The sequence below is a fragment of the Ambystoma mexicanum genome, chromosome 12 (genome assembly GCF_040938575.1).
Source record: "Ambystoma mexicanum isolate Mex_15411 chromosome 12, UKY_AmexF1_1, whole genome shotgun sequence".
NCBI classification, from domain to species: domain Eukaryota; kingdom Metazoa; phylum Chordata; class Amphibia; order Caudata; family Ambystomatidae; genus Ambystoma; species Ambystoma mexicanum.
Window position 1 is genome coordinate 1,186,825,346 of NC_090936.1, and position 72,089 is coordinate 1,186,897,434.

Consider the following 72,089-nt stretch of genomic DNA (forward strand, 5'->3'; position numbering starts at 1 on the left):
GTGGCTTCCTTAGTAATGCAGCCTTGGAAGTCGAGAGCATGACTGGGGGATGTGCCCTTGCCGTGTGGGTGAGCTTGGGCCACTCATGATGTACAGGCTGTATTCTATGTGCTCTCCCTCTACCCTCTAGTCGAGTGACGTACCTCTGGTCAAGTCTATATTTCTTTTCTGAGGGCTGGAGCTCTACAAGTCTTCAGAAGGGCTTTGTTTGTTCTCCCTTAGCACCTGGCGGCAGTGTACCTCCCTTGTTCTGTGGGAAGGCGTTATGCTACTTCACTTGCGTAGCATGTTGGTGTGTCTGTCTATGTAGGGTATCTTGCCATGATGGATTGTGGGTCCTGCAGTGTGTAGGTCTTGTCTTTATACTGGTGTGCTACCGCCGTGTTGAGGGGTGGTGGGAAGGTGTGAAAAACAGCTGTCCCTCGTTGCGACCGGTGGGGCTGCTGCTGTGTGTTCTGGCGGGATCGCGAAAGGACGGCAGACTGCCATGGAAACAAATGCAAGTTGGCTGGTTGTTATGGAGGGTGTAGCTGGTGAGATTGCCACTTCGGAACAAACAGCGCACTGCTGTGGAAGTGCTGCAGGCCAGTCGGATTGCCTCTGATGTTGGACAGCAGATGCCATGAGGGACAGGACACGGTAGGATCACCACGGATGGGGGTGCTGGCGGGATCGCTAGCTGGAGTCGGGTGAGCGGTGCAAGAACCTTGTCGCCAGTTGTTGTGCCTGATTGAAATAAAGGATGCAACACCCATGTGTGTGGAGAGCTCCTTCTCTTTATTCCTCCTCTCTCCTTACACCATCATTAACTGCCGTTCATCGACTCCGCCCCTTCCTCTCCCTCCCTCTGCCCGCCTTCTGTCTCTGGGCTCTGCTTAAAGGCACAGTAGCTTGCACTGGAGCACCTGTACATTTTTGCTGTTGCTGAACTTTTCTACCAGTCCCAAGTGTTTTCTCCCCTTGATGGTTTCCCTTGTCAACCTCTTTGGAACCCACACAGTGTTCATCCAGTGCTCCTTGGGGACACTATGTGATATGATATGATATGGCATTTATAACGCGCCTATACACAAGTGTTTCAAGGCGCGACGAGGCAAGGGGGTAACAAAGGGAGGGACAGACAACGATCCTACTAGGCGAGGTGTCATTCAGATCACGCAAGTGCATGGGAAGGGGGGAAAAGGAAAAGTGCGAGGGGGAAGGGAGAGGGAAAAGTGCAGTACATGGGAAAGTGGAATATATAAGATAAATAAACGGCCAGCTGGTGGCAAGTGCAAGGAAGTGCAGGCATAAGTGCTGGTAGGGGGACTGAAGGGCTGCAGAAAAACAGTCCCCTGGTGCAAGAGTTTCCAAGGGGGCAGTGCAGGTGGGCAATTGACGGGGCCTGGGCCAGAGATCAGAAAGGGTGGCCAGGTAACCAGTGCAGTTTCAGTCGGGAGTTCAGCAGGGGAGAGGGGGAGAGAAAGCAGAGGCAAAGAGGAAGGTTTTGAGGTGCTTCCGGAACCTGAGATGGTTCTCCTTGAATCTCAGGGAGGCAGGAAAGCTGTTCCAGAGAGAGGCCCCTGCCGAAGAGAGTGATCTGCCACCAATTTGTTGCTTGGAGAAGCGACCGACACTGAGGGAGTTGGAGGCGGATGAGAGAAGAGCTCGAGAAGGAAGATATTTAGAAGGAGAGAGTTGAAGGTATTGCGGCCCCAGAAGACTTTGTGTACAATGCAGAGGGTTTTGAACTTAATCCTTGCAGCCACTGGGAGCCAGTGCATAGATTTCAGTCCTGGAGAGATACGGTCCCTGAGCTTGACGCCAAGGACAAGTCTCGCAGTCCTGTTCTGGATAAGTTGGACAGTGGGCTTCTGGGGGAAGGAGAGGAAAGGAAGAATACCTCTGAGGAGGTGGAGCTGGTAGTGTGACTTCTTAGAGACATCAGAGATGTGAGGGGAGAAGGAGAGTGTAGAGTCGAAGATGACCCCGAGGTTTTTAGCCTTGCAGGTGGGAGTAGGAAGAGGGCCAAGAGAGGCCGGCCAGAGAGCTGCAGGGAAGGAGGGAGTGGGTGTGCCGATGAGTAGAATCTCAGTCTTACTGGCATTAAGGCAGAGGTCGTTGGTGGCGCACCACTCCTGGATGGCAGACAGACAGTCAGAGATGAGGGAAGGAGAGGAGGAGGCCGAGGGTAGCCTGAAAATGAGCTGGATATCATCTGCATATCACTGAAAGTTGGGACAGAGAGCCGTGATACGGTGGGCAAGGAGTGCCAGGTATTGGTTGAACAGCCAGGGAGAGAGGTTGATCCCTGGGGGACACAACTGGTAGAGAAAAAAGGCAGCTCTGAAGCCAGACTGATGGTCATGAAGACAACCAACAGATTCAGTTTGAAGATTGAGCTGGGAGATGGCCAGTCTCTCCAGGAGCTTGCCCAGGAAGGGAGTGATATGGAGATTGGGCGATAGTTAGCTGGGGAGGAGGGGTCGGCAGAGGGTTTCTTAAGAAGAGGGTGCACAAGGGAGTGCTTCGGGGGGAAGGGAAGACTCCAGTGGCGAAGGAGTGATTGCAGAAATCAGCCAGGGTAGGAGCCAGGGAGTCAATATGGTCCTTGATAGTTTTGGAGGAACAGGGGTGAACCTGTTTCGACAAGACTTTCATAGATCGGATTTGTCTAGAAACATTGTCTGCAGAGTAAAGGGGAAAGGCAGAGAAGGAGGGAGGAGGGGTGGCTGCATAAGGGCCAGAGGAAGAGCAGGGAAAAGCGGGAGGGAGGCAAAAGAGGAGAGTGAGGACAGGATGTACTGAGTTTTAGAAATGAAGTGAGAAGCCAGTGCCGTGCAGAGGGCCTGGGAAGGGACAGTTGAGGTAGTGACTGCGGCAGGATTGGCCAGTTCCTTGCAGATTTTAAAGAGTGCAGCCGAGTTGTTAGATGCCGCAGAGACCCGGCTTGGATATGAGCTCTCTTCTTGTAGAGGACGGAGAGCCGGTATTGCCTTTGCAGCAGGCGGCAGGCCAGTTTGTCAGAGGATGAGCTTGAAGCACGGCATTTCCTCTCGGCCACCCTACACTTGCGTTTTAGGGTGACGAGGTCTGAGTCATACCAGGAGTTACACTTGACTTTGGGCTTCAGGCGGATTCTCATGACAGGTGCAAGGCTATCAAGAGTATCAGATATAGATATAGAATAGTGGAAAGGGCTGTGTCAGGGTGAGAGTCAGCCAGAGGGATTGGAGGGGGTGAGATGTGGGCTACAGAGGAGACTGTACCTGTTCTGCGCTCAACCAAGAGAACAGGTCAATGGGAATGTGCACCTCATCTCCATTTCTTCTTACAGTGTTTCAAGAGTCCCGGGCTCAAGAGGCAGCAGCACCAGGGTCATCATGCCTTACCATGGAGAGCCATAAACATGGTTACCCCCTCCCCCTATCAAGGGAAAGATTTGTGCTTTGGAGGAGAGTTGGTTCCTAGTCACCTGTATTGAAAACAGTGTGCGACTACATGTACCAGAATCCTTAGAGACTTTAATGAGAATTAACCAGACACACCTGAAAAGGAAAAGAAACACAGCCTCCTTGATGATTGATAGAGTCAAGAAAACGTTTTGAGGAGAAGACTAACTGTTGCTCTAGCAGGTAAATCTGACTGGGAATTAGAGTGCGCGCCTCATCTCCATTTCTTCTTACAAGAGAACAGGTCAGTGCGTTCAATTTTTCCATTGTGAAATATTCTTCCACGCAGAGGCACAGCGCTGCTGAGTGGGCATTTACAGATTTGGGTGGGTCTTGCCCACTCAGGCCTTACACCTCTGCTTCTACGGTAAAGAGTTCATCTTCTCAACTGCAATCTTCAACTCTCCTGTGTTCCTTTTGCCTTACCTGTACTTTAACGTAAAAGAGTTAAGGGGAATTGGAATCCAATGATGCCAGTCAACTCCAGCATTTGTAGTTCCCTATTGAGCTCCTATTTGGCTGGGGGAGGCATAGATAAATATTCCCTCCTGGCCTCGGCTTCTTCCTTTCCACAAAATAGGCGTTTCGCCGCATATATGGCAGAACTACTTCTTACTCGGCGTGTAGATGAACCCTAGTGTCAGACGCCTGCAAGCTGCCAGGGTTACACTTGCGAATCCCTTAGGAAGGAATAAAAGTATTTTCCAAAACCCAAATTATTTCACAGTTTTTGTCAAGACCCCACACCTTAGGGACATAGGATACAGTGCTTCTAAATTTATCTGAGACGACTGTTCCCACTTGGGGTGGTTAAATGTCTCCATCTTCCAAACCAGTATAATGCTGCCCCATCAACTGCTTCGTCCTTTTTCTTTTAGCAGCGAGAATATGAAGATGCCAATTTAATGTTGAGGAGACCATTACCCCAACATAGGGATCACTGTCCGATTGTTCCAAAGACGTTCCACGACATAGGAAATTCTGCTGCCTTTGTTATCTGTTGCTTTCCAAACATCATTATCTTGCACTTTTATTTCTTATTGCGTAAAGCTCGGGTTCACGCTTGGCACATTCCTCATCAAACAGGTCATTGTCCTCATTTTTCTTTACACCGCTTTTAGGCTTCAACCATCACTCTTTCATGACTGTTGGGGCAATTGAGGTCAGCAGCTCATCATAACGGTTTAATGGATCACATCCCAGTTGGCCGCGCCATGCCGCCGGCGGGTCCGTTTGTTCCTACAGGTCTGAACTGGTATACAGTCTTTATATTGAAAATGATATACCTTAATAACTCTTATATCGAATATATTTATGGTGGGGTAAAGGGTTAATTTTTCGGGGAAATGGTCGTGATGGGTTTTTAGGAGTCGGAACCCCCACCCCCCAAATAAAAAAATGTAATATTCAGGTTTTCAAGGAATATGTTTTGATATACAAGTCATTCGGTATATAATACCGCGGTATAAAGACATGTCACTGTCTAAACTGATTCAGAGCGCTAGACAAACACGCTAGCCTGATTTCTGATGTTGTCGTTCCGGGGAAATACTTCACCTCTGTAATCCACTGACCTTGCCTAGAGGAGGAGGAGCCTTAGGGGCTGTGATTTGAATCATTTAAAAGATGCAGCTGTACAGTGTCGGTAGGTCTTCGGAAAGAGTCCACAAATAACAGTACCCGTAATTCGCAAATGTTCCTCCGGGCCCCCATCCAGATTTGCTCTTTGAAAGCCCTTCGATGTTTTGTTCATCCGAGAGAGAGTTTGGGGACCCAGATTCAAAGTAACCAATTTGATAGCCAAAAGGCCATGTGTGTCTACGGTGTGTGCGGGTTGAACCTGGATATTGCTAACCGGTTCGTAGCTACTTTTGGCATTTTTAGAAGAAACCGCTGGACACATTTGCACCATAACACAAAGGGATCATGAGTGGGTCAGACCAGATGTGGGTGCCTCACCAATGTACATTGTGGAATAATAATAACTTTTCTCTTGAGGACACTGCATAAAACTGTCCATGAAATATGTCTGGTCTTCTTGAAAATGTTTAGTTTGGATTCGTCAAACGGCACTAAAGTTATACGCCTCCTAAATGGGGCTCTTGCAATGGGGAGTCCCACTAACCCATAACTACTCAATCGCTATCGCTGACTCTCTAATACATATTCTTTTACTTCCTTAAAGAAACCTACCTCTATATTGGTATGGTAAAGTCATCATGTAAAACCCATAATCACACATGAAGATGGAGAATTGTGATAAAGTTTGTGAGCCGTCATTGTGGGTTTCCTTCATGTAAATATCAAGTTGCATTGTTTGCCAATGTTCAATTTGCCTGAAGGCAGAGTGTAGCTTGATATTTACTGAGGGGACAAAATGAAGAATCTCCTGTGAGAAACCTAAAGGTGTCTCGCTTACCAGTCCCCGGGGATCTGTCATCCAAGTGGCCAGGACACGGCCTTCGCTATTGGATCCAGTTCCTGGGGGTGGACAGTGCGGGAGGATCACCTGGATGGGGGTCCTCTGGGAGTGGAAGTGGGATACCAGCGGGTGAGATGTGGTATCCCCTTCCTTATGACACCTTTTCCACATCCTGCCCAGCAGGAGACTTAGAAACTTTACTCCCCCCCACCCTTTTCCAACACGAACACTTACTCACAGCGTGAACAACAACAGACTAATACCTGAGCCCTTTACCTGACATGTCCCACCACAAGGGTCAGGCAGAGTCAGGCAATTACCTACAACTACATACGCCTGACTACCCTTTCCCTTCCCCATAGGTATAAAAGGCGAGCAAAAGTGCACACTTCGAGCAAGGCCAAACGCACGAGGAAGCAGCCATTCCAGGACGGAGGTGAATGGCAGTGAGACCTGAAAGAACTTCAAGGAGAGAGTTGCCCTTGCCCTTTTCAATCCAGACCCGCAAAGCCTCAGATGAAAGATACGTAAGACCGGAAACCGCAGCAGGCAGGTGGTGCGACAGATATCTGCGGTACATGGCACCCTCCCGCACTGATTTCTAGGGCGGGGAGACGTGGTGGTCATCGAGGTACCGTCCTTGACTCCAGCGGCAAAAGGAACCGCCAACGAGTTCAACACAGCTGATGAGTTGGCGGATCCTGAAAGTCAAACGGCTTGTGTTAGGGTCAAAGTTGCAAGTGGCAAATGTCAGAAGGTACCAGAGCCAACGCCACGTGGGGGCTCTGTCGAAAGTCTTTGGCTGGTGCCCCTCTCCTGAACAAAGAGACTGTGTTGAACTTTGTGAGTAAAGAAACTACAGGTACCAGGATGCCATAGGGAAGGCCGCCATAAGGCGTTAAGGTGGTCATACAAGGGTCAAGCCAAATCCCTTGTTCAATCGAAAGTCCTTGACACATGGTAGAGGTTTTGTTATTGTGAAAATGGTGTTTGCGCCCGGCTCAGGGGAACGCTGTACTACCTGTGATGATATGAAGCCTGCGCTTGCCGTAGGCTAACAGAGTGACCAGACGAGACGTAATCGCCCTTTGGAAGTCTCTGTTTAAAGTTGGCAAAAGTGTTATGGAGGTCTGAGGCCGGACAAAGGGGACCTAATGTGAACATTGTGCGAATGTTTAAAAAGACATTACGACTTACGTTTATTATAGGAGAAGAGAAAACCTAAACAAAGCGAACTGTGTTACTGGGGCAAATGTGAACCTGACCGTGGGATGCCTGCGAAATCATAGTGATGATAGAACTATGTGAAGTCTGTCTGGGGGCTTAAGAGGAAGCCTGAATGGGGGCTTAAGAGGAAGCCTGAATGGGGTCTTAGGAGAAAGCCTGAATGGGGGCTGGAAAACCAAGGGAAGTGAATCCTGCATAGTGTTGAAACACCCATGAACATTGTGATGACAAGTGTGAACCCGAGTGAGGGATGTCCACAGTGAGTGGTTGGTCTGAACCCGACTGAGGGAGACTGACGATTGAGAGAAGATTCGGAGCCCGGCTGAGGGGGATACAAGGGTGACAGGTATTCACCCCATGTAAAAACTAACAGAAGGAAACATTTTTTTGTTGTTTTGGCGTATAAGGCCCTCTGAAGCAAGAGACTTTGCGTGAAAAGAGACTTAAGCTTATAAGACCCTGATACTGGAAAAGGAACTGTAACCTTGTGCTGGAGAAGCCCAGGAGTGTGCTCGAGAGTCTCGCTGTCTCCCGTGATAGAAACGTGGGGAAGGGACCTTTGTTTGCCATGACATCCGATCTTATAATTTTGTGAATACTTCTTTCTTTTGTTGTGAACATTATCCCACACTCTTTGCTAGCATAGCGGTAAGAATTGGCAATAGTTACTTTTTAGTATGCGTCCTTTTTATTTGGCTAGACTCCACTAGGACTACCTTATTATTATTTGATGGTCATAGCTTGCTCCCATCTTAGACTTAGGTTTAGCTTAGGCGTTTATATCACCCATTCTACAGTTAATAAACACCCTTGAACTGTGATCACTTGTGTGTGTCTTACTTTGATGCCGTGCCTTTCTTACAGTCCCACAATGTATTATTTGTGGAACATTTTATGGACGCCTTGCTATGTCCTAGTTTTCATTTCAATGTAGCTTCGGGCACTCGTAACCTTAGAAGTGACTACCACTGTCCAACTCCAACAAAAGTCAAAGGTTTCTGAAAAAGATGGTTTAATATGCATTCAAACCAATCTGTGAATACAATTACAATAACAACACAGTGATCTATATTCCAAAACAATAAGAATGCAAACATTTAAATCTTCAAGAAGCTTAGTAGTTCCAGTTCAACAGATCCCATGGAACATGGCTCGGTGCTTTGCGCCTTTCGCTCTATTGACCGACTTCAAAAGCAGAACCAGGCTTAATGTTCTAAATTATTCCTCCGAAGGTGATTTCAATGTTTGGGTAAGTGAGTGTAAGCGAGAGTGTAGGAGGAGGGAGCCGGGTGCAGAGCCCTCTCTGTTAGTCCAGATTAGACAATAGGTGTTACCTTTCATTGGTGCTGACTCAGCATCTGGAAAGTGGGGAAGGCTGGGCTAGGATGGAGGGAGCTCTCGGGGGTGAGGAGGGGAGGATTAGATCTGGGACATCCCTTAGTCTGGACCTCCAGCAGCCTAGTCTTAACCAAGAGGTTATAATTAACAGCACACCTAGCGTGCTTGGACCAGAATTCAAATTTCCTAGAGACGTTTAAGAAGATGATCCCTACGAAACATACCGTTAAGAGCAACCCTATGGATAATCTATAGAGTGCCAGATCTCCTGACACGATTTACCTTTTAATGTATTGAACTTTGTCTTGGGTTTTACTTCCGCATTTTTAAACACTCTTCTCAGAACTATTGGTACATTTGCATTACAGTCTCACCCTGGCCACAAACACCTGCCTACCTCGACCTGTATCTGTTTATAGTCATTCCATCGACAGCCAAAGCATCTAATACCATAACATCTAAAAAAAGCATCTAAAAAAGCATCTAATGCCATACCATCTAAAAAAAAGCATCTAAAAAAAGCATCTAATGCCATACCATCTAAAAAAAAGCATCTAATGCAATAAAAACATTTGTTTAATTAAACTAAACCCTTTACCATCTAAAACATTGCATTAGATGCTTTTTTTAGATGCCTTTTTAAGATGGTTTGGCTGTCGATGCTTTAGTTGTCAATGCAATGACCGGATACCCCTGTAGCTATTTTTTGAATTCGAGGTGGAGGAGAGTGAGAGTCGATGTCAGGAATGTTTGGACCGGGAGATGTGACACCAAGAATGATAAGAATTTAAAGAAGAGTTCCAGATTGTATATTCGAAGATTGCAGTCTATCCTGAGTCTGAGGCTTCTGACCGGTTTGGCTGGCCGGCTGGAGGGCAGGGGGGGGGGCAAGTGCCCATTTCATCCAGTCAAGGGATAGGTGTGCAATTTATAGGTGCCGCTCTACAGATCAGGAGCTCTTTCTTTGGTTGGGTTAAGTTTGTCTGTTTGTAATTCCGGATATTTCAAGTAACAACGGAGCACCAGAACTAGGGCTGAGCGCGGCCGCCTACTTGCGAGTTGCAATATTGTGATGAGGTCTAATGATGGGTGTAATTACTCCATATCCCAAATGATGTTGTGTTCTATACTGTACTACCGCACACCGCATTCAACCAAGGCACTTTAGTGACTGTGTTTGCTCCTTCCACGCCCTTCTTGGATGAGTACACCCAACAGGTGCACTGGCATGTGGTAGAACGCGGTAGAATGGAACAAGAATGCACCAAATTGGCAGAATTGATGCCATGTTATGGTATTGTTTATTTATATAGCGCCTATACACAGGCAAGTGTTTCAAAGCGCTCAAGGAGGGTGGGAGCATAGGGAAAAAACAGTCACTCAGAGCCCTTGAAATTCGGAGATGATAATAGTCTGCACAGGCAAAGTAAGTGCATAAAAAATACATTTAACAGTTAAGACACAGCAAATAGGCCTGACAGCGATTCTGCATTTTTAACAGTGGAATTAAGGGGTGAAGACAAGGGAGGACAGACGATCTTCATGCGCGGTGCGTACGCTTTGCGCAAGTATACACCGGGTCACAGGGAGGGGGAGGATCAAGTGCACCAGGTCGGCTGAGACTGGGGTAAGTGCAGAGAGTACATATGATAGGCACAACTCCATTTTCATATTGTAAGTCGAAAAGAGTATTCAGGATCATAGGCCATTGGCTTGGGCGGGTCTATGCCATGGCCTGGTGCCATGTCTTGCACCCGAGGAATGAAAATAGTGTTCAGCAAACCCGACCAATAAATCAGTGGCTTTCGAGAAGACTCTGTTTACCTGATGGGGGCCTGACAGGTTTTACACACGACTCTGGAATTGTGGGCTGTGCCTTCTCGTTGGCGCAACATAATTAGATCATTTCCAGGTAGGACTACGGTAGCACTCCCAGAAACACAAACCCTGGGGATAATAGAGCCTTTGTTACTCGAATCACAGTCAGATTTGTAAGTATTCTTTTGCCACCGCCCGATTCAAATGTCCTGGGTAGATAGCTCAGAGGCGACGTGCTCGCCTTGGAAGCAAGACGACATGAAGCAACACAGATTCGAATCCCGGGTCCGTGCTTAGAAACCTCTGGTTATTAAGCGTGTTATAACTAACCCATCATATCATAAATAAGGATCTGGGTTCCAAGAATTGTACAAGACCATATATGTTTTAAAAACTAGCCACTTAAACTATTAAAATTAGATTAATCAATCTTTTGCATTGATTTGATCCTGTAAGGTAAGGGAGGTCCCGGGATGACAAGGGGGAGCAACGCAGGAGGGAGCGCCAGAAGGGGAAAATTAGGGTTAAGCAGAAGGAGCCGCGATTGACTAAAATGTTTCAATATTAGGGTGTTTCAGGTCCTACATGAAGTGTACGATGGAGAGGGGGAGTTGTAACGTGTTTCCGAGACAAGGTTCTTGGCAGGAAAAGGCTTGCTTCCTGTTTTGTCTCTTGCAGTTCCTTGTTTGCAGCCAGTTAATGTGAGGAATGTGCTGGTACCATGGCCTCCAGAGACGATGGGCTTCTCAGGCAGGTAGCGTGGTACTTTGGACGTGACTGCTTTGTAGGTGAAGCAGGCTATCCTGAACATAATGCCTGTCAGTCTATCTGTTTGAGGATTGGGGGGATGTGATGGAATTCTCCTAGTCTTGTGATGAGGCGTGCTGCACCGTGCTGGATACCTTTCACAAGACCCAAGGTGGCATATCCGGTACTCCTGCAAACATGGTATGCCACCGTCTCGGTGAGAGGTGACCGGGGCTTGGACAGCTCCTCTGAAACTCCTGGAAGGATGGAATCTGTTGGGTCACGCATGTTGGTACCATGCTGCTTGGGTCTTCTTGGTTATGTGTGTCTTGAATAAGAAGCCAGTTGATGGTAAAGCCAAGATATTTTGCAATGTGTTAAGAGTTAAGGCGTGAATCATTCAAGCTTTGTGTCTGTCAGTCAGGTCTGGGCGTGAGCAGGCTTGCTGGGATTTCCTAGGAGAATGAATTTGGTCTTTATTGGGTTGACTTCCAGGTAGGCTTGTGACATTCCTGCATGGATGAGGGCCAGACAGTGCTTGCTTCAATGGATGTTGATGCAATTGAGCTTTTGTTAAAGCTGCTTGTTATCTGTGAACTGGTGTATCCTGATGTCCGTGTTGGCGAGGAGTGCCACGTACAGGATGAATATAACCTGGGGCAGGATGGAGCCTTGTTTGTTTGTTTGTTTGTTTGTTTGTTTTATTCACTTATAATGCGCACCAAACCCGAAGGTAGCCGGGCGCAGCAGTACAGAAAATGCGAAGCTTGTGTAACTAGGCAGGTTGCTGAGCAATGCTGCAATCTGTTACGGGCCAATCTGGACAAGTTGGTTGCTGTTGGAAATGTAGTAGCAAACCACTGCAGGTCTGTTCCGTCAAAGCTCATGCATGTGGTGAGGATTTTGAGTAGGTCTTCATGGTGAACGGTGGCAATGGCTTTGGAGAGATCATGTATGTCGAGTAAGCAGGGGTCTCCTTTGTCCAGGATTTGTAGAGTGCCATTGGTAACTTGGATGGTGGAAGTCTCTGTGCTGCATTGTGGTCGGAAACTGGATTGGTAGTCCATTTGCAGATTGCACCGAGTGATCCTTCGTGCAAATGGATGGCGACGCTCTACTCAATCACTTTGATGAAGGATAGTGGAATTATGTGGTGGTAGTTGGCTAGTTCATGCCGGGTGAGTGCATGATTTCTTCAGCAGGGGGAGAGTCTGTTTCATTTTCAGTGACTCTCGGTAGGTGCCTTGTGTGAGGGCTGTGCTGATGATGTTGAGAAGTGGTGTGACTGCTTCACCTTTGTTGACCTTCATGGTGAAAAAGGGGATGTCATCTTTGTAGCTGGTTGATTTGTGGTCTGTAAGTGTTGGCCTGGCCTAATGGAGTAATTGTCCTACATTCTTTCCGACTTCATATGCTGCTAACTGGTATGGGTGGGACGCCTGCAATGTGTTTGGAGCTGTCGGGTTTGTATGTGAAGAATTTGTTAATGATGTTGTATTTGTGCGTGGATTGCAGCATTACAGGTTCTGTCAGATGGTTTATGCAGTGGTTCACCATTTGGAAGTTCACTTGTTGGATGCTTCTATGATGGTTGTTGTGTAGTAGATTGCTTTCGCTGTGGTGGTGGTATCCGGCATGCTGAAGAGGGTTCTCGTGTGATTAGGTCTTCCAGTTGATGCAATTTCCCCAGCAACACAGGGAAGTTCTTGAAAGAGTGGTGGGGTGTCTTGGGTGATTTGGGATGGCCCCGGTAAGGGAGAGGTGTTTGATGGAGTAGGATGGATATGGCTGGGTGGTCTATATAATCCAAGCATCAGAGAAAACATACTATAGTCGGAGAGGTGTGAAAAACAGGCAGAGTGTGTTGCCTTTGTTGTGGGTTGGTTCTGGGACCAGCTGCTTGGCATCCCTGGTGTGGAGTAGTTTGAGTAGTCTCTCTCTTCTGGTTTGCTTGTTGGCATGGCTCGCGGGCAGGTTGAGGTCTCGGAGGTAGTTTTTACGTGTGTTGTTGATAGATACTGTTGTCTGTGACTTTGTCTAGCAAGTGGCCTTGTTGGTTTGTAGTGATCGATTAATCGGGTGGAAGGTAGCTGTCTGAGTGTGGTTGAGCAGGAAGTGGCAAGTGAGGAGTAGCATGGATACATCGGTAGTGTGCTCTTAGAGGGTGCGTGTCCATTAGGTCTTGTTGATAATTGCATACCCTGTACCAAGTGCACCAAAGAAGACCTACCTTTCACCTCAGTCTGGTTAAGTTCTTTTTTCTAATTGCATGACGATTGGGTCAAGCTGATGGCAGGATGTTCTTCCAGATTCTGGTGCAAGTTGGCAAATGGCAATCATTTTATCTTTTCCTTCCTTATTTTGTTTTGTATTAGAGTTTATGGTTTGTTACAACGTTTGCACTGTGTACTTAAGAATGTATAAACAATTACATATTTGACATAAAATCTGATTAGTATGTAATTCCTAACAAATGTAAAACCTAATGCATTCTCCAAATAACGCATTCAATACTTATAATTTCATTTCATTAGGCTTATTTCCAACCCCTAGGGGAGGTTTTTTCATAAATATATTCCCCTAATACCTGGTGAATATATTTCAAAGTTGAAATCAGGGATATAATTAATTATTTTGATCACTCTCACTCAGCGTTGCCCAAAATCTCCCACTCATGATGTAGTTAGTCTTTGGAAAATGTCTCGAAGATGGCCTGTCGCCAGGCCGACGTGCCGGGGCATGTTGTAACCCAATGATGAAGAGTTTCTCTATTTATAGTCTACATCCTCTACCTATCCAGGATAAACCTCTTATCGACCGCCACCTTTCCAATGTCCCCAATAAATTCAAACAAAACCGTAAGAAAATGTTACGATACATATAGTTGGGGAAACCTTGTGAGGGATGATGGTAAGCAGGATGGATGTCTGTGTGTAGTTTGTATTTTTCACTTTCATCTTGGTCCCTCACCCATTCCATTATTTTAATTTCTTTTTATATACCTTACCTGGGTTAGTCGCCCAGCGACCTTTGTCTGTATCTATATCATTAAGAATCTCTTCACACTCTTGTATGAAGAGGTTTAAAGCCTGATCACCTTGGCCCTCATATGTCTCGTGCAAATCTGTTAATAGTGACTTCAGTGGAGTGGTTAACACTTTATCATACATTCTAAATTTTGCTATATTGATGTACAACCTCCAGGAGATGATACTCCATTCATGTCGTAAAACGACAAAGGGGGGTGGGGGGTGCCGCTGGAAAACCCAAGAGCCTCTTCCAAAACATACCCTCCAGTCTATTCCTCTGGCTCCAGTGGACTTTCAGCAGCTTTGCCCCATAAAGTATCAACGGTATCACCTTACCTACATAAGAGTGTAAGATTGGCGTCGTTATGAATCTACAATATTGAAACAGAATTTTTCTAGACTGTGCATAGAGGGGTATTCATTTTGCTTTTAGCCAGGAGATAATGTCTGAGCTTCTAGTTTTGCCTTAAATAGGAAATCCTAAGAAGGTCAATCTGCTGGTTACACTAATATGAGTGTCCTCCACAGACCATGTTTTCATTGCCATTTGCTCTTGATGCTGTTACAATAAAAATGGCAGATCTAGCAGATAACCACAGAGCTCTGTAACACTCCTTAGTAATCCAATAGGTTTTTATCAAACATAATGAATTTATTTATTTATTTTATTGTGCATTTGTTAGGGGTATGCAGTGATTATCACAAATCCCAAAATAACTAATACATTAAGAACAAATCCAAAATAACAAATTACAAGATAACGATTTTGGAAGTAAAACTAAAAAAAGGGGTTGGGAGTGGGAATAGGGAGTTTTGGGGTGGGGGAAAAGGTATTAGGAACAAAAACAAAAGGGGGCTTTGGGGAGGAACCCCCCCCAAACAACAAAAAAGGAATTTGTTATTTTGGATTCATTCTTAATGTATTCGTTATTTTAAGACTCGTGATACTCACATGTAACCTTTGTTAGGTGCTTACAAAACAAGTAAATTGTGGTTCAAAGCATTCACATGTCAGCAGGGAGGGAACATGGGATTGAAAACAATATATACACTGGAAGATAAAGACTAACCTACTAGGCCTTGTGAGTAGCTAATGACATCATCTGCGAATAGTGAGTACCTAATGACATCATCTGCGAATAGTAGAGCCGGTATTATTAGTTTGCCTATTTTGGGCCAAAAGGCACGAGACTGCATTAAGTGATCAATCAGGTCGTACAGGTATGGATTGAATAAGCAGGGGGGCCAATACACAGCCTTGCCTAAGACCCAGAGATGTTTCCAATGCTTCTCCCAGGATCCCTTTATTGTCCAACCTGATCTGAACACTCGTCTATTTGTGTAAGAGTACCAACAACTTGCCCACCCGGGATGCCCACTCAAATAACTTATTCCATCATCTATAGTGGTCAACTTGATCAAATGCACATGAGAGATCTACAGAGCCCATATATGTATTTATTTATGTTAATTTTTAAAAAGCGCCCCCAAGCCAGGGGCCTGAGAGCGCATATATATATATTTAGTGGTATCTGAGATTTTCCCCACACCTGATGTAGTATTTTAATGATTAGTCCATTCAAGGTGGTACCACACGCAATGTCTTTGGAAGCCTCTTAGATATTTATGTGGTTTTCCGATAGACCGAGCCCACTTGAAAAGATCCTCCAATAGTAACGATGACTTTCTTTTGCGGAAGCATCGAGAAGGGCTATTACTCTATAGCTTCCCGAGTTGTTGCACCTAACCTTCTTGTAGATTGGCACTAGGCAACTAACCCTCCATGAGCCCAGAATGATACCCCTCATAGAGATGTTAAGGAATAACCTTTGCAAAATGGTTCATCGCTCTTTCGTACCAGGATTGAGAGGACATCAGGGCCTGTCGCTTTTCTAATTGCATGTATTCCTTCGCTCTGACTAAATTTATCATGCCATGCGCTCAGAGATGCGATTGAAAACTTCTAATCCATGTGGCTATGTTGGCAAATTTCCCCTCAGAAATATTTTCCACTGTCATTCTGAGATGGGATTCTCAAGAGCAAATGATAATGCGTTATTACTTCTCTTTAGGTTGTTGATGGACTGTCCAAAAATGTACAGGTTAAATTGATTGGCAATTGTCAAGATACTCCGGCTGTCTGCCTTGTCTAGGCTTTGAGCCAGTTGCGATATTCCTGCTTCCAGCTCTTAATTTGCGTGGATCGTTTATTATCCGATAGAGCTGCGTTTTATGTATAGTGCTTGTGAGAGCTAACTCAACACCTTCGTTCAATTTGTCGCCTTTTGGTGGTGCAGTTTCCAGCGACATCAAGAGACATCGATCATAAGTGGATCGAATGACCTGCGTTCCCTCATCAAAGCTTGGTACGCCATGTGATTCCAATTTTCTTTTATACTTTGCTGTAAATAGTTGTGACCATTTAATGCTATATTTTCCTGGAGTTACTACAAGGCAAGAAGGACCACCATTACCCGGAAAATAGCTTTTAGCAGAGTTGATTTACTAGAGCCGTGTTGCCATGTGTGGCAGCCCAACATGTCCCCTTTGATGTTTCCGTTAGGTTTATGGCAAGAACACAGGCCCTTAATCTCTGACCAAATACTCTCCCGTTGTGTGTTTTTTTTTTCTAGGCCGTTCATGGGATCACCCTATTCAAATCACCCATTAGCAATATATTGTTGCAGCCATAATTGTGATACCAGTCCTCCCGGAGAGTGTGGAAAAAGGAATCCTGAATTGTTTTCATCACATTGCAATAAGTGTTTGTTATTAATAAGTGCATTAACACCGCTGATGCTCTCGCTGGCCATGGGAGTCTGACTGCTAATCTGTCTAGCGATACCACTTCCCATCTGTCTATAATGGGGCAAGTTTCCAATTCCCATTATTAGACCCCAAGATGGTCTTCCTATATTATTCCCTATTGCTTCATTTAAAAAGATTTAGTAGCCATCCAGCCTGGGAGCTTCCCTGCCCCACACCTCCTGGAGTGCAAATATCTTGAAGTTTGCTAGCAAGAATCCTTTTGGGGATTCATAAACCACCTGCTGTTCCATGAGAGAAAACTAAAAGGGCAACAGCTAAAGATTAGCCCTTGTCAGCAAACAAAGAGGACGACACCCAGCACCAAGCATCGCTGGCCAGTTTTAGTCCGGCATTTGCTTAGCCGAGGAGACAGATCTAGACCTATCAGGCAAGACAGAAAATGTCAATATAGACATTTCCTCTCCCACCCACTTCACACAAGGATCTTACTCTAGTGCTTCCCCCTTCTAGATCTACTAAGAGGCCCACTTGTGAGTTTAGGTTGCACTAAATTGTCCACTAGATCTTGACTGAATGGTGATAGTTCAAACCCTAATCCTAGCAATGTCTCTTCATGACTCGGTATGATATTGTAAATGATCAATGGCCTTATTACGGGTCCGGCGGTAAACCCTGCCGGTGATACCGGTGGGTTGCTGCCGGACCCGTAAAAAATTACCAGCACCTGACATCCCAGTGCCACCGGGCTATTCCAAGTCTGGCGGCCGGGAAGTGAGGCGCGGTAATTTCGTTAATCCCCATTACCATAGAGTCCCGTAGTTGTTAACGGTGCAGGTGCTTCCATGATGGCTTTGCCTGCCGTGACTGATCTGCCCGGCAGGGTCAGATCTGTCAGGCACAGCGGCTCCGGCAGGCAAACCCGTAGTTTGCCGGTCTGGATAGAAGGGTGCTGTTGAGTTTACCGGCACCCTAATTTCCAGACCGGAAAATTTATAATGAAGCCCAATGACTTCATATGCAAAACCATCCCATCCATTCTGTGCTCTTCAATAAATTCAACCTGGGAAATGTCTTGAGACTGGATTAATCTCAGTGGGGGAAAGCCATGCAGCAAGGGAAGAACTGAGCCGCCGTTGCGAATGAGGTGTTTTGAGTGATCGACACCAGTTGATTCTGTGTTGTATCAGATACTTGGAAACACTGTTTTGACTGCCCAACAATTGTCTCACTCTTGCTTCCTTTGCTGTAGTTGGCATCTTCCAAAGGTCTCTCATGCATAGATGGATTGACGGGGGAGTTCAATAAGTTCCTTGATAGACCTTTTAATGCAGCCCTCACCCAATGTATTTCCATGACTCTTGGGCCAACCTTCTTTGCTTCCTGTCAGGTTCCATGCTGTGTAGAGCAGGAGTAGATTAGGGTATCTCACTGCATTGAGTGATCAGGTGTGCTTACCTATATCCCATCGTCTTTGCTAGAACTGTCTTTCTGAGGGTGCTGGTAGACTGATTTGGGATTAGAAGTTATCAAAAGGGAAGAAAGCTCAACTTCGATGGTTTTCCTTGAGCCGCTGCGATCTCCATAGTAGAACCCTTTGTTTTTGTTATTTTCTTCTTACTTTTTGACTTAGCTGAAGTCTCTGGTGTTTCTTGCGATATATTGGCCCAGGCAGTATCATAACTTCAGAGTTTTCAGGGATCAATGAGCGAAAACATTCCTTCGAGTGGCACTTTTTCAGAGGGTGCAATGTCGCAGCTTTCTTGTTTGCTTATTTTTCGGTGATCTTGAATTTTTTTAAATAACTGGTGTCTGTTCATGAGCTTCCTCTGAGGTTACTGTAGCAAGGGGGACCTCCTCAATAACGGAATGGATATTCTCAATCACACATGCCAGCTGTTCGTCCCCATTATCATTTTCGTCCCTAAAGTCTATGATTGATGCACGATTGTCCATGGCCTCATTATTTTCTGCTTAGCTGCAATCGTTGACAGTAGCTTAGGGCACATCTTATTTGAGAGCCCAGTGGACTATGGGTCTGTGGTGAATTGTATCAATATTGTATGTTTTATATGAAATGTATATGCAATTGTTTGACAAATAGATGTTTTTATGTTATGAATTGTTGTTCGTCAAATCACACTCACATATTTTTGTATGAATTTTATCTATGGATGTATAGGATCAATTTTACAATTCCATGCTGTCATTGAATGTGGTTTTATGTTGTATACTTCTTATTAAACTGATTTATATGTTGTTATACACTGTTTTCTAGCTGGGTGGTGCCTTAGCTTGTGTACCTGCCAGATATATTGATGACGTAATTTCACTGCTACACATACAGTAATATGTGTATGCAGAAGCTTGTTTGATTAATTGAACAGGATAAATGGGTCCAGGAGAAATGTTGTTGATATGGTTTGTTGTCCCTGCTCTGCTGGTGAATGAGGGTACCCTGGGGTGTTCCAGAGCATGATTGTCCATAATCAGAACAGAATCGATTTTATCCTCAATAGCTGAATCTTGTCTTTCAGCATATTTGCTATTTTGCTCTAGTCTTTGAGCAGTGTTTTGAATGGCTAGTACAGCTTGTGCAATCATTTTCAGTTCTCCATGTAAGGTGTCATATATAGACACACCAAAGGCTGTAGATTCCCATGAATAGCCAAGCTGGTCGTATTGCTGGATGGGGCCCCTTCCAGTGAAATGTTCAGTAAACGATTTAGCGCAAGATGACTTGACTCTTGGACTAATGGAAATGAAGACATGCGTTGGCAGGATATTTCCTTAATCTTAATGTCCATGGCTGTTAGACTATGGGGGTAATTCATAGAATTCGGCGCACAAGTGGCGCACGCGGCTGGTGCACAGAGTGCACGTGCGGCAGTCTGCGCCAGCCGCGTGCGCCAATACCCATTTCAGCGCACAGCGTATTCATGGATTTCAACATCCATGACCAGCCGTGGCGAAGAGCGGTGCAGCGACCCTGCAGCAGCGCCAGTTACGCCCCCAACCCGCCCCGTGCGCCAAAAACATTGCACAAATCCAGTACATGGCGCAAAGGCCAGTGGACCAGCATACAGCCCCCAACCACGAAATTGCGTGTAAAAGTCCCTGCGCACCCCTCGGAATACACGTATCCCGTTTGCGCCAGGCCAATTGCGTGTAAAACTACATGCGCACAAACCGGAATACACGTAGCCCGCTCGCGCCAGGCCTTTCAAATGTGAACCTACACACGCACCCCCGGAATACACCTACCCCGCTTGCGCCAGCGAAATCACGTATGAAACTACACGCACACCCCCGGAATACACATACCCCGCTCGCACCAGCCCTTTCGCGTGTGAACCTACACGCGCACCCCTCAGAATACATGTACCCTGCTCGCGCCAGCGAAGACACGTGCAAAAAGTCCCCCCTGTGGAGTGGGCTGCCTGCGGGGCATGCCCAGGGTGGATGAGCTGCCTCCGGGGTATGGGGAGGGTGGATGGGCTGCCTGCGGGACATGGGGAGGGTGGATGGGATGCTTGCGCGTATTCCGGGGTGCGCGTGTAGTTTCACACGCGATAGGCCTGGCGCGACCGGTGTACGTGTATTCCGAGGGGTGCATGTGAAGTTTTACATGCTATTGGCCTGGCGCGAGTGGGGTACGTGTATTCCGAGGGGTGCGTGTGAAGTTTTACATGCTATTGGCCTGGCGCAAGCAGGGTACGTGTATTCCGAGGGGTGCATGTGAAGTTTTACACGCTATTGGCCTGGCGCAAGCGGGGTACATGTATTCCGAGGGGTGTGCGTGTAGTTTCACACGCGATAGGCCTGGCACGAGCGGGGTACGTGCATTCCGAGGGGTGCATGTGAAGTTTTACATGCGATTTGCAGTGTGTTCCCTCCCTTGTGTGCTCCCCCATACCCCTCAGGCAGCCAACACCACAGGGGACCACCCCGCACCCCAGTCCATGGCCTGCAGGCAGCCCATCACCCCTGGGCATGCCCCGCAGGCAGCCCATCCACCCTGGGCATGCTCCGCAGGCAGCCCATCCACTCTCCCCATGCCCCGCAGGCAGCCCATCACCCCTGGGCATGCCCCACAGGCAGGCCACATGGCACCATGTACTATGGGAGCCCTGACTCATGTCCCCCACCCATCCCCAGTGACGGGCACCTGCCAGCAGGCCCTGACTCATGTCCCCCACCCACCCCCAGTGAGGGGCACCTGCCAGCAGGCCCCGACTTATGTCCCCCACCCAACATGTCATCACAATCCAGATCCATGGCGCTCATGGTCACCCAAATCCCACCCCACGCCACCCCAGTCCAGTCCAAACACCCAACCAAGCATTCCATCCACTCCAAATTGAAATCCCCATGTCATGAAAGATCCCAAACAAGCAGTATGCACATGAGTACAAGTCCGTCAGACCCACACAATGGCGACACATGACCGAGAAAACCCACATTGTGACATGCACGAAACCAATGACAGAAGACCACACAAATGAAGTAAAAAATAAAAATGTATTATATACAAAAATGAATGCATGAAACAAAATTACACAAGAATGAAAGGATAAATAAATGGATATCCGAAATCAAGGAAAAAATTAATGGTGAAATGAATGAAATGCAAAGAAAAATGCCTCCAAAGTGTCCGTCTATAAGACCAAATCCAAAGTCAAAATAAAAGCAAAACAATTCCTACATGGTAAAAAAAAAATTGTAAAATCAGGCCCATAACTATAAACAATGTAAAAATCAAGGGTCCATGTGCCCAACAATCCAAAGGAAACCTAAGAAAAAACCTACCTAATCAATAACTATTAACAAAAAGGTGGGGCATAGTCCATGCGCCCCAAAGGAAAAAATTAATAAAGGAAACCTACAACTACATAACTATTTACAAAGGTGGCGGGCTAGTCGCACGGCTCATTGTTTGATGTTCCGACACAGGGCATCATTGAACTCCATGTCGATGTTCCGGAGGCGGGCCTGTTCCCTGGACTCGAGGTCTCGCAGGGATGCAGCCATGGAATCCCTCAACTCCCTGCGAGTTTCCTCGAGGCCCTCCGCCCGCCTCAAAGCCCGGTGCAAGAGTACTCCACCTTGACCATCCTGAGCCGTGCCCTCTCCGCTTGCCGCCTCCCTGCATCTATTTGCCGACCCAACCGCTGCCACACGGAAGACACTCCCAGTCCGGGGTCCTCCTGCCCCTCGGCCGATGCCTGCCCCCGGGGTGTTGATGGCCCGAGCCATGATGCCTCCCACGCTGAGCCTGCTACTGCCTCCGACGCAACTGCCTATGCCACCACAACGGCATCCGGGCTGATGGAATCCCCCGGTTCTGTCGTGCACGTGCCCTGCCCGATGATGCCGGCACATTCTCCATACGCTGGGATCCAGTTGGTGGGGTACCCACCGCTGCTGGACCCCTGACTCCCGACTGCGGCAGGGATGGGATCTCCAACTGGCTGGCTGCATTGGTTGGGGCAGATCCACAGGGGCCCCTGGTGGCATCTGGGCCGGAAGACGACATGGAGAACGACTGGCGTATAGTGTGCACAGAGGAGGAGAGGGCCGCAAGACTGGGCGACACATGGGGGAAACCCCCGACCATGGACCCTCCCAACTGGGTCACGTTGGCACAAAGCTCTTTGTGATGACATGCGTGGTCCCCCCAAGAAGCACGCACGTCATCATGAATGTCACGTGTGTGCAACGCGACACCAATCAGGACGGACTCCATCCGGTCACGGGTCCCCTCGTCCGCAGGTAGAGGAGTGCCAGATGATGTGGACTACCCCCAACCTGCGGACGGACCTGGGATGGGGCATCCCTGCTGGTGCATGGTGATGCAGTCACAGTGTCAGGGACAGACAGATGCACAGGCACCTCCGCGGTGACCTGTCCTGCCTCCTGCCCCTGGACTGCACCACTTTCACCAGTGGTACCACCCCCACAAAGCCCATGTGCGGCTCTGTAGTGGCCTCCTCTATAGACACCACCAACCTGGCTGGCAACACACCGTCTTCAGCCGTTGCTAGGCCCTGTGGGGGCTCATCTGCCCCTTCCGCTGCAGCTGTAGTGGCAGACGCGGCACCAGTCCCCTCGCTCCCGGATGATGGAATTTCCTGGGAGGGTGACTGGGCCTTGCGTCGCTGGCCGGTGGAGGCATCCATGCCGCTTTCCTCCACAGCACCGTCTCCGCCCTCTTCTTCACTCGCTGCTGTGTAAAGGGAAACATTGAACACAATCATCAGGGTACTGTACAATAGTCCCCTAGACAGAAAGCAATAGCACATGAGTGGCACTGTCAAACGTCACTTCCATCATGTCTCCCAACAACACATGGGTCAGTGCAGGCAACACACATGCAGGAACCGGCATGGCACATGCAACAAACATTTGCATCCATGCCCACAGCACCGTAGAAACATCCAATGGTGGGCTGAAACTCACATGCATCATGGGACATGGTGATAACATACACACATCACGGGAGGGTCATGCATCTGGCCCAGTATACCCCCAGACACAGTGGATACAAGGATGACTAGGCTGTATCAGTGATTCAACACATCGTCACGGACATGTGTCATGCATTCATGGCGCACACACTACTCAGACACATGGACATGTACACCATGCATGTCCATGACAGCAGCACACATCTATCACACCACAAACATGTCAAAGTACAGACACAGGCATGCATACATGTGTGAATTCCGCATGCTGCTCTGCATGATGCATTGTAACACATACAACATCCATGTGGGTCATGCCTGACTGGACTCACATGCAGCACCATCATGTCCCTGCCACACACATCCATACATGACCCATGTTACACATGCAGCCGAGTAGCTAACTACCACCATGCTTCAACATGCACTGTTTCAAACGTGAATGTATGGGCAGTGCTTAAAGTGGGCCGGGGCCTGCCGGGGCCAGGCCCCGCCAGTCTCCAAAAAGTGGGACTGAGCCGGGGCCCTGCCGGGGCCCCCGTCCTACCGCAACATTGGCGGGATGCATTATCCCGTCGCGGCCGCAGCCGCGACGGGAGATGCGCCTGCCATGAAGACAGGCGAGCTGACAGAAGTGGCAGCTAGCCACAGCGACGCTGTGACTGGCTGCCACTTCCGTCAGTCATAGTAACTGCCTTTGGTGACCCCTCGCGCGAGAGGTCACCAGAGGCAGTTACTGTCCCTTTGTTTCCCCAGGTCGCCGAGGCGTCTTTAACTCTCGGCGAACCTGGGGATTCCTCGACGTTTATAAAAGATGGCTTGGAAAGTACACATTTCAAGCCATCTTTTATAAAGCTTTGCCGACGGACAATTTTGTCCGTAGTCAAAGCTTTATAAAAGATGGTTTGAATTGTGTACTTTCAAAGCCATCTTTTATAAACCCAAAATCTTTAAAAAAGATGGCCTGAACACTAGGCAAACCGTAGGGTATGCACACAAATATATATAAATGTTATATATTTGTGTGCGTACCTTACTACCTTACTATGGTTTGTGTACTTTGCAAGCCATCTTTTATAAACGTAGAAATATGTTACATATCTCTATGTTTAGAAAAGATGGCTTGCATAGTACACAAACCATAGTAAGGTACGCACACAAATATATAACATTTATATATATGTATGTGTATACCTTACAATTTGCGCACTTTTTAGGCCACGCCCCTCCCACAAGCCATGCCCCCAAATGAGGGCCCCCCCCTCGATTTCTTACCCCACTTAAAGCCCTGTGTATGGGCACTTACCGCTCGACTCCAGACGGGCCTGGATCCTGACTATCTGGTGGTGAAGCACTGTGCGAATGCGCTCCAGGACCCTCGTCTGCTGGGTGGTGAGATGGGCCCGGTACCACACTGCATCCGCTGCCTCCAAGAGGCACGGGGCCTTCTTGAGGGTCCTGGATTTGTAGTCCTCCCAGCGCTTCCGGACGTGTTTGATGTCGCGGGGTGCCACCCCCTACGCGTTGATGGCACCCACTATATCCTTCCAGATCCTCTTCCGTCCTTCATTGTCGGCACGCGATGGTGTGAAGAGAGCATCATAATGTCCCAGAACTTGATACACCAGGATACCAACTTCCTTATCACTGAAGCTGGTAGCCCTCTGCCTCTCTGGCTGGGGTTCGCCAGTGGTCTCTGATGGTTTTTGCCCCGACATGGCAACCCCCGAGGCAGGTGTGGGTGGGCAACTGGGTCCTGGGGCTGGGCTGTGGAGTGATGGAACACCAGTCGGGAGTCTTCTGTTCCAGCAGGGGTGGTCACAGCAACTGGACCCCTGCAGATGGCAGATGTGCAGGCACCAAATGGCAGGGCACGGTGGCAGCAGGCAGGCAGCAGCAGTTGGCACGTGGGAGGCTGCTCGGGGCTCTGGGGGGCAGTAATTCGGCTTTCTGGGCAGGAGCGAGGTCTTCCGTGTGTTGGCACGTGAAAAAACTGCACGTCAGCGTGTAATTCGAGGAAAGGCCCTTAGCGCGTAAGCACGTCTGTGACGTGACATGCGCAGGCATTGCCTTGGCATGGGTTGAAGGTCCCACGTGGGTTTCCATCGCTCTGTACGTGCTTTCCGTGGAAAGCAGTGCGTGTGTTTTCCAGATGTTGGGGTTCACACATGATTACTTCACAGTGGGTGGGTGTTGGCTACGTGTTCTTCTTCTACACGCAAGGCAAACGGTGAGTTGCACACGCTATTTTTCCCACTGCGGGTGTCCCCATTTGTCGCGTACCCCTTTTTTTCTGGGCATACTAGCCTGCGTGTGGATCGCGTACGTATTTTAGGGGTTCCTGGCTGCCACAGCGTACTGCGTGTGTTTCTTTACACGCACGTGGGCTACAGAGGTCGCTTATCTCTTTTTCTTGCTTTTATGGGATGCCTGTGCATTGCGTGACACATCATTTCTCCTAGGGGGCCACAGAATGGGACATTCATCATAGCTGTATATACGTGTTTGTTGTTTGCGCACACTTTTGTAATGTGCAGGGACGCTACCGCCTGCCTTCCTGTGGCGGACGTGTTTAGGCCTGTGCATGTCTTTGGCCGTGCGCGGGTTTCCCCTATTCGATTCCATGAATACGTGTGGTTCGCGTGCATGTGGGCGTTCCGTGTACTTCCCAGCAGTACATCCCCAGTTACGCCCTTATTTTCACGCGTTGTGAACCATTACGCACGTTCCGCCCCGTGTTCCGCCCCCTTTTTGGTGTGTGCGCTAACGTTGTGTGCTTTCGCTTTGCACCTCGCGCATGGCGTTCTGGATGTTGCAATGATGTGTGCGCCCGTGTTCGCCGCGCACGGATTTGGCACACGGCCCGGGGAAAACACACGCAGGCCCTTCCATGAATCGCGCATGTGCGCGTGCGCTTGCTTTTTCATGCTTGCGCCACCTTGCGCCACAATTTTTGGCGCACATTTGTTCCATGAATCAGCCCCAATGACTCAATGAATAGGCAAATAGCGACGGGCTAGTTTTGGGGTGGACCCCTAATTAACTCAGCCGAAACCGGGTCCACCACCTGAGGAATGAGTGCACGTTTTGTACATAAAGCAAGTTTATTGTACAATTGTCCGGGGAGCAGTTAGATGGTGTTGCAGCACCAAACTGACCCAAGTCTCAACAAACCACATCAGTTGATACATTTAATACATTTTTGCAACAGCTAAAACACTCCCAAATACTTTATTACAATCTACCACCTACATGTGATTGGACAAAGACATCTTCAAAGAAATCCCATCTTTCTCCAATTCCTACATTTTCATTAGCAGTTGTTATCTTAACTACCATCTTCAGCTCATGTGTAGAACACACCTCTTAGGATTCGTTCGTGGTAGGTCATGACATCAGCACATGGTTAAACATTTGTATGCAAACATAATTCATTACTATTAACAGCCAGCAGACCCTCCGGATCACCCCTCGACCCTTGCCCCGCCTCTGTTCTGAAAGAAATATTCTTCTCTACCTGCGCAGGTGAACGTGCAACAGCTATACCCAATGACTCCCTCACCTCTGGCCTCTTCCCTGAAGCCCTTAAAACTGCACACATCAAGCTGCTTCTAAAAACGGCATACTTCGACCCACATGAACCCACGAATTACAGACCGATCTCCAACACCAGATTTCTAGCGAAACTCATTGACCGGACTGCATACTCCCAGCTCAACTGCTTTGTAGAATCAAACAATCTCCTTGACGCCACACAATCATGCTTCAGACCTCAACATGGAACAGAAACCACTCTGATCGCGATCTGGGATGATCTCAAGGTCACTGCATATTCTGAGGGATCCGCAGCATTGATACGCCTCGATTTCTCTGCAGCCTTTGACACCGTTAACCATTCAGTCCCCTTTGACCACCTCAACTCCCTAGGAATCCATTGCCTGTCACTCAAATGGATTGCCTCCTTCCTCAGCAACAGGAAACTAACGGTCTTCCTTCCCACTTTTGTCTCAACTGCTCGCCTGTTATGATATGGGTTGAAACAACGAAACACAATGGACACAGGAGAATAAATCAATGGCCCTCGTAAAGGATACGGGCTGGTAGTAACAAAGGATACACTCGATGTCTTCTTATCTTCGTAAGATGACAGGTAGGGCGTAGTGTATCAAAGGGAACCTTCTAATCAATGTCACTCTCTGACTAGTAATTAAAACAGTCAAAGAGAGCTATTGGTGAGAAGGGCTTTTGAGGACCAAGATCCACCAGGCTGTTGATGAGAGGAAACTGATTAGAATGCTGGTAGATAAGAAGGGCAATAAAAACCTAAGTTGTAAACACTGACCTGGATGTAAGGACAAGGAAGTCTCTTTAGATGGTCTGAAGGGTCCGAGGATACAACGACCAGGAAAGGGTAGTGAGGAATCTAACCCGGGCGGAACGAGGGCCGCACTAGAGACGAGTTGGTGCACACAGGAAAGCGTCCAGAGTACAGTGCACGTGTGGGAGAGAAGAGGAATCCTGGTCCAAGAGCAGCAAGTCCTTAGGCGGTAGAAGAGAGGCAGAGCGAGACTCTGTGAGTCTAGATTGGCTGAGGCAGAGGGGGGCTCTGCGGGTCTCTGCGGGATCGTGGAACTGGAGCAGAGAGGTCTCTGCAGGATGGTGGTGAACTGGAGCAGAGAGGTCTCTGCAGGATCGTGGGGAACTGGAGCAGGGAGGACTCTGAGAGTCTAGAATGGTTTAGGCAGAGCGGGACTCTGTGAGCCCAGATTGGCTGAGGCAGAGCGGGACTCTGCAGGATCGTGGGAAACTGGAGCCAGGAGGATTCTGAGAGTCTAGAATGGCTTAGGCAGAGCGGGACTCTGAAAGTCTGGAATGGCTTAGGCAGAGCGGGACTCTGAAAGTCTGGAATGGTTTAGGCAGAGCGGGACTCTGCGGGAATGTGGAGAGAATGAGCCACGTAGGAGCGCGATTAGCAGCTAGCTCAAGGAGGAGCTGCACTGTTGCCGGGAACTGCGTAGGGACGCGGAAGGCAACCGCACCTTGAAATGAAAGTAGCGTCTGCGAGAAAGTAGCAGAAACAGCTCCGGAACGCGAGGTAACAATAACGATCAGAAGCGCTGTTGCAAGGCTTCCGTCTTGCTAAATAGTGTCAGCTGACTTACGTCTGACCGACGCGCTGACGAAACGTGTCTGCTGGTCATGTGACCTTTGCATTAGCGTCTCCCGAACAGCTTCCATTGGGTGTAGAACGGTCTAGCCGTTCTCAAGGCAGAGGAAGCAAGGAAACAGGGATGCCTGGGTTTAGTAACGGACCCGGATGGGGAGGCAGGCATGACATCGCCCCATCAGTACTGATGTACCCCAAGGTGCATGCCTCTCTGCTCTCCTCTTCAACCTCTGTCTTTCCACTGTAGCAGGAATCATCCAAGCGCGCAACCTCTCTTGTTACAACTACACTGACAATACCCAAATTATCCTAAGAATCCCCAAGACTAACACCAACCCACGCCCTGATCTTGATACTTGTCTCCATGATATTGACTGATGGATGACCTGTAATCACCTCCTTTTGAACCCCGATAAAACTGAAATCATGGCGTGCGGCAATACCGCCCTTCTCCCACAACTGCTCCCATGGACCCCTGCCTCGGCCCGTCTCTCCCTCCCTCTAATATAGTAAAAAACCTAGACCACACTATGGACTCTGGCCTAACCCTCTCCAGTCAGATCAATAATGTTTCAAAATGCTGTCACTATCACCTCAAACCTCTAAGTCACATTTTTCCCTACCTCTCCTACCCCAATAGACTTGCCACTGTTATGTCTATTGTGATGTCGAGACTGGACTATGCCAACTCCTTATACCTGGTAGCACCGGCATACCAACTCAACAAACTACAAAGAGCCCAAAACGCTGACACCAGACTCCTCCTCGCCCTGGGACACAGAGACCACATCTCTCCCGCTCTTCAAACCCTCCACTGGCTCCCAGTCGGACGAAGGGCCACCTTCAAGACCCTATCTATTACCCACCAAGCAGTGCACAAGAGCGGCCCAATGTACCTACAAGAAAAGATAAAACCCTACCTCCCACCACGCACCCCCAGATCAAGCACTGTCCTCTTTCTAGCGATTCTAACCTCCAACTCTGCCAGGATCAGACGATCTGCTTTTTCAACCTTAGCCCATACTCTGTGGAACTCCCTCCCTGCTCATATTCGACACACCCACAACTACATGGACTTTCGCAAAGTTCTAATAACCTGTCTCTTTCCTTATTGCCGAATATGACCATCTAAGACTGCTGAAACCTTGCTACCTGATGACAAATATTCGGAAATCCTGAGTAATAACGCCACTGAAGACAGCTAATCAATTATTGAAATTAACCCAAATAAAACTGAGGTTATGATTTGTATCACCAAAAACACTGGAACCGAAATGAATCAATTGTCTATAGAAATTGGATTTTGCCCTCTGCCCAGTAGTCAGAAACCTTGCAACCTTGATCGACAGTGATTTCACACTTGAAATACAGGTGGAAGCCTTAAGAAGGAGCAGCTTCTTTCAACTGTGAACGACTCAACGCTTCTTTCCTGACCTGATCTTAACACACAGGACCATGGCAGTGATTGCACTAGTACTCCCAAGATTAGCCTATGGCAACAGCTTCGACATGGGCTTCCCACATTACCTACTGAACAAACTGTGTTAAGTCCGAAATGTGTCAGCTAGACTTTTCCCAACACTCAAAGACATAAATACGTCACTCTAGCTCTTGAACACTCCACTGTCTCCTAATCCGACAGAAGATTTAGCTTCAAACTCTCTGCGTAGTCCTCTGTACCTTCCATGGCAGCGGTCTGAGATACACTGCAAGCAAATTCATCCTCTACAAACCATTGAGAATGCTTCGTTCCAGCAATGCAGCACTAGTAACAGTTCTTAACTTCAACCGCAAACATCACAGAAATCCACATTGACCTTCCTTTCACCCAAACTCTGGATTTCTATGCCCATATGCCTGCGCTCAGAGGAAAACACACCTGGCCTACAGAAAATTCCTGAAAATCTGACACTAGCGTGAGAAGAGCACATCAATCCCAAACTAATAGGCACTCGCTCTCGGTAGCATCAATCAGGCGGACCCTACTTCTGCCTAAAATGACACAAACATTCCGTGAATCCACACACAACTCGTAAGCCAAGGATTATGGGAGATCAGTCTTAATTGGGTAATTTCTTCCTGTAACCTTTAAATAGAATCTGGCCAACATTCTCCCAAACCTGCCACAGGCCAGTACCCAATGTGCCAGCCAAGAAGTGCAGTGGATCACACTCGTTCGGGTTGGCATCCCCTTGCACTCTAAACTAAATCGGACAACAAGAACCCTTGTTGACACAGACCATAACAAAATACTCCAACAACGCCAGACCAACAGTCGTAAACCGAAAGGTTTGCTTTTGCCTACCTATTGCCCTTCCCTCCTCACATCCTCATCGCTCACTACCTTACACTACTCATGTACTCAATCCTTGCACATGGCAGCAATTGCCTACAAAGACGCCACACTAACTGAGCAACGCCACTGATTTCGTACAATATGGTTCCCTGATTATTAACCTTTATGAGCAATTCTTTTGCTTATTTTGTATATGGCCTCATACTCTCTAGCACTATCACCCCTCTCTCCACACCAGCAGCAAACCAGTTCCTCCCAGTCTGATTCCAACTGTTCGATGTTGGGCTCTCACTTCTGGTAGAGACACAAACCTTAAATTCTCTCTGCCTTGTGGAACTCTACACATGATTGGTAGGTGCTGAACACCGCAGGGACTCATCTGGACCAAGTGATGCTGACTGAACAGGTCTAAGGCGAACCATTGTACTATGGTTCTGCTGAAGCCCATCCATTTTGAGACTGTGTTGCACAGTGTTCAATACAGCCAAGAGGTCATGTGGAGGTAGGGGGCATGCACTGCCTTTGTCTGTGATGTGTCATTCATGACCTGGATTGTTGCTGTTTCAGTGCTACAGTGAGGTATTTAGTCTGAAGCAGAGTTGTGTAAGAGTTCATGGTTGTCAGTTTGATCCCAGAGTTCAATTAATTATTTACCTGTTCCCAAGTCCATGATTAAATGCTATTATTCACAGTGTGTTGTAGATTTTCATCATTTTCAATATAGATCAAAATGCTTAATCACTGAGAATGTTGAACTTCTACCATTTGTTTTAATAGTTAATTCTTCTTCTTGTTCAAATCTTCTTTGCAGGAATCTTTAGTAAACATAAAACCAGATATCCTTATTGTGTAATCTTTATTAAACCAACTGTGCAATGAACAGCATCGTTATTCGTGAATTCTATGACTGTAATTTCTACTGGCAGGGGGCCTACGAAGGATGCGTGGACAACTGACGCAGGAGATACTGTTCACAATGTTTTATTGATGCGTGCATCTACACCAAAATAGAAAAACGAGAACCAAAACTCAAGTCTCTCACACTAGATGTGATAACGTCTCCCCTCCCAGTGGCGTTGCGGATATCCTAGGTGTATCCAAACGCTTTCTTCCAACCTTGCTCCTCAAGTGTGAAAGTGTCTCTTTGTTTCTCAGGAGGGATTTTCAAAATCAACACTAGTGTGGGATTTTGAGACACCAACTTAGTGGATAGCCAAGGGTTCTTCACAATTGGTGTAGGCCAACTTCCCCGGAGTAGCATTGGGGGAGCAGTCAGGCTTAGACTTGGGAGATCAGGTGTTTGGTGTAGAGGTACAGTTAACAACAAATAGGCCGACCAGTATTAAAGGGCCACAGAGATGCATAGAAATATCCTATTTATTTGGCAAACACATGCAAGTAAAAGCCAAAGATACTATAAACTAGACACACTGTTATATATATTGGTATACACACACAGTAAGTAGCTCCAAAGGGGAACTACACACCCCTTTACACTTAGGCACAGATACAGATACTGATGCAAAGCCCCAGCATTACTGTTTTAGGTAATGTGGGGGAATGAAAAATGGTTAGTCAAATAAAAACAGTTTACCCTAAAACGGTAAGATATTCCCATGGGCACATATTTCAAGTACCAATAGTCTAATGAGGTAGTTCACAAGGAAGTACCTGTATATAGGTAAAGAAAGTCCAAAGTCCCCCGTAACAAGAATTGGCTAAAGGTAAGTTTCTAAAAGAGTGCAAACAGAGTTTTGTCAGAAAATCAGTTTTATAAAAGGAAGGGGTAACTCCAAATTCCATCTGCAGGAAGGAATCCCCAACTGGAACTCTAGCGCCCACAGTCTGGTAAAGGCAGTTACAGGGATTCGAATATTTGCCCATTGAATCCCTAGGGGGAGAGGAGTGGAGTACAAAACTGGTAAGGTCATTTGGCCAACCAACTTTCATTCCTGAAAATACCAAGCCAAGAATTAATAGGAACCACTGGGGCCAACTACTCGCACACCTGGTGCAGGTGGTCTCAGGGGCAGACTTTGTTTTCTGTGTTCGGTTTAGGTCTGGCTAGTAGCAGTTACAAACTCCCAAATAAGTCACTTTTCCAGAGATTCACAATCTGGATGGAAAAGGCACAGTTAAAAGATGACCACTAGGACTCCTACAATGAAAGACGACTCTCCCAGGACTCTGCAGGGGAGGTAAGTTGGCAGGGTGACCCCTAGCGGGGTCACACAGGCTCAGACTTTGCAGGCAGTGGAACACAGGCTTCACACAGATCATCCTTCACAGTGGAGAGCGGCGACTGCTGGTAATACGGTTCCTGGGCCACAAGGAAGGGATCTGCCAGGTATTGAGCTTCTATGCAAGATGATGTCCGGTGCTGCGAGGGTGCCCCTTCAGTGCATGTTTAGCTCCCACGATGCTCCAGGGACACGTCTAAAGTCCAGCGATGGTAGGAGTTCAGTCCAGGGCACAAGCCTGGCTAGGCCCACCTGTCTATGGAAAGAAGACACTCAATGAAAATTTTCCCTGGTCACTGAAGAGGGTCCCATGGTTCCCTGCTGGATGGCTTTGACAGTTCTTGTGCATCAGCAGCGTCCTTCTCTCTTCAGACACTTGGTTCACGTGGGCCACCTCCACAATATCCTCTTATCTAAACATCTGGGCTGGAGACTGTCCCAGTCTACCATTGGTAAGGATCTGCACCATTCAAACGTGCAGTGGCTTTCCAGTCATGGACAGCCTGCTGCCACACATTGGCATAGCACCAGACATCCACAGTCAGGAATAAGGACTAGACCATCCTGCTCCAAGCTCAAGGTGAGACTGTAGAGATGTAGGGTGAATAAGGAGGAATGTTGAGGGTTGGGGTACTTGAGGTAAATGTTAGGGAGTGAATGGTAAGAGAATTTATATGGATCAATGACTCCTGTAAAGGAGGAATGGGAGGATAGGCACTGAACACTCGAGGGGTCTGTGCCTTCATTATTTCCTGCATGCAAATGCAAGTGTGGGCTCTCAAAGCCTTAGCTAGTTTTAATTTTTTTATTTAATGTGAATTCGTTCACCAAGTAAACCTTACACACAAAAAGAAAGCAAATAAAACTAAAACTTAATACAAAAGAGTCGATAAATAGTAACAAATCAATAGCAAAATGCACCCGATACCGCGAGTAAAAACTCAGAACATAAGCAAAAAGAAATGCACATACCTCAAAATTCCCATTATGCTCAAAAGAATCAGCGACAGCACTAAAATTGTCCTGGAAAAACCCTTTATTTAACAACACAGAGCTGCTACTTTCCACAAAAGCTGCGAACCAAGTAAAATGTTATCCCATAAAAGTGTGGGGGTCATCAGTCTAAAATGGGCCATCGAAAGTTCAAAGCATTGAACTCTGAGATCCTTTAACTTTTCACAGTGGACCAATATTTGATCAAATGATTTAATTACCCCCGCACAGTGGCACAAGCAACACATTCGTTTTTCGCTTGGTAAATTTGTTGCACGCGCCCAGTATTTCATAAGTAAGGAATACATTGAGGCATAATCTCAAAAAAGAGAGTATGCAAAGGTGGATCAGGGAATTTTATGAGGTGTAACAGGATCTCCTTAGGAGGTTTCTTGACAGCCATAATATATGAAAACAGTTTATAGGACTTACACTCAAAAATGGTAGATCCAGTGTCTAGAGTCTGTTTTTGACATTATTAGAGTTGGAGGACAACATCTCCACTGATGTCTTCCAAGAAGTCAATATAGATTGACAACGAAGATGCCAATTGCTAAATGTGTCGTCTCTCTTGTTGTTTACCAACTCATTTAGAAGCCAGCATAAGGAACCTTGAGTGACAAACAACATCCTCCCAAATAGGGAGAACATCTTCCAGCTCACTGTAGACTCTAAAGACAATAGACCCAGTTCATACCCTAATTATGGGAGCTGGGACTCCCTTCGGAAGGCGCAACACTCGTCTCCCGAAAGCACCTTGCAATAAGCGCTCATACGGTAAGTCAATTACTGGAGAGATTTCAGAGGGTTACATGTGATTTTAACGAGAAAAAAAAACAAAGAATGAATTTTTAAAGAACCCAAAACATTGGGAAAAAAGAATACATTTTACTTTTGTTGTTTCGTGGGGTTTCCTCCCTTCTAAGATCCCCTTTTTTTCATACTTTTCCCCCACCCCCAAAACTACTATTCTCATTCCCCACTACATTTATACACGTTGTTTTTGGTTTTTAAAAAATTCATTCTTTGTTATTTTTCCCATTAAAATCAGTGCATACCATTTCAAAGCCATAAGACAGGATAGGGATACCCTTTGCCTTGTAAATTGTAATCAACGGAAAGGAGGAGAGACTGACATCTATCTATATAAATAAAAATGTAAATGTTCGTTTGTTCAAAATATAAAATCTCCGAATGTTCTTCACCGATTCCTTAGAAATTTTGACACAACGTTGCATTCGAATAGGTGCCTGTTTTTATATACCTACTATACATAGATGTCACACCTGTGACAGGTAAAAACATGCTTTTTCTGAAAAACAGCGCCATCTGTTGGACGTAAAAGCAACACACGCTAGACTAAATATTTTACTGAAAAACAGCGCATCTGTTGGACGTAAAAGCAACACACGCTATACTAAATATTTAAATGTTTTTGATTTAGAATGGCTCAAATACATGCCGAGGAAGCAGCAGAGCGACGTGGAGCCAGACTTCAGGATGCACGTTTGCGAGCACAGCGATTGCGTTCTGCAGCTTCAGATCTGCTTCGTTCTCAACAGAATGAATGCGACAGGCTGAGAGTGGCTGAGAGACGTCAACAAGAAACAGCAGAGCAGTGTCACACAGGACTCTGTGTTCAGCAATCGCGCGATTACAATCGCCTTGCATTCCGGTACAACCCAGCTGATGATTATAGTTTGAGCCGGCATGTTCTCATCGGCACCATGACTGAAGTGTGTCCTTATTGCAAGGCTCTGAAATTTAATGGAGAAATGAAAGGAATGTGTTGCGCCGCTGGGAAAATTAACCTGCCTCAACTTGGAGAACCGCCAGAGCCATTAAAAACTACCCACAAGCATTCTCAAATTAAACATATTAGAAATGTGCGCTCTCTCTTTTCTTTCTTTTCCATTTAACCAGACTGAGCCACAGCAACACGTGGCCGGGGACAGCTAGTATTTAATATTAATAATGATGGCATGTGAAGCTAATCTGACTGCTAAAAGAGCAGCGTTACTAACACCCCCACTTAGAGGGAAACCGAGATATGGAAAGGAATTTAGAACGTCAAGCATATTTTTTTATTTTCCTTGAACGCAATATTAAAATATCTGCTTTATTTATAGTGATCATTAAATTGTTCTCACACACATATTTTTGCAAAGGTAACACTTTTTTTTTCAAGCTGATAGACATTTCATCGATGACGGCCAAATCGTCAGCTCATAAAAGCCGATTTGCTGAGTTAGTGCCTAGGTGAGGGGGAAAAGAGGCACTCTCAGGCCTGCGGGCATGTGGCACAGTATAAAAATTAAAACAAATAAATACATAAAGGAACAGGCTTTACTTAGGGCAACCCCAATAGCTGAAATGAACAAATTAAAAAGAAGGGGGGCGGGAGGCGGTGGGTGGGGATGGGGGAGAGTGGGGGCAGAACGAAGCCCTGTTTAAGCCCCCTTTGCGTAGCTATCTTTCACGTAAATCTGATGTTGTTGAAGGCGCAGTGGTGGATGGAACTTGTTGGCCATTTCATGTTGGAATACAACTTTTAAGACACAAGGATACGTGTTCCTTCTTTCTTCAGCCTTTATAACTATGATGGTTGACACGATAAAGACCATTCACCAGTATAATCATGAGAATATGGTAAAGTTGAGCGAATTATTAGGTGTTTGGGAGTCTGAATAAGGAAGGCAAGAGTAAGGCAAACACTTCAACCGTAGAGATCATGGTAAAGCGGTAAATAATGCAGGCGATGCCAGTGGCCCTCTGAAAGGACCGTGTGGCCAAGAAAAATGCAAGGTGCTGCCAAGTAGCTTCACTGGTGATGGCGAGACCTGTCCGAGCACTGCAGGGGAGGTAGGATGCCTCACCCCTTTCCCCGCACCCTGTACAGTGGCAAGCACCTGGGGAGGGAAACGGCACCTCTGGGTGACCTCTTTGTTACAGGGGGAGGCTGGCCATGGACATCGAACCAGACCCCCCCACCCCAGGACATTATGGGACACCAGTGTCATGGAGGCATTCTGCTTTGGAGGTTTTATGGGTGGGGCTGATCGAGGACATCCCACTAGCCCCCACCCTGAGGTGCTGTGGTGCGCCAGCACCAGGGAGGCTTGGTGCCTCTAGGGGTGGCAGGTCGGGCCCTGCCGGATCATGCGGACCCTGGATGTCTTCTGGGCAGAGGGCCCCATGGCACCGTAGCCTGCAGGCCCTGTTTACTCATGGTGGGCCTGCAGGCCACAATAACAGACACACACTCAGACCATTCCATTATGCGGTCTGCAGCCGTTCTGTCGCACGTGCCTGCAGGGCTCCCTTTTATTAGCTTCATCATGGCCCATCTTAAAAGGGCAATACAAGGGGGTGGGACACATCCCCTTAAAGGGGCAACCCCAACGGGAGGGTTCACTACACAATATCCCTCCTTTTTCATAAGGAACAAAACAACTGGTAATACAACCCCCCCACCTTCCTCCCGTTACAGAACGACATTACTTCAGGGTCGGGGAACCAACTTGAAACAGGATGTGCTGTTAACACACGTATGGTCTCACATTCCTATATACATATCACCTACTGACCCATCAACCTCAGGTGATGGTCACAGGGGGACGCCCCCGGTGGATGGTTGGCAGTTGGACCGCAAGCTACAAACCCTTTATTAACCTGGGGTACGGACTTGCCACATTGCATGACGCTCACGGATAGCCACTGGTACCATATAGAGTACCCCTACCACCTGCTGGAGCACAGCTTCACATCACTGTCCTTTAGTGAGACCGCTTTACGCATGTAAATACTATGCAGGTTCACAGCATCAAAACGCATGTTTACTGAGTCCTGTCAGAGCAATGGTAGGACTGCAGGAGACCAGTTCATCCTCCATCAGCATCCGTTCAGAAGTCACTTCCCCGGCACAGGTCCCTTGATGGTACACTTCCAAAACCGGCAAAGCCGCACCTGGCGGGTGATGCCAGAGGCCACATCGGCACAGACCCTTGATGATGTGGGCAGTCCATGCAGGAGTCACTTCCCCCAGGTCCAGGTCCCTGGATGGTACAGTTTGTAGCCGGCAAAGCCACACCTGGCCAGTACCAGGGGCCACATCGGCATAGTCCCTTGATGTTGAGGGCGGTGCAGCAAGACACAGCTCACTGGGGATCCAGGCTGCTCCACGGACTGCTTACTGGGTACGGGGTGACGGGACTGCACTCACCCCCTTCTTCTGCAATGTTCCTCCCGTCCACAAAGTGCCGCTCTCCAGTGGCACCTGAGAGCACACAAGCACTCCTGAGGAGCTGCAACCCTTATCCTGCCTGGTGTACCGCTTCCTCGCGGCGGGTGTCAGGGCCACCCGTGTTCGTTGGTCAGACCTCAGCTGTTGGTTGAACTGAGGGGGCCTGTAGGTATCTCCTCCACACCCACGTCGGCCTGGTCCTTCTACGGGATAGCCTGCCGGATGAAGTTGGTGGCAGGCAGCCCGGGTGTCATCAGTGGTAGGCAAGCAGGGCTACTAGCTCCCTGGTCCTCAGACGGTACAATCAGGGGCATTAGTGGCATGGTGTTGAGGCCACTCCTATGGCAAGCAGGGTAGCTTCTGTGGCAGAGGGATTTTCCTGGCAGGATGTCCTGTTTTCCTGATGTCACCGTGCCGGGAGATGAATGCTTCCAGTCTTGTTGGCCTTGCCTTTCGACTGCTGGTGCAGTGCCCAGGTTCTTGTCCAGCTGGCAGTGCGCAACGGGACTGGCATCCCATGTATATGGTGGGAGTCGCCCTCTCGGATTACCTGACCACTCGTAGTGCTTCTTCCCTGGTGCTGGAGGGCCCCCCACTTTTGTTTTATCATACCTGGGCGGAAGTGCAGCAGATTGGTAGGTGCCGCTTGTGAGCCATGATGATCCATTACTACATGACTTTGGGGGGTTCCAGAGGGAAATGGAGAAGCTATTTACTCGTCATACCCAAGAGCAAGCAGTAGACAATGAACTCTTGTCACTCAGCAGGGGAATCAAGACTTATTAACGTACATTGCAACCTTCAATAGGTTAGTTGCTGAAACGAGCTGGACCGAAGACAAAAGAACCACATTGTTTCACCGACGCCTACGAGGAGAATTGAAGGACGTTCTGGCCCAGGTGGTTGATCCACCTAGAGACTGTAGCAAATTTATTAACCTGGTTGTGCAACTAGATCACCGATTACAAGACCGAAGGCAGATCGGTCTAGGTCAGACACTCGGGCCGTGTATGTGTGGCCTAGGGACAGTGCTTCACGCATGTCTGAAAACACTGTACAACCCATGCAAATCAGAGCTATACTACCACCGTTAACAAAAGCAGAAAGGGACAAGAGAAGGCAACAGCAGTTATGTTTGTACTGCGGAAAACCAGGACACTTTCTCAAGGACTGCCCAGTGAAGCCCCCAAGAAGAAACGTAGGGGCCACAGAGAAGGATGGGAGTATGGGGTCGGAAAACTACCCTGCTCGACAAATGTAGAGGTCAGTTTGTCAAGTGAGAAGAAAGAGCGACCGACCTCACACTTTGCAATACCAGTCAATCTATTCAATCATCAACAACCATCGCGAATGCACGCCGTTGAGGCATACATAGACAGCGGAGAAGTTGGGAACTATATTGATCAAGAACTGGCAGCAGAGATGGGGCTTCCCTTATGTTTCAAGCCAACCACAGAAAAGGTAACTACTGTGGATGGGACAGAAATTGCGTCCGGACCAGTAACCAAATGTACAGCAGGAGTAACCCTGCTGTGCCAGGATGGACACCGGGAATCCATTTCTTTCGATCTCATCAAGGCGCCTCAGTTCCGGCTAATATTAGGGATGCCATAGTTAGTTGCTCACAATCCTCAGATAGATTGGCGTGTAAGGAAGTTGACCTTTCCCGATGTCTGCGCTCCTACCTGTTATTATCAAGAAGAGAACCACAATTTCTGCACCCCTGAGATTCCTAGAACAGCGGCATCAACACTTGGTGCGACTAGCACTCTACCGAGAGAATATCAAGATTTCCAGGACCTGTTTCAGAAAGAGCAAGCTAGCACACTACCGCTACACAGGCCCTATGACTGCCAGATTGACCTCATACCTGGTGCACAAAATCCTTGTGGCAGAATCTATGCACTCACAGAACCAGAAAACCTGCATTTTAAATCCTTTCTAGACCAGTACTTGGCAAACGGATTTATCCGCCCATCTAAATCACCGGCAGCCAGTCCCTTATTCTTCGTACCAAAGAAGGAAGGGGACTTGAGGACCTGCATCGACTACCGCGCACTTTTACTCGTGTTCTCACCAGGCGTTCGAGTGGGACATGAGGACTGTCAGAGTTAACACACACGCTGTTGCACCCCATTGGCCAGTCGACCACTGACCATCACCGACTGTATTATACTGAGCCAACTATTCGAATGCCAGTGTGTAATGGCACGGGACTACTGTTCCTCCATTGCTGGAGCTTCTTACCATGTATCACAGTGACCGAACCACTGCGCAGGATGGTCTTGAGACCCTGTATTTGGGCCCCTTGCAGCGGTGTCAGAGCCCTGCTAAGCGCACAGGTTCCCAGACGACGCACTGGTGTGCTTGGGCAGCAAGCACCCTCTTTGTTCCCGACCGCATGTTGTGGCAACCAGGTGCGTACCCACCTATACTGTGTACTGGTGTCGCCTCTGCGGCCCGGGTTCACCAGAGGGCCACTTGCTTTGGGCCTGCACTGAGGATCATCATCACTTCCATGGGGCAGTCTAGCCACAACCACTGTTGATCCCGAGCATCCTTCCTTGTTTCAGGCCAGTCCCACCGTATCCTGAGGTGTTACTGTCAACCCGTGAAACTTCGCTGCATCCACACCTCTGCGACCAAAGAACCGAGAACTTGTCTCTAATTTACCTGACTGGGATCAGCACTGTGCGTGCAATGTCAATACACTTAAAGATGTCCTTTCTGCGGGTGAGCCGCTTGCATGTCTCTTGCTCTCTTTTATATTCCTGTAGCGCAGATATGGAGCATTTCATCATTTATTGTCTCTTGCTTCGACACAGAGCACAGTGACCGCACTGTCTACAGGGCCAGGGCATCCGTCCCGAGACAATACAGCCGTGTGGCGTTTCTGCCTACTGGGCGGGTCGGGACACCCACCTCCTCCAGCTCGCCCCCGGGCAAGCAGCATCTTCTCTCCCCGGATGGGAGAATTCTTTGTGGATTTGCGGCAGCGTCGCCAGCACTACCGTACCTAGGGGGGCAGCAGGTCTTCTTTCTGCTCCCCTGATGGGCCGGGCTGCAGGCGAGCCCTCATGGCAGAGGCCGGGGGAGCAGGCTAGCATTTTCTAACCTGCCAGCGGGTGCCGCAGGGGTTGGGCTTGCCACAGGGGGCAGGATGGCTCCCTCCCTGGCCGCACAAGCACCCTCCTCTCAGAGGGCCATGGCCAGGGAGGACCCATCGGCAGGTCTCACTCCGTAGGGCTCCTCCATCAGCGTCTCCCCGGTGGACTGGAGAGCAGCGCTGCACCGTCTCCAGACGGTGGACTTCACCTCCCCTGCGGCCACGGCCGCTTCATATCTTCTTCCCTCCATTGCGGCAGACTGTCGCAGGCGCACCTCACTCCAGGGTGGCCCGGGCCCACACCGCAACGCAGGCGGTGAGTCGCAGGCCAACACAGGCTTGCGGTGGGGTCGGACGCTCGTTTCCTCGCGCTCTCTCCTTTTCCTCCCCAACACACGAGAGATGGGCGGGGGCTTGTCGTCTTCTTCTCCCTTTTTCTTTGAAACGGAGAGTCTAACTTCCTCGTCGCCAATGTAACAAGGGGGAGCGCTGGCCATGGACATCGAACCAGCCCCCTCCTGGGACACCATGGGACACCAGTGTCACAGAGGCATTCTGCCTCGGAGGGTTGATGGGTGGGGCTGGTCGAGGACAGCCCACCAGCCCCCACCCTGAGGTGCTCTGGGGCGCCAGTACCAGGGCGGCTTGGTGCCTCTAGGGGTGGCAGGTCGGGCCCTGCTGGCTCATGCGGACCCTGGCTGTCTTCTGGGCAGAAGGCCTCATGGCACCGTGGCCTGCAGGCCCTGCTTACTCAGGGTGGGCCTGCAGGCCACAATAACAGACACACACTTAGACCATTCCGGTATGGGGTCTGCAGCCGTTCTGTTGCAGGTGCCCGCAGGGCTTCCTCTTAAAAGGGCGATACAAGGGGGAGGGACACATCCCCTTAAAGGAACAACACACACGGGAGGGTTCACTACACAACACCCATCATCTGCCAGGAGCCGGAGGGCACTCTTCCTTCTATATGCCACGACACGCCCACTCCTGTGCACCCCATGTCGCGGAACAGGCGGCCTGGTGGATCGGGCGCTTTGGGGCAGTGCCCCTGCCTCAAGGCACACAGGCCACGCATACCCTGTTGTCATTAGCTGGTCTGCCTCACTTGTTATGGTGGGCGATTCAACTGCACTCTCTTTCGCCCCCCTTGCTCCACTTCGTGATTGAAGAAAAAAGTCGATGGCCATTTTTCGGGGCAATTCATGTGGCCACATTTTGAGAATCTTTTTTTCTGTGGTGCGATTTTGTTCAGTTTTGCTGCGACCTCCGATAATTGTGCTTCCTTTACAAACCTCCTGCCACCCTCTGATGGAATGCAGCTGCTTTACATGTAGTCTAATACACAATGCCTCGTGATATAACACAGGGCATTTAATAATCTAATACACAATGCCTCGTGATATAACACAGGGCATTTAATAATAGTCTAATATACAGTGCCTCGTGATATAACACCGGGCATTTAATAATAATCTAATACACAGTGCCTCGTGATATAACACCGGGCATTTAATAATAGTCTAATATACAGTGCCTCGTGATATAACACCGGGCATTTAATAATCTAATACACAGTGCCTCGTGATATAATAACACCGGGCATTTAATAATAATCTAATACACAGTGCCTCGTGATATAACACCGGGCATTTAATAATAATCTAATACACAGTGCCTCGTGATATAACACAGGGCATTTAATAATAGTCTAATATACAGTGCCTCGTGATATAACACTGGGCATTTAATAATAATCTAATACACAGTGCCTCGTGATATAACACCGGGCATTTAATAATAGTCTAATATACAGTGCCTCGTGATATAACACCGGGCATTTAATAATCTAATACACAGTGCCTCGTGATATAATAACACCGGGCATTTAATAATAATCTAATACACAGTGCCTCGTGATATAACACCGGGCATTTAATAATAGTCTAATATACAGTGCCTCGTGATATAACACCGGGCATTTAATAATAGTCTAATACACAGTGCCTCGTGATATAACACCGGGCATTTAATAAGCAGCTGCAGTTTCAAACCGGGGAATGAATGACCACTGTTTCTGCTCCGTAATCACGCATATTATCCGAGAAATGTCTGGGCGCTCACTTCCCTTTACACCGGTTGACTGCTGCCACCCAGTGGATATTTCTTCAAACTGCATCCCTGCCCGCTTGCTTTTCAATGCAACACTGCAGAGAGAGGGAGGGAAGGTGTTGATTAAATCATAGCGCTGATATTGCTCTGGGCAGCCCTGCGCTGCTTTCAGCCTCTTCTGCCCTTACACAAGTGGGGAAAAAGCATGTAAACCAGGCTTGGTTCCACAGCAGAGAGAGTCCAAATACCCAGCAAGGCCTAAACAGGTCTGGGATGGCTTGGGATCTGGCGACTCACTTCTGCAAAGGCTTGGCCGGCTGACATGGCAGTGCTCGGGGCTGGCATCTTCCTTTCTCTATGGCGTCCCAGGAGGTTGAAGCAAGTCTTGGGCTGCTAATGGCCTAGTGTAGAAGGCATGTGTCCTAGCGGTTCAGGCCGGACTTACTTTTACAGTTGGTCCAAGTCTCATTTGTATGAGTAATGCCAGTGGTTTCGATTCATTCCAAACCGTACGGCCGTCACACTTAAATGGTGCGGAAGTGGCCATGAGTGTGATGCGTAGTCTCGGGTGTGCGTCCTGAGCTTGCTGTGCAGAGACTTCAACTACTCCCCACCCATGACACCCTGTGACGCCTAAACATGTCTGGGGATACCTGTGGTCTCGTGCAGAACGGATGTGAGATAACAGTTCAGCCGCACTTCTTATTTTAGAGTGGGTGGGGCGGGCGTGGCAAGCCTGATTTGCACATCTCTCTCCTCCCCAGCCAGGTGCCGCCCTCTGGAATGGCCTCCCTGCCCCTTAAGTTCTAGAAGCTTCTCAATACTCTCCTTTTCTCTTCCCCCTTCCCTCTCCCCGGCTAACGTCCCCCTATGCCTCTGGGCTGGCTTTCTGGATCCTTCAGATTCTAATGAGGCACCAGGCCCTCCTCGACCAGTTACCCCTGCACTTACTACCCCCCTGACTCCTTATCTGCACTTGCCCTCTGGGCTCCCCCTACACTATCCTGGCTGGGCCTGCACCCCTTGAGCCCTTCCCGCCGCATCCCTTGCACTTAGCACGTGGACCTTCTCTCCCCTGCAGTCTAAGCATTCCCCTGGCACTGTCCAGCTGCACGCCCCCGCCCCCTCCCCCGGCACTCCCTTAACCCACAGGCCCCTCCGCCCTGACCGGCACTCCCCCCCTCCACACTTCTTCTTGTTACTGCACTTGCGGCACTCCCCCCCTCCACACTTCTTCTTGTTACTGCACTTGCACGATCCGAATGCCACAAGGCCTAGTAGGACCGTTTTTGTTTTTCTTCATCCCTGCTTTTCACCCCCCCTTCCTGTCTTGTTGCGCCAATGAAACACATAGGGCCTGATTCAAGGAAGTGTTTTATAATGGCACAATCCCATAGGAAAACGTTACATGAATCAGGCCCCTTGTGTATTAGCGCATTATAAATACCCAACACATTAAAAAAAATACCTATGTTCTTTCCCCTTCTGTGATGGCTTAGCCTGCTGAAGAACGATGGTCTGCAGGGTTGCCCAGACCAATTGCCAGTAGTTATGATTAATTCAAAATCTGTCAGCCATCAACCTTCAGTGTTTGACCCATGTTTATTTTTACACACACCCCCCTTTTGAAATCAGGGTGATGCTTTCCATCCAGGGCCTCCATCATTGGAATACTGGGGTTGAGGGGTGGGGGTGGGGGGAGGCCTGAGATGATAAAACAGTGTCCTCAAATTCAGAGTGGTGCGATTAAAAGGAACGCTCTTTAGATTGAAACATCATATTTAACCCCTTAAGTGCCAAGGAGGCGTCTGCTCGTCCTGTTTGCATAGACTTGCATAATAGCCTGGCAGGGGGTTTCCTGAAATGCTCTGATCTTTCCTGACTTGGAATCTGTTGCATTTCAGCTGATTACCCGGTAAAGACACTTTTGAGAGAGTTTGTGCAGGTCATGCAAGTTCTGAAATAATTCTGCCTGCTCCTCCCTTTGTATCCCATTGTTCCAGCCACCCCTCTTCCTCCTCTATCCTAGGCCTATCCCTTCCCGCACTACCCCCCGTTTCTCCCACTGTGTTTAGTGGCGAATCCTGTTTACGAATGCCCCATTGGGAATCACTCATGACTGATTACATACATGCAGGCATGTTTTGCTTGGCTTTTCCCTTTCAGAAAGCAGAGTGCTGTTTGCTTATACAGAGCAGGAATGGCCGCAGGTGTTCCTCAAGACACGGGGCATTGATTGGCAGTGCTCAACCATTGCCAGTGGGTTGCTTACATGAGGAAACAAAATTTATTTTCCAACATACAAACCATTCTGTGAAATACTGACCTCAGTCAAACAATCAAGTATGCAAATGAGCACGGGCAACACCTCTGCCAGGGTTCTGCCGTCCACTGCTATACCTCATCACTCTAACGCAGGGTACTGCAACCTTTGGCTTTCCAGGTGGTTTGGACTACAACTCCCATCAGCCATATCCAGCAAAGTCAATGCTGAGGGATCATGGGGATTGTAGTCCAAAACATCTGGCGAGCCACAGGTGGCAGACCCCTGCTCTAACGCACAGAAGGCACAACGGACCTCACACTTGTTTTTCACATACAATATTTACGTCATGGAATAAATACAAATAGACCCTGGGAGTAAATATCGGTGGTTTACGCCATGCATGTCTTTCTGTGTACTCCATGCGGTTAATATCCTGTGTGGTCCCAATTCATAAATAGGTGGCATAATAAAAGTAGGAGGTACTTAAATTGCCACATGTTTTTTCCGTCGTTTCCATTCTCCTTATCAGGCCCACTGAAGGGTGCTCACCACTTACTTGCACACTTGAGTGCATTGAAGGGATGAAACAGTACACAATTATAATTATAATTGTTCTTTTATAATGCACTTAATACCAGCAAGTGTTTTCTCAGCGCAGGATCGGGATTCGAACCTGTGTTTGCGCTGCGTTGTCTTGCTTCCAAAACTGCTGACTTGGCATGTAAAAAGACCGAATAAAAGTGTTCTGGTGGTGGCAGGTGGGCTGTGAAAACCAGAAAAAACATTAAACCAGAGGAAAGCTTTCAAGCATTACACAGTACACCACCACAAGAGAGTTTATATTTCTGGCAGAGTGATTATCTGAACCCCAAAGGCCTTCCAGATATTTCAGGCGTCACTAATGCACCCCTCCCCCACCCCCCCAGTGAAATAGATACAGCTCGAGGTTCCATGCATTCATGGCAGTGCAATCATAATGTAGACCCTTATGCTCCTTGTGTAACCCTCCCCTCACCCCACCACTTTTAAAGGACCCTGCTATTCATTGTGTGCTATGAAGCCAGTGTGTTTGTAGGCGGTGCCTTACAAAACAACAATGCACATAATTTAAAAAAAATATATCACTTGTATTTAATCAAAAGAAAATTATTTTTTTACAAGGTTTCGTAAAGAGGACTCTCCCTCCAGTTGTGGACAATTAAGCGTTAGTTTTTTTCAGCTTGTTATGCTTCTAATCAGTCTTCTTTCGTGGGTTTGTTTATCATTTTTATCGCTAGGTCTATTCATTTAACCGCTGCTATGGTCCATCTTTTGGTTTCGCCGGATATCAGTCTGTTCCATACGCAGTCAAAGTCCACCATTGCGGTGTCAGTGAGCAGTGGCTGCAGGCAGGTGTAACGGTTCTGTTTTGTCTCCGGGCACACCAGCACCAGGTGTTTTAGTGTTTCGGGGCCCTCCTGTTTCTTGCACAGGCGGCAGCCGATTTCTGCCGATGATGTTCTGATTGACAAGATTTCACGGGTTAATAGTAAGTAGGTTTAGTCTTGCTTTCATGAACAGAATCCTTGGAGGTTTATTTGGGAATTTGATACAATAGTTTAGCGGCACTTTAAATTTGTTAAATGTAGGAGGAAGGTGGGCCAAAAGTTTGTTTGCGCTTGCCTTCTCGATAGTATCAATCCAGTCATTAAGGTCAATTTTTATTTTTCTCTTTGAGGGTTACGTCTCAGATCGTCCTCCGAGCAACCCACCTCGCTCAGTATTTCTTTTTGTCAGGCTACCCATGCGTTTAGAGCTTTGCATTTTTCAGCTTTTACTTCTTCGGCAATGATATTATAGATGGGCAGAGTGTCTGCCATTAAGATTTTTTTGCAGAGTAGCAGCGCACTTTGGTCCACTAGGCCTGCCGAGGAGACAAGGCCCAATTCACGTCTGATTGCTGCCATTTGTGTTGATTTCGGTAAACCCAAGACGGCTTTCCAATCGTAACCTTCCAGTTTGTTCCATATGGTTTGGGGCATGTTTAATGAAGCATCCATTTCGTAGATTAACGCCAGCACCACTTTTGTTCTATAAAATTGGATGGATGGAAGGAAGGAGTGAACATTTTCCAAATTTGCTGTTAACCAATTTGGTCTGTGATGTCAGTCGCTTTGTTTTTTCCCACAGCATGTCTTGCATTGCATTTTCTCTGGCTGAACCATCGTTTGTGACTCCTAGATATTTGACGTTTCTTACCACTTCAATTTTTATTTTATCAAGATATCAGTTTTGGTTTTTCAGTGCCTGTTTGCCCGTTTTCTCCAGAATCAGAATTTTCGTTTTTGTTTCGTTAATTTCCAAATTGTTACCTTCAATATATCTGGACAAGTTCTCTAGTTTTCTTTGCAGGCCAATTTGGGTTTGATCGATTAAGATCATGTCATCTGCGTACAGCAATCTCGGAATAGGTGTTGTCCCTATTTTAGGAGGGAAAGCCCTAATTTTAGATTCCCACTGTTGGTAGTCACCTTGTCATGAACCATCGAACTCGCCCCTTCTGGGCCTCCTGGTCCCTGACACGTCGGGCCTTACACTCCGTAATACTACCAACATGGCGGCAAGATCAGAACGCTGCTCGCCAGTCTTCACGTTCTACGCAGCGTCCTCTATAAAGAAGCCACACCCCTGCGGCCCCGCGCGTCTCAACGCTGCTACTATGTGATCGGACATGTGCTCCAAACCTTCTCTAGTGCTACTTGCTATGCCCTGGCCCTTGGATTCCCTTCTCCCGACTTCTTCCCTCTTTCCTAACTTCCCGGAATCCCTGCGTCGCTTCCGCTTGCCCCCCTACTCCTTCTTGAATATTCCCAGAGTTTCCCGTGATCCTGGACATCGAAGCTGAACGTAATCTGGAAGCCGAGGACGGCCGAGCGGGCTTATTTAAGTCCCGAACCATACGAAAGAAGACTCCACCTAAAGAGGACATCAGGCAACATAGACAGGTGAGAAGGGGGGAAACCTGTGACAGATTGAGACGCCACCTGACCGAAGTCGATACAGACATGGAGGCGGCCATCCAGGATCTTAGGAAGAAAAAGGAAGAGTCATAGGCTACCCCTCGTCTGACCATATAGAAAGGTAGGCTGAGAGAAAGCAGATAGCCAGTGTATAAATGCTGGCGAAAGAGTAGAGAGGCTGAGGAGATTACAGCAAAAACAACAATTTATTTACACATTTTAAAAAACAATGGGTCTAAACACAAAACCTATTTAAGGGTTTCTTGAGCCAAAACCTCAACACAACATTAGTATTGTTTTTAAACGTCACAGTTTGAAATGGGTGGAGGTTAGTAACATATTAAGTGGAAAAAAAAGAAAAAAAAAAGGTTTGCATTACTACTTTGAACATATAGTAGTATTGGTTGCCGACACATAAATATGTTTCCAGTCCGGGATGGAAATATGACTTCACTTGAGCGTTGTGGTGTAGTTTAGTGAAGGGTCCGGACTTTCATCAGGACGTGGTTCAAGAGGGTGGGTATCTACAAATGGATAGGAAAGGTTAAAATAGTGTTTAGAAAAAAGGGGGGGGGGAAAGGAGCCTCAAAAACTGCGAGGTCGGAGCCTACCTTGTGCAACGTGAACGGTCAGAATGGGTAATCATTTGAAGAAGGCCTGCATAATGAGCTAGGCGGAACGCTGTAGCTGGAGTCTACAGGGAAAATGGATAACAGCAAGTTATCTGAGTGCAGAGGAATCTACAGGATGGCGAACATATCATGTAATTAAAAGGGTTACCTTAGTCAAAAGAGGAAATGCGAGGCTGTAAAGCGGAGACAGTTGAATGCCGTGTCCAAACGTTGATGGTACTGAAAAAATGGTGGTGACAAAGTTACTTAAGGGAAAAGTGTCCTAAAGTGCACAACCGAACACATATTGGTCAAAATAAAATAGAAATAGAAATTGATAAATGAATGAATAAACAGTGCACGATTAAGTCACTGCAGTGGGATGTTGTAGAGACTAACATATAAAGGGCGGTGTAGTGAGGCCGGCCCTGGTGAATGAATAAAAATGGCGCTAGTTGATGGAAACTAGAGCCTATGTCCGAGTAAAAAAGGGGCCAGGACGCACGGTTGGTGAAGCTAGGGCTGTAAGAACTTACCAACTGAGGCTGAGTATCAGATGAAAGTAGCGCTTCTGGTCGTGAGACGAGAGCGATGTACGAAGAATGAGCTGTCTCCGACTGGGGGAGCTAGGAGGTGCTATAAACTGCGCATGCGCGTAATCGGACCGCAGGGAAGCTGGTCGCGTGCATGTGCGGTGAGTGATACTAGTCAGCGGGGCATGCGCGATGGAAAGAGTCGCAAACAGGGGAGTAAGTGTTATTGAGTTAAAGGTATGTCAGGTGTTGTGGTTGGTTCTGAAAGGAAGCGCCCCCAATTTCAGCACGATCCTCCCCTCAATGAGAGACAATAAGGGACTCTCCCGTAGTGGGAATAAGACCAAGACAGAGTGCGGGTGAGCGTAAGTGGGAGTTTATCCAAAGAATAGGGCATGCAAAGAACTCTGCAACCTCCGAGAGCGCTCTGTCTGACAATAGCAAAGACAGGCGTATTTCTAATACAAAAAACGTCATCAGAACCTACACACTATAGGGGGCACAAGTTAATTGGGATTGGGTGGCGTCGACTAACTATAGGTGTTGCTGCAGCGTGGTTGGTCTTGGCGTGAGGACGTCACTGGTCAGCCTCGTGGGTTGGGTTGGGCCTGGCAGGCCAGCTTGAGGTCATCCGAGCGGTGTTGGTATGCTGGGGCAGCCTGTGACAAAGATGAATACCTTTCCTGACTCGTTTGCCCTAGGCCATGCACACTGCAGTTATTCAAGAAACGACATCTAAGTTCATCAATAAATCGCTCGGCAGTTTGTCTTATAAAATAAACGCAACACATGAGGAATGCACCTCTTGAGAGGTCCGGTGATTGTCGGTTAGGGTGAGATTTACCTGTGTCCTATTGACCGGTATTTTAGGTCGAGGGGCTGAGTTCTGGGGCCTGAGCCGACTGGTACATGCCTGTCTGCCGCGTTAGAAGTTATTATATAAATGGGTCTCTGTGTCTTGTCCCAGTGATGGGGGTCGTTCTTGGGGTGGTCTAGGGGGAGGGTTGTGGACTTTACGAGAGGGTGCTGGTAGATCAGTGGATTCAAAACGTGGGTTTATTACCGTGCTGTAAATAACACAGGTGGTGGGCTGTGGCCTTGGGTGCGGTACCGGGGCCTCTGACTCTCTGAAGCGGCTCCAGCTTGGTTGGGGGAGGTGAGGGAGCGCGGCACAGGCCTTAGCTTCCTTATCTGGCAGGCTTGGTAGGGTGGGAGGGAGAATGGCCTTGCATATACTCACAAAGGTTTTTTCCTCGTGCGTTGCTAACTTTTGAATGCAGAACTTTTATAATGTTCCGCCTTATTTTGATGTTATTTAAACACACATATATATTTCCATTTCGTTACATATTTCTTTAATACAGTCGGTCCGAGTACCTTTTCGTTACCTAACATTATATTTACTACATGATGTGATTATTTTATGTACATTAAACGTTACACGAGGTCGTTCTAGGTTATGGCCTACAGAAATTGATGCTCGCTGCTTTAGGTGATTAAGAAAACATATATGAGTAAATAAAGGCTATACATTTGGTCGACATCTTTCTCTGTGGGTGTAGCAGCACTAGTCCAGACCTGGGGTGGTATCATGTAACGTTACATCTTTATGGTTTATTCACAGTTTACAGGATCTGTTTAAACCGAGGTAGTTCGTTAATACCAATACTTGAATTATTTTCTACTTTCTTCAGATAGTGATGCTTCAGCTTTTTTTCCCGTCACCCCGGCCTCGCGGACCAGGTCATGCAGGGTGCAATATTACATTGTGGACGATAATACTGTTACAGTGTTAGCATCTCGGGTTAGCTCATATCCGACTTTCTCATGGGAACGCGCTCGCAGCGGATCTACCAGGGCTACTGCGGCGGCAGAGATGCATGAAAGGCCCTCCAAAGGTGGGGGCCTCGTTACAGTGTGCTGAACTCACGCCATGTTTGCTAAACAAGATGGCTTCTAGGCCTAACTGAATTTAGGTATATGCAGGGAACGGATATGTGTGGGCAATGTCGTCGGCGGGTGACCCCTCCTCCACCTGGGCCCGGGTGGCATGAGGGGACGGCCACCGAGTCATGGTCCTCACCTGGGGAGAAGGCTGCAGGTGAGGAGGGCCTCGCGGCCAGTCCTCCCCTACAGTTCTCACACATGGATATCAATAGAATGGTGAGATGAGTAGCTGCAGCATTGGATCGTGTCAGTGCAGTGTCAGACAATTATAAAGGAAACAAGTTCAATTTTGTTTTCCATGGATGTCGGTAAAAAAGGGGGGGGGGTTGGATGGGCAGCTACAGCATAGAATCGTGTAGGTGCGAATTAATTAAATTAATAAACAACAATAAGGACTTTTAATTCTTTGACAAGAAATATGTTGCATAAAGGCATAGGTCATGTCGTTGCACAAAAGGGCAAGTGCAAGGTCAACAAACTGTTGTAAGGAAAAGCTGTTATTGAGAAAAGTTGTAGCAATCAGTCATGTGGGTACAATTCAAAGCATTTATAAATTAATTCAATTGATAGACAACAGTGAAGAGACATTATAGAAACTCTTAATGTGTTAGCAAAAAATATGTTGCATAAAGGCACAGGGCATGTCATCGTACAAGAGAAAAAGATGCAATACATGCATAGTCTAGAAGTTATTGATGAGGATAAAGACATCTGAAGCATTGTTTGTAATTGTAGTACTGACTTGTTTATAGTAACACATGATCGAGTAATCCGACCTAACGGACAATAGGACAGGGGATAGGGAGAAATGGTAGATTATTTGAAGAATAGGTTCCATTCGATGGCCACGTTTAGGCCCTGCTTAACTGAATTAAGGCGATATATCCACTGTTGTTCCAATTTACGTAGGGCCAAGTCTCTGTCTCCTCCTCTGAAAGGGTTCTTGGCTGTTTGCAGAATGAACCAGAAGATATCATTGTGTGTGTGTTTCTTTTCTAGGAAATGGGATACCATTGGTTTATCTTGAATACCATTCCTGATACATGAACGATGCTCGCAGATGCGTTGTCGTATCTCTCGTTTACTTTTGCCAATATAGAAAAGTTTACATGGGCATTGTATGGCGTACACGGTCCATTTACTTTTGCAATTTGTGAAAGTGTTAAACAGCCAGGGTTTGCCGTTCAGTTCAATGGATTTCATGTCTTTTGTTAAGCAACAAATGGAGCAAGATCCGCATCTGAAATGACCTTTTACCGGTGGTAGGTTCCATAGGGTAGTTTGTCTTTCAACAGTTGTTTCAGTATATGTGTGGACCAGTCTGTCTTTTAAATTTTTGCTTCTTTTGAAAGCAAAACGAGGTTTGAGAGGTTTGAAGGTCTCAGTGTGCAAGATGTTCCAATGACGTAAGATACTTTTTTTGATTTGGTTGCTTAGTGGAGTGAAGGTTGTGACACAGGTTATTTTTTCTGTGTTGGTTTCACGGGGAGTCGGTGTGAGACAGGAGTCTCTACTCCTATTTTTCGCTTTTTTCTTTGCCTGGCGAATAATATGGCTTGGGTATCCTCTTTCTTTTAAGCGCAGTGAGAGATCTTTGCTTGTTGTGTCGTAGTCTTCTCGGGTTGTGCAATTGCGCCTAAGGCGTAAGAATTGGCCTAAGGGTAGATTGTCTTTAAGTGCTGCTGGGTGGAAACTTTGGAATTCCAAAAGTGTATTTTTTGCCGAAGGTTTCCGATAGAGAGTAGTAGCTAAGGTATTGGTAGATGTTTTGTACACTCTCAGATCTAGAAAGGGAATTGAAGTTGTATCTGACTGTATCGTGAATTGGATGCAGGAGTCTTTTCCATTCAGCCAGAGGAAGAATTCTTGCAGATCTGTCTCGCTACCTTTCCACGTCATAAATACGTCGTCAATGTAGCGGATCCAAAAGCCTATTTGGTCTTTAAAAGGGTTGTTGCTGTTATATATTGATTTATCTTCAAAAAAATCCATGAAAAGGTTTGCTACATCAGGTGCAAAAGTGGCTCCCATGGATGTGCCGTGGCATTGTTGATAAAAAGTTTTCTCGTAGATAAAGTAATTTTCCATGAGAGCAAGGCGAATGCATTCGAGTAGGAAGGCAGTTGGAGGCTCCATATTGGTTCTGCGATTGAGGTAAGTCGCTAGGACATCTATACATTCGCGCTGGGGGATACTGGTGTATAAAGATTCGACATCTAGGGTGACCAAGAGGTCGTTTTGTCCTACGTAGAGGGTCTCTAGTTTCTTTATGGTTGATGTTGTATCTTGTACATAGGAGCGCATTTGTCCGATAAAAGGTCTTAGGAAGTAATCAATGTAGATGGAAAGTGGTTCTAGGATAGATCCTATTCCAGCTACTATCGGTCGGCCTGGTGGGTTGGTGGCGTCCTTATGGATTTTTGGTAACAGGTAGAAAGCTGGTAAAATTGGGTTTCGATTTATCAGAAAAAGTTTTTCGTCATCGTCGATCCAGCCTTCTTGCCAGGCATGGCACATCAGGCTCTCTATTTCGGAGAGCAGTCTAGTAGTGGGGTCGATAGCAATCTGTCTGTAAAATTTTTTGTTTCTCAGGTGTTTCTGAACTTCTGTATCATATAATGTAGTGGCCCAGAGGACTATGCCTCCACCTTTGTCGGCAGGTTTGATAAGGAATTCTAGATTGTTTTCGAGGTTGTTGAGTGCCGAACGTTCTTTTTTATCTAGATTATCTGGGTATCTGATTTTTTTGTCAAAAAGTTGGTTTACTTCCAGAAGGATACGATTTTCATAGGCCAAGATTTCAGGGCACACCATGTGGGATAGTGGCGTAAAGGTGGAGGGTGGTCTTAGACCTGTGGAGTTGGAAGGGACTTGCTCTGGTTTATTCATGAAGAAGTATTTAAGCCTGATGGTTCGGAAGAATTTTCGTAATTCGACTTCGGTTTGAAATCTGTTTGCTGGTGTTGTAGGAATGAAGCTGAGGCCTTTGCTAAGGACACTGATTTCTTCATGGGAGAGTATATATTGGCTTAGGTTGAAGATGGGTATCGCCATGTTTGGTTCCCTGGTAGCATCCATTGACGTGTTCTCATCGGGTGTTGGGGGTATTGTCGCGGTCGTCCTCTTCGGCCACGTTCTTGAAAACCCTGTTGTTGGTTGGGGATCGATGTTGCTGAGGAAGCTGAACCTGTGTCGCTACCAGATCCGCTGCTGTTAGAGCTATTCGAAAAGCTGACAAATTTCTTTTGTGGTCTGCGAGGGTTTCGCTTGTTTTGCAAGATGTTCTGGTTAGCTTGGTTGTAGAAGCCTGGTACGAGGTATGGGTATGTTTTGTCCTCTGTGTAATTTTTTATATCATTCTGTAATTTCCATATTTTTTTGTCAATTGTAAATTTTTCAAATTTCTTGATCTCTTCCTCTATTTTTTCCAGATGAGTTTTGGTATCTGGTATGATATTTTCAGTTTTGATCTTCTCTTCTAGAACTCGAAGTTCTTCTGTTTGGCTCTTAGTTTCTTCCTCCGCAGTTTCTATGACTAGAATCACCCAGTCGCGGGAGCATTTATTGCCTACACCGCTGAATTTTTTCATAAATCTGGGGTTGTCTAGGAATACACGTGGGATGTTTCTGACTTGGAGTCCTTCAGGGATAACTCCTGCTTTAAGATATTCGAGCATCAGGTGTCCGTGAGATTCTGTCCTTACAAGTTTTTTCTTTTTTGCGAATAAAGTATCGAGATCGTTGGTGGATGGATCTTGAACTGGGATAGCTGTCGGTGCTTTGTTACCGAGCAGTGAAGGTGTGGTTAATAGTTTTTTGTATGTATCATCCGAAAAGACGGTGATATTTACATTTTCCATTTAATGGAGATGGGGGGTTTTGTTAAAGCCCAACAACCAAAGGGTTGTCCCTGGATAGGTAGAAACAGGGGGGGCTTAGAGCCTTCTTTTTTGTTGAAGGGGGGCCTGACTCAAAAAGGCTAATAGTATAGGAAGAAAAAGGAAGAGTCATAGGCTACCCCTCGTCTGACCATATAGAAAGGTAGGCTGAGAGAAAGCAGATAGCTAGTGTATAAATGCTGGCGAAAGAGTAGAGAGGCTGAGGAGATTACAGCAAAAACAACAATTTATTTACACATTTTAAAAAACAATGGGTCTAAACACAAAACCTATTTAAGGGTTTCTTGAGCCAAAACCTCAACACAACATTAGTATTGTTTTTAAACGTCACAGTTTGAAATGGGTGGAGGTTAGTAACATATTAAGTGGAATAAAAAAAAAAGGTTTGCATTACTACTTTGAACATATAGTAGTATTGGTTGCCGACACATAAATATGTTTCCAGTCCGGGATGGAAATATGACTTCACTTGAGCGTTGTGGTGTAGTTTAGTGAAGGGTCCGGACTTTCATCAGGACGTGGTTCAAGAGGGTGGGTATCTACAAATGGATAGGAAAGGTTAAAATAGTGTTTATTTTGACCAATATGTGTTCGGTTGTGCACTTTAGGACACTTTTCCCTTAAGTAACTTTGTCACCACCATTTTTTCAGTACCATCAACGTTTGGACACGGCATTCAACTGTCTCCGCTTTACAGCCTCGCATTTCCTCTTTTGACTAAGGTAACCCTTTTAATTACATGATATGTTCGCCATCCTGTAGATTCCTCTGCACTCAGATAACTTGCTGTTATCCATTTTCCCTGTAGACTCCGGCTACAGCGTTCCGCCTAGCTCATTATGCAGGCCTTCTTCAAATGATTACCCATTCTGACCGTTCACGTTGCACAAGGTAGGCTCCGACCTCGCAGTTTTTGAGGCTCCTTCTCCCCCCCCTTTTTTCTAAACACTATTTTAACCTTTCCTATCCATTTGTAGATACCCACCCTCTTGAACCACGTCCTGATGAAAGTCCGGACCCTTCACTAAACTACACCACAACGCTCAAGTGAAGTCATATTTCCATCCCGGACTGGAAACATATTTATGTGTCGGCAACCAATACTACTATATGTTCAAAGTAGTAATGCAAACCTTTTTTTTTTCCACTTAATATGTTACTAACCTCCACCCATTTCAAACTGTGACGTTTAAAAACAATACTAATGTTGTGTTGAGGTTTTGGCTCAAGAAACCCTTAAATAGGTTTTGTGTTTAGACCCATTGTTTTTTAAAATGTGTAAATAAATTGTTGTTTTTGCTGTAATCTCCTCAGCCTCTCTACTCTTTCGCCAGCATTTATACACTGGCTATCTGCTTTCTCTCAGCCTACCTTTCTATATGGTCAGACGAGGGGTAGCCTATGACTCTTCCTTTTTCTTCCTATACTATTAGCCTTTTTGAGTCAGGCCCCCCTTCAACAAAAAAGAAGGCTCTAAGCCCCCCCCTGTTTCTACCTATCCACGGACAACCCTTTGGTTGTTGGGCTTTAACAAAACCCCCCATCTCCATTAAATGGAAAATGTAAATATCACCGTCTTTTCGGATGATACATACAAAAAACTATTAACCACACCTTCACTGCTCGGTAACAAAGCACCGACAGCTATCCCAGTTCAAGATCCATCCACCAACGATCTCGATACTTTATTCGCAAAAAAGAAAAAACTTGTAAGGACAGAATCTCACGGACACCTGATGCTCGAATATCTTAAAGCAGGAGTTATCCCTGAAGGACTCCAAGTCAGAAACATCCCACGTGTATTCCTAGACAACCCCAGATTTATGAAAAAATTCAGCGGTGTAGGCAATAAATGCTCCCGCGACTGGGTGATTCTAGTCATAGAAACTGCGGAGGAAGAAACTAAGAGCCAAACAGAAGAACTTCGAGTTCTAGAAGAGAAGATCAAAACTGAAAATATCATACCAGATACCAAAACTCATCTGGAAAAAATAGAGGAAGAGATCAAGAAATTTGAAAAATTTACAATTGACAAAAAAATATGGAAATTACAGAATGATATAAAAAATTACACAGAGGACAAAACATACCCATACCTCGTACCAGGCTTCTACAACCAAGCTAACCAGAACATCTTGCAAAACAAGCGAAACCCTCGCAGACCACAAAAGAAATTTGTCAGCTTTTCGAATAGCTCTAACAGCAGCGGATCTGGTAGCGACACAGGTTCAGCTTCCTCAGCAACATCGATCCCCAACCAACAACAGGGTTTTCAAGAACGTGGCCGAAGAGGACGACCGCGACAATACCCCCAACACCCGATGAGAACACGTCAATGGATGCTACCAGGGAACCAAACATGGCGATACCCATCTTCAACCTAAGCCAATATATACTCTCCCATGAAGAAATCAGTGTCCTTAGCAAAGGCCTCAGCTTCATTCCTACAACACCAGCAAACAGATTTCAAACCGAAGTCGAATTACGAAAATTCTTCCGAACCATCAGGCTTAAATACTTCTTCATGAATAAACCAGAGCAAGTCCCTTCCAACTCCACAGGTCTAAGACCACCCTCCACCTTTACGCCACTATCCCACATGGTGTGCCCTGAAATCTTGGCCTATGAAAATCGTATCCTTCTGGAAGTAAACCAACTTTTTGACAAAAAAATCAGATACCCAGATAATCTAGATAAAAAAGAACGTTCGGCACTCAACAACCTCGAAAACAATCTAGAATTCCTTATCAAACCTGCCGACAAAGGTGGAGGCATAGTCCTCTGGGCCACTACATTATATGATACAGAAGTTCAGAAACACCTGAGAAACAAAAAATTTTACAGACAGATTGCTATCGACCCCACTACTAGACTGCTCTCCGAAATAGAGAGCCTGATGTGCCATGCCTGGCAAGAAGGCTGGATCGACGATGACGAAAAACTTTTTCTGATAAATCGAAACCCAATTTTACCAGCTTTCTACCTGTTACCAAAAATCCATAAGGACGCCACCAACCCACCAGGCCGACCGATAGTAGCTGGAATAGGATCTATCCTAGAACCACTTTCCATCTACATTGATTACTTCCTAAGACCTTTTATCGGACAAATGCGCTCCTATGTACAAGATACAACATCAACCATAAAGAAACTAGAGACCCTCTACGTAGGACAAAACGACCTCTTGGTCACCCTAGATGTCGAATCTTTATACACCAGTATCCCCCAGCGCGAATGTATAGATGTCCTAGCGACTTACCTCAATCGCAGAACCAATATGGAGCCTCCAACTGCCTTCCTACTCGAATGCATTCGCCTTGCTCTCATGGAAAATTACTTTATCTACGAGAAAACTTTTTATCAACAATGCCACGGCACATCCATGGGAGCCACTTTTGCACCTGATGTAGCAAACCTTTTCATGGATTTTTTTGAAGATAAATCAATATATAACAGCAACAACCCTTTTAAAGACCAAATAGGCTTTTGGATCCGCTACATTGACGACGTATTTATGACGTGGAAAGGTAGCGAGACAGATCTGCAAGAATTCTTCCTCTGGCTGAATGGAAAAGACTCCTGCATCCAATTCACGATACAGTCAGATACAACTTCAATTCCCTTTCTAGATCTGAGAGTGTACAAAACATCTACCAATACCTTAGCTACTACTCTCTATCGGAAACCTTCGGCAAAAAATACACTTTTGGAATTCCAAAGTTTCCACCCAGCAGCACTTAAAGACAATCTACCCTTAGGCCAATTCTTACGCCTTAGGCGCAATTGCACAACCCGAGAAGACTACGACACAACAAGCAAAGATCTCTCACTGCGCTTAAAAGAAAGAGGATACCCAAGCCATATTATTCGCCAGGCAAAGAAAAAAGCGAAAAATAGGAGTAGAGACTCCTGTCTCACACCGACTCCCCGTGAAACCAACACAGAAAAAATAACCTGTGTCACAACCTTCACTCCACTAAGCAACCAAATCAAAAAAAGTATCTTACGTCATTGGAACATCTTGCACACTGAGACCTTCAAACCTCTCAAACCTCGTTTTGCTTTCAAAAGAAGCAAAAATTTAAAAGACAGACTGGTCCACACATATACTGAAACAACTGTTGAAAGACAAACTACCCTATGGAACCTACCACCGGTAAAAGGTCATTTCAGATGCGGATCTTGCTCCATTTGTTGCTTAACAAAAGACATGAAATCCATTGAACTGAACGGCAAACCCTGGCTGTTTAACACTTTCACAAATTGCAAAAGTAAATGGACCGTGTACGCCATACAATGCCCATGTAAACTTTTCTATATTGGCAAAAGTAAACGAGAGATACGACAACGCATCTGCGAGCATCGTTCATGTATCAGGAATGGTATTCAAGATAAACCAATGGTATCCCATTTCCTAGAAAAGAAACACACACACAATGATATCTTCTGGTTCATTCTGCAAACAGCCAAGAACCCTTTCAGAGGAGGAGACAGAGACTTGGCCCTACGTAAATTGGAACAACAGTGGATATATCGCCTTAATTCAGTTAAGCAGGGCCTAAACGTGGCCATCGAATGGAACCTATTCTTCAAATAATCTACCATTTCTCCCTATCCCCTGTCCTATTGTCCGTTAGGTCGGATTACTCGATCATGTGTTACTATAAACAAGTCAGTACTACAATTACAAACAATGCTTCAGATGTCTTTATCCTCATCAATAACTTCTAGACTATGCATGTATTGCATCTTTTTCTCTTGTACGATGACATGCCCTGTGCCTTTATGCAACATATTTTTTGCTAACACATTAAGAGTTTCTATAATGTCTCTTCACTGTTGTCTATCAATTGAATTAATTTATAAATGCTTTGAATTGTACCCACATGACTGATTGCTACAACTTTTCTCAATAACAGCTTTTCCTTACAACAGTTTGTTGACCTTGCACTTGCCCTTTTGTGCAACGACATGACCTATGCCTTTATGCAACATATTTCTTGTCAAAGAATTAAAAGTCCTTATTGTTGTTTATTAATTTAATTAATTCGCACCTACACGATTCTATGCTGTAGCTGCCCATCCAACCCCCCCCCCTTTTTTACCGACATCCATGGAAAACAAAATTGAACTTGTTTCCTTTATAATTGTCTGACACTGCACTGACACGATCCAATGCTGCAGCTACTCATCTCACCATTCTATTGATATCCATGTGTGAGAACCAACCACAACACCTGACATACCTTTAACTCAATAACACTTACTTCCCTGTTTGCGACTCTTTCCATCGCGCATGCCCCGCTGACTAGTATCACTCACCGCACATGCTCGCGACCAGCTTCCCTGCGGTCCGATTACGCGCATGCGCAGTTTATAGCACCTCCTAGCTCCCCCAGTCGGAGACAGCTCATTCTTCGTACATCGCTCTCGTCTCACGACCAGAAGCGCTACTTTCATCTGATACTCAGCCTCAGTTGGTAAGTTCTTACAGCCCTAGCTTCACCAACCGTGCGTCCTGGCCCCTTTTTTACTCGGACATAGGCTCTAGTTTCCATCAACTAGCGCCATTTTTATTCATTCACCAGGGACGGCCTCACTACACCGCCCTTTATATGTTAGTCTCTACAACATCCCACTGCAGTGACTTAATCGTGCACTGTTTATTCATTCATTTATCAATTTCTATTTCTATTTTATTTTGACCAATATGTGTTCGGTTGTGCACTTTAGGACACTTTTCCCTTAAGTAACTTTGTCACCACCATTTTTTCAGTACCATCAACGTTTGGACACGGCATTCAACTGTCTCCGCTTTACAGCCTCGCATTTCCTCTTTTGACTAAGGTAACCCTTTTAATTACATGATATGTTCGCCATCCTGTAGATTCCTCTGCACTCAGATAACTTGCTGTTATCCATTTTCCCTGTAGACTCCGGCTACAGCGTTCCGCCTAGCTCATTATGCAGGCCTTCTTCAAATGATTACCCATTCTGACCGTTCACGTTGCACAAGGTAAGCTCCGAACTCGCAGTTTTTGAGGCTCCTCCCCCCCCCCCCTTTTTTCTAAACACTATTTTAACCTTTCCTATCCATTTGTAGATACCCACCCTCTTGAACCACGTCCTGATGAAAGTCCGGACCCTTCACTAAACTACACCACAACGCTCAAGTGAAGTCATATTTCCATCCCGGACTGGAAACATATTTATGTGTCGGCAACCAATACTACTATATGTTCAAAGTAGTAATGCAAACCTTTTTTTTTTCTTTTTTTTCCACTTAATATGTTACTAACCTCCACCCATTTCAAACTGTGACGTTTAAAAACAATACTAATGTTGTGTTGAGGTTTTGGCTCAAGAAACCCTTAAATAGGTTTTGTGTTTAGACCCATTGTTTTTTAAAATGTGTAAATAAATTGTTGTTTTTGCTGTAATCTCCTCAGCCTCTCTACTCTTTCGCCAGCATTTATACACTGGCTATCTGCTTTCTCTCAGCCTACCTTTCTATATGGTCAGACGAGGGGTAGCCTATGACTCTTCCTTTTTCTTCCTATACTATTAGCCTTTTTGAGTCAGGCCCCCCTTCAACAAAAAAGAAGGCTCTAAGCCCCCCCTGTTTCTACCCATCCAGGATCTTATGCGTGGCATGCAAGAACTATCAACCGAAGTACAGAACTTGAAAGAGGAGAACGCCGCGCTGAAATAATTGGTACTTTCACGTGACTCTGCCTCAAAGGACAGCGTGCTATTGGGCGGCATTGTTGACAAATATGACGGCTGTGCAAAAACCCTCTGAGGATACCTGGATTCTTGTTTGGTCCACTTTACCTTTAAACCTTATTATTTTTCCACCCCAAGGCTAAAGTGGGCTTTATTATTTCTCACCTCTCCGGGAATGCCTTAGCCTGGGCCACACCATTAGTTAACACCAGAGATTCCCTTTTGGATGATTATGATGGATTCATTCAAGCACTAAAAACTATGTTTGACCGCCAAGAACAGGTCTTTAGTGCTCAAGAGCGTTTACTCAATTTCCAGCAAGGCTCTCAGGACATGCTCACCTACGTAACTCGATTCAAACAATTGGCTAAAGAAGCGGGTTGGCCTTCTGAAGCTTGCTTCACCCTCTTTCGAAGAGGGCTAAATGAAGATGTTAAGGAAGAATTAGCCAGGGTAGCACGTCCTAGTTCTTACCAGGCACTTATGGATCTTGCTCTACAGATTGACTTCCGCATCCAGGAAAGAAGGGCAGAGAAAAGGAAGACCAAGTCAACCATCCAAAAAAATCCTCTTGTGGGCCCTTCAAAATCCGAAGATTCTCCTGTTCCTACGAATGATCCCGAACCCATGCAGCTAGGGGGCTTCCGTGGACCCATATCCCCCAAGAAAGGCTGAGAAGGATCCATACTGGCTTATGCATGTACTGTGCCTCGGACAAGCATTTAGTCAGAGAATGTCCCTTAGCCCCTCCACGGCGTTCAGGAAACGCCAGCTCCCGATCCTAGATGGAGCTCAGTTTTGGGAGAGAGATGCAGGCTCCACATCTACACCATCCTTGAACTCTCCTGGACAAAACTCCATGGCAGTCTTACAGGCTTTTCTATCGTCATCCAAGAAGGAATACTACCCCATTCTGGCACTAGTGGACTGAGGGGCCATGGGAATATTCATAGATCAGGAATGGGTCCTTAAACATCATATTCCTTCCGAATCCCGGAACGTCCTGCAACCTGTAGAAGCAATTGATGGAAGACCTCTTTCTTCTGGACCCATATCCCTTCAGACTAAGGAAATTGAGCTTGCTATAAACCATCACCGAGAAAGGATAAAGTTTGACATCATAAAATCTGCCCATTACCCAATGGTATTGGGAATGCCCTGGCTACAAAAACACAACCCATACATCAATTGGACAGTTGGTTCCCTGTTCCTAGGTTCCGAATTTTGCATGTCCCATTGTCTGCTCCAGGATCCTTCACCGACAACATCAGAAGAACGTTCAACAACTCAGCAAGATCCTCTTATGGTCTCCAACATCATCCAGGTTCCTAAAACCTACCAGGAATACGCCGATGTGTTCTCTTCTGCTATTATCCAAGCCCTACCACCCCACAGGCCTGAGGACTGTGCTATTGAAACCGAACCTTCAGCCGTGATTCCCTTTGGAAGGATGTTTATCCCGTCTGAACCAGAGAAAAAGGCCCTTCGTGAATACCTAGATACTAACCTAAAAAACGGCACCATACGCCCATCCAAGTCTCCGGCTGGAGCCTCATTATTTTTTGTTCCTAAAAAAAGACACCAAGGAACTCAGACCTTGTGTTGATTATCAAGGTCTTAATCAGTGCACCCTTAAGGATCGTTATCCATTACCCTTGATTTCAGATATCCTGGAAGCCGTAAGAGGAGCCGTAATATTCACCAAATTGGATCTCAGGGGTGCTTATCACTTGATTCGTATTAGAGAAGGTGACGAATGGAAGACACCCTTCAGAACACCCTTTGGTCATTACGAATACTTGGCCATGCCCATTGGACTCTCTAATGCTCCGGCAATCTTCCAACGCTTTATGGACCGGGTGTTTTTGGATATGCTGTTTCTTTTCGTCATCCTCTACTTGGACGATATTTTGATATTCTCTAAGGATCCTTTCAAGCTTGAACAACATTTTAAATCAGTGTTACAACGGCTACGTGAACACAAGCGTCTAGCAAAACCCGAGAAATACCTTTTTCAGGTTTCCACTGTTCACTATCTAGGATTTGTCCTTAGCCCAGATGGCATAGGCATGGATCAATCCAAGGTTAAGGCCATACTATCCTGGCCAACTCCGACCTCCGTAAACCAGATCCAATCTTTCCTGGGCTTGGCCAATTTCTATCGGAAGTTTATACCATCCTTCTCCGAGATTGTTCAACCGATCATCTCCTTGTTGAAGAAAGATTCTCCCTATCATTGGACCCCAGCCCAGGAGAAGGCCTTCCAACGCCTGAAAACAAAATTTACACAAGCCCCCATTCTGTTTCAACCTGATATAAATCGACCATTCCTAGTGGAAACAGATGCCTCTAACTATGCCTTCGGAGTAGTTCTGAAACAGGAACTCGATGACGGGCTAGAACATCCTATTGCCTATCTTTCACGGACATTGACCTCCAGTGAAACTCATTACTCAGTCTTAGAAAAAGAACTTCTAGCCATCCGTCAAGCCTTCACCGAGGGGCGTCATTTACTTCTAGGAGCTAAACATCCTGTCCAGGTCCGGACGGACCATAGAAATCTCCAAGTGTTACAGGCCCTGGAATGCAGGAACAGCCGTCAGGCCCGTAGGCCGTTCTTCTTTGCCCAAAACCAGTTCCAGATTCACCATGTTCCGGGAACACAAAACGTAATTGCTGATGCCTTGTCTCGGCACCCTGACTATGAACCTCCTGATGACCGAACATTTCCCAAGATGTTTCCCCACACAATAATTGTAGCCCAGGTGACCAGCCTCCTTGATGAAGTCCGCATTCAGACTCAATCCTCGGAACTCTGGAAAGATATCTGGGAACCAGTGGAAACTGAAAACCAAAAATGGATACTTGTTCAAAGACAATGCCTTGGTCATCCCAACACAAAAACGACATCAAAGGATAATAAATCTTTGTCACGATACTCTTTACTCCGGGCATCGTGGTATTACCAATAGCCTCTGATTAATACAAAGGCAATTTTGGTGGCCTGGAGTGAAAGCTGATGTACAAAGGTATATCCAGGCATGCTCTGTCTGTAATCAAAACAAACATGACAACAAGAGACCAACGGGTCTATTGCAGCAACCTCCACTTCCAACCTCCACTTCCAACCATCATGGTCACCATTGATTTGTTCAGCCATGTGGCCCATTTTTCACCTCTGTTTAAACTCCTCGTCAGAACTTGCTGGAATTTTCCTGGAACATATATTCCAACTGCATGGACTTCCTTCCAAGATCATATCAGACAGAGGGCCCCAATACATTTCTCAGTTCTGGAAACATCTTTGCCAAATACTAGGAATCCAACGTGCTCTTTCCTCAGGATATCATCCCCAAACTAACAGAGCCACAGAGCACGTAAACCAAACCTTGGAACAATACCTCCGTTGCTTCGCTACCAAGGTCCAGGACGATTGGTCCCTTTTAATATCAGTGGCTGAATTCGCCTATAATAACTCGGACCACTCTGCTATTAAGACCAGTTCTTTTTTCTGTAGCCAAGGATTCCACCCTTCGGTTCTACCTTCTATCCTTCCTCATCCTACACCAGTTCCAACAGTCGATTCCTGGATTGAAATGTTCATTAATGTTCAAAGAGAAGCCAAAGAACAATTAGAAAAGGCCAGGACCCAGACCAAACTGTATGCAGACTCCAAACGAAGATCAAGCCCCTCCTACACAATAGGGGATAAGGTTTGGCTGTCCTCGAAACTGCTACCACGGCATTTGCGACCAAATAAATTGGCTCCTCTATATTATGGGCCATTCCTTATAAAGGAAATCATCAACCCAGTGGCCTACCGACTCAAGCTTCCAGACTCCTGGAAGAAAATCCACCCAGTCTTTCACACGTCCTTAATGAAGCCATATGTTCAGACTTCTCGAACTAACCTTTGGCCCAAACCAGTACTCATCAATGACCAACTGGAGTATGAGGTCTCCAGGATTTGCGATTCTAGATATAGACGTGGCAAACTCCAGTACCTGGTGGAATGGAAAGGATATCACCCCAGTGAACGCACTTGGGAACCTATCTCAAATCTAAATACCCCCAGGTTACTCAGAAGGTTCCATCTCATACACCCGGGCAAACCCGGTGGAACGAGTTTCCGGAGGAGGCATGCTGTCATGAACCATCAAACTCGCCCCTTCTGGGCCTCCTGGTCCCTGACACGTCGGGCCTTACACTCCATAATACTACCAACATGGCGGCAAGATCAGAACACTGCTCGCCAGTCTTCACGTTCTACGCAGCGTCCTCTATAAAGAAGCCACACCCCCACGGCCCAGCGCGTCTCAATGCTGCTACTAGCTGTGATCGGACGTGTGCTCCGAACCTTCTCTAGTGCTACTTGCTATCCCCTGGCCCCTGGATTCCCTTCTCCCGACTTCTTCCGTCTTTCCCCTTTCCTAACTTCCCGGAATCCCTGCGTCACTTCCGCTTGCCCCCCTACTCCTTCTTGAATATTCCCGGAGTTTCCCGTGATCCTGGACATCGAAGCTGAATGTAATCTGGAAGCCGAGGACAGCCGAGAGGGCTTATTGAAGTCCCGAACCATACGAACGAAGACTCCACCTAAAGAGGACATCAGGCAACATAGACAGGTGAGACGGGGGGAAACCTGTGACACACCTAGGAACGAAATAAAGAGTGCCGGGGCCAGGGGGCACCCTCGTTTGACTCCTCTGTGTATTGGTATTTCCTCCGCGAGCGTGCCTTGCCCGTTTAATTTTATCCGGATCTTCTTGTCTTCATGGAGGGCGATGATAGGTTCCTGAATCTCCTTTGGGCAGTCCCAGTTCTCAAGTTTGGCCCAAAGTTTATCTCGGTCGATTTTATCAAAAGCTTTTGATAAGTCCACGAAGGCTAGATATACTTTCGGCGTGCATTCTTTAACTTTGAGCTTCAGAATATTTAATAACAAGATGTTGACGGTGGTACTGCCATTTTTTTGGAAGCCTGTTTGAAAATGATCGTTATAGGATGCATTTTTTGACCACCTTCTAAAGCGTTCAAGTATGCTTGCAGGAAAGATCTTTCCTATGATGTCTAGGAGAGCTATTGGTCTATAGCTCTCCGGGTCTTCTCTTCTTCCTTTCTTGAAATTCGGTACAATGATGGCCCTCAGCCATGTTTATGGAATCATTTTAGTTTCACAGCAGTGACTGAAGATTTTGCTGATCACTGCTGCCCAGTCTTTTGGAGACCGTTTCAGGTTTATATTAGTCAAACCGTCTGGGCCCGGTGCTCTCGACTTTTTGAGTTTGGCGATCAGCTTTTCGATCTCGTCAGTGTTTGTCACATCTGCTCATGGGGTGAGGGATTCCCGGTTGGTAATGCGTTGGCAAGATTTGGGGAAGTCGAAGAGAGCAGTGAAATGTGTTATCGAGTGTGCTTCCGAGACAGAGTTCGAGATCTCGTTCTCAGGTTGGTCATCATTTTGATCAGTGCCCAGAAATCACCGGATCTTTTAGTGTTCAGTCTTCTCAGCATTTCTTCAGAGTCACGTTGGTATAATGCCGCTCTTCAATGTTTTATCCAGCTGGTGTATGTTTTAGCTTCCTCTTGCCAAAATCTCCAGGCTTCTGCAGTGTTAATTTTTGAGGCCTGTCTCATCAGTTTCCGCAGAACTTTCCTTTTTTCAACTATCGATTTGTCATATACATGTTTTGGCTGTTCTTTTAGCTTTTTCTGACCAGGTACTGAGACTCTGTGGGCCAGTAGGAATGGGAGATAGTTTGGTCTTGCTGACTCGTCCAATTGTGCCTCCAAAGTTCCCTTTGCGTTGTAGTTTGCGTTTATCCTCCTCACGTCTATTGAGGTGAGACGAAGCCTCGATAGCTGGTTGTTTGTAGCGATGTTGTATTTGTATGACTGTTTGGGTGGTCGCTTTTCTTGCCATGCGCAATGCAGAAGGTTATGATCGCTGTGAAAAGTTCTCTGTACATTTAAGGTTTTTATGGTCGGGAGAAGGCCTTGACTCACATAGATATAGTCCAGTGTGGCTTTTGAATTCGATCGTTTCCACGTCAGGATTTTGTTTTGCTGTGGAAACAGTGATGCTATATTGTGTAGGTTTCTTGGGTTAGTTAGGCTTCTCCAAGCCTTTCCTCTCTCTGCTGCTGGACTTTGTGGAATTGGGTCTGAGGGCTCATCTGTGGCTTTGGCACAGTTTGCATTCAGGTCCCCGCATATGATGATGTCTATTTTTTCATATGTCTCATAGATCCTGTCTATTGTTTTTCCCATGTCTGAGCAGAATGTTTTTGTTGTAGTGCGGTGGGGGTTCCAATATGTGTTTATGACCGCCAACTGCGTTTTGCGCGCTGTGTCTTGGGTGGCTGATTTGCGATTCCAGTTTATCACAATGACCAACATCTCATATGATTTTTTCAATGTTTTTGTTATGGTAAAGCCCGAGCCTATTTTGACTGCGGTCAAAAGCCCTGCCGATGGGCGGCCCAGAAGGCCTTCTATGGCCGGTGATATTTCTACCGTAAAGCCGTCAAGAGAAGGTTTGTCTGCCAACCAAGTTTCCTGTAGACACAGGATATCGAAATACCCAGGTCGACGTCTCCTGTTGATGTTAGGTGCATGTGTCCTCTTGTGTTCCAGGATCCTAGGGTGTAGATGTCACTGTGGCTTTCTGGAAAATACAAATAATAAACTTGTGAGCCACTTGACCAAGTGCTCCTGCAGTGCCTACAATCATCAGACCAGAGACAAACACCAAGCTGAGGAACCTTTTTTTGTGCTGGTTATTTGATTGTGCAATTCAAGCAGTGAAGCATCACTATTGGGACTCCCCTCATGATGCCAGCCATCTAATATCACACAGGTGGGGAAGTCCACCCACAGAAGGGGAGGATTAAGTGTTAGGATGAGAAAGGGGTGATCTGTAGCAGGTGGGGTGCTGTACTGTATAAGGCGTGTGCGCTCATGTGTGCTACATATACCAGATAATGTCTGTATAAAGTAGCCAGGTAGACCCCGATTTGTTCTTTCTCCATCAAAATGATTCATGTGATTTACGCGTCGCTACGCGAGATCATTTCGCCGGTATGTAGTGATTTTACCGAATGGAAAATAACGAACAACATTTTACCTAAACATTTCTAACAAAAATAATACTGAATTTTTAAATAGATATTTATATTAATATGGGGGTGGGGTAAGGGTTTAAAACGGGCGGGGAGGGTGTTAGGGTGGGATTATAATCAAAGGGAAACAGAGGATGTGGGCCCAAATAAAATTACAAATTATTCAGTATTTTGTTCGATCAAAACGTTTAGTTAAAAAAGTTTTAGATATTTTTCACTTCGGTAAAATCAGATGTAATCCATTATGCCTTGATAAATGATTGAAGCCCAGCTCAAGTCTCTGCAGCCCTCTCCACACTGGGCCAGAGTTACTGAAGTAGAAGCCAATTGTTAAGAAAAAGAGGGAAATGTACCTCAAAACTAAATGGGTCTCTCTTGCTTGTGCTCCGGACACCAGAGACTACATCACCTTTTGGAAACTGGTGTCAGGTGCAGAGGCCAAAGGGATGTAGAAATTCAGTGCATTGTACGTGCAGAAGCATGGCTGAAACACTTCTCCTCTTTATATGGCGGAGGAGGGGAGAACGACACCCAAGGAGCCTGGTGGGTTCTTATTTAGTACTGAAGATGTGGCAATCGCCATTAATTCACAGAAGGCGTCAGGCCCTGATAAAGTACTGATAGACTTATATAAAGACGGGCCCTCTATCGGGGCCCGACTCTCTGGAAACTCTTCAATGTGTGCGTCAAACCCAATTCTGTCCCTGAATCCTGGCATTCGGCAGAAATTGTGCCAATCTTTAAAAAGGGGTGGAAGGAGAGCCTGGCAAATTACCATCCCACATCACTGTTACATAGTTCTGGTAAGGTATTTGCCAAAGTGATATTGGGGCACTTGGGTAAAAGAAAGTGGGACCATAGGCACGCTTCAGGCGGGTTGCCAGACTAGAAAGGGTAAAGCTGATCAGAGCTTCAGCCTTTTAAATATTATTAAAAAATATACCGTCCTGAGGAAAATTAGGCTATATGCCACTTTTGTGGATCTCAGGGTGGCCTTTGACTGTGCCCCGCGAGATCTTTTGTGGCGTGTCCTGTCAGAAAGGGGAATGCTATTTGGTCTGTTGAATGTAATCCATTCACTTTATACAGACAACAAAGCCGTCATCAGAGTGGGCTTGGGTGGAGTGGTAACTGACCAACTTGAAGTTACATGTATATCTAGGACGTGGTTGATTTGTTGCTCGTTGAAGGCAAAGATCCCTCAAAGCTGGGCCAGAGAAGATATCCAGGTCTTGTTCGTGCAGACGATGCTGTGATTTTGTCCGGGGTCTGAAGTCGTAATTTTGATCCTTCGTGAGAAGGTGCGTGGAGCTAAAGTTGAGCTTCAATACAGCTAAAATAAAACAATAGGCTTCAGGCCCAACTTTGGCAAACATGTGAGTCTGGACCTTGGGGTGGAGGGTTTGCCTCTTGAACAAGTAAGGTCATATGAGTACCTCGGAACACGATTTCACGATAGCAGGCATTGGAAAAGCCAGTTGGCTAAGGCCGTGGTAATGCTAGAAAAGTATAGTGGTGGATATGTGTCTTTTTCAACAGGCATGGGAGTGGCACGATTTCTCCAGCATCGGACCTCTATAGGAAACAGGCTGCCGCAGCTGCCCTCTTTGGGGCAGAGCTATAGGGGTATGTGAAAACATTGAGTGTGGTGGACAATGCATTCCATAAGAACCTTTTATGGCTCACTCAGAGCACACCGAGTGCTCCGTTAGATCTTGAAATTGATCTATGCCCCATTGATGTGATTGCTGCATCAAAACCTATTGTGTCTTGGCTACGGTTATGGCAGAATCCAGAACTTGAGATCTTCAGCGAGGATCTGATGAGCCCTGATGGAGCCATGAGTCTGCCATGGGTGGCAAACGTCGGGAAGGGTCTCTGATCTGAATGAGCAGGAGGCTTGGCTCCAACCCACACTGATAAACTAAACAAAGGCCGACCGCATAAAGGCTAGGCTGCAGGATTAACTTTATAGAGGGCGAATGGTTGCAGCATGTGGGAATTTAAAGCTGGCGCCTAATTATGTAGCAGTAAAATTTGACTTTGGGGTTGAATAGCTGGATTGGATTAACCCTCCCCACGCCCGTGCATTGTACATTCATTTTAGACTGGGCACACCGAAGGTGGCAAGATTCACTGCACTATGGGGGCCAGGAAATTCAAGCATTTGCCCCCTTTTTAATATTTGAGAAGAGACCGTTACACTTCTTGTTCCTTTGTCCTATAACCCGGGGACTGAGAGCTTTATATCTTAAACCCTTTGCTAGATCTCTGGGTGTTAGTAGAGTTACTGAGGCTTTGGGGTTGTGTAAGAAATCGGATGATCCAAAAAGGCTGTAAAGAGTGGCCAAATGTATGCATTGTGCCTGGCCCCCCGAGGCCTAGGGTGTAACTGGGGGCACATTGGTTTTTAGCTATACGTGACCATTGATACCTTACTTTTCTTGAAATCTGGGGGCTGCAAGTATTTTTTCGTTCCCTTTCCTTCTTCTCTCCCCAATAATTGCTACAATCAATCTGCTTTTGTATTGAGATGAATTTGATTAACTGTATATTATCCATCTCTTGATTTGATCTGTTTTATTGTT